The sequence below is a fragment of the Plectropomus leopardus genome, chromosome 20, assembly GCF_008729295.1.
Source record: "Plectropomus leopardus isolate mb chromosome 20, YSFRI_Pleo_2.0, whole genome shotgun sequence".
In the NCBI taxonomy this organism is placed as follows: Eukaryota; Metazoa; Chordata; class Actinopteri; order Perciformes; family Serranidae; genus Plectropomus; species Plectropomus leopardus.
In genome coordinates, this window is record NC_056482.1 from 10,083,946 (window position 1) to 10,154,587 (window position 70,642).

At 39.0% G+C, this 70,642-nt stretch overlaps 6 protein-coding genes across 12 annotated transcripts in view; 4 read left to right on the top strand and 2 right to left on the bottom strand.

The window, feature by feature from the left end:
* Nucleotides 1–401: 401 nt before the first annotated feature.
* On the top strand, nt 402–2,824 carry rx3 (retinal homeobox gene 3). The gene is made up of 3 exons (XM_042509924.1): nt 402–738; nt 1,073–1,308; nt 2,378–2,824. The coding sequence occupies exons 1-3, from the start codon at nt 480–482 to the stop codon at nt 2,822–2,824; spliced, it is 942 nt and encodes a 313-aa protein (XP_042365858.1). The 5' UTR covers nt 402–479.
* A 2,503-nt stretch (nt 2,825–5,327) lies between these two features.
* On the bottom strand, nt 5,328–32,850 carry LOC121959627 (gastrin-releasing peptide). The gene is made up of 4 exons (XM_042509042.1): nt 32,509–32,850; nt 6,280–6,438; nt 5,496–5,722; nt 5,328–5,399 (listed from the first exon to the last, which is right to left on the bottom strand). The coding sequence occupies exons 2-4, from the start codon at nt 6,431–6,433 to the stop codon at nt 5,346–5,348; spliced, it is 435 nt and encodes a 144-aa protein (XP_042364976.1). The 5' UTR covers nt 6,434–6,438; nt 32,509–32,850; the 3' UTR covers nt 5,328–5,345.
* znf532 (zinc finger protein 532) lies at nt 14,138–26,536 on the top strand. 2 transcript variants are annotated; one of them, XM_042509038.1, is made up of 9 exons: nt 14,138–14,200; nt 17,937–20,238; nt 20,510–20,691; nt 21,652–21,828; nt 22,630–22,792; nt 23,045–23,371; nt 24,540–24,652; nt 25,678–25,816; nt 25,917–26,536. In XM_042509038.1, exons 2-9 carry the CDS (start codon nt 17,968–17,970, stop codon nt 26,406–26,408), a joined length of 3,864 nt encoding a protein of 1,287 aa, XP_042364972.1. In that variant the 5' UTR covers nt 14,138–14,200; nt 17,937–17,967; the 3' UTR covers nt 26,409–26,536. The 2 variants fall into 2 exon arrangements, with proteins under 2 accessions (XP_042364972.1, XP_042364971.1); XM_042509037.1 differs by lacking the exon at nt 14,138–14,200 and adding an exon at nt 15,393–15,461.
* oacyl (O-acyltransferase like) lies at nt 30,924–38,245 on the top strand. 2 transcript variants are annotated; one of them, XM_042509040.1, is made up of 15 exons: nt 30,924–31,080; nt 33,743–33,876; nt 33,962–34,040; nt 34,127–34,262; nt 34,351–34,553; nt 34,698–34,910; nt 34,996–35,098; nt 35,173–35,274; nt 35,386–35,551; nt 35,647–35,726; nt 36,269–36,379; nt 36,571–36,694; nt 36,864–37,050; nt 37,782–37,924; nt 38,019–38,245. In XM_042509040.1, the coding sequence occupies exons 1-15, from the start codon at nt 30,924–30,926 to the stop codon at nt 38,121–38,123; spliced, it is 2,043 nt and encodes a 680-aa protein (XP_042364974.1). In that variant the 3' UTR covers nt 38,124–38,245. The 2 variants fall into 2 exon arrangements, with proteins under 2 accessions (XP_042364974.1, XP_042364975.1); XM_042509041.1 differs by lacking the exons at nt 35,173–35,274; nt 35,386–35,551; nt 35,647–35,726.
* An 8,738-nt stretch (nt 38,246–46,983) lies between these two features.
* Nucleotides 46,984–55,997, top strand: alpk2 (alpha-kinase 2). The gene is made up of 11 exons (XM_042509039.1): nt 46,984–47,053; nt 47,130–47,847; nt 49,382–50,870; nt 50,972–51,119; nt 52,760–52,887; nt 52,994–53,038; nt 53,135–53,433; nt 53,982–54,070; nt 54,187–54,404; nt 54,506–54,554; nt 54,642–55,997. The coding sequence occupies exons 1-11, from the start codon at nt 47,037–47,039 to the stop codon at nt 54,847–54,849; spliced, it is 3,408 nt and encodes a 1,135-aa protein (XP_042364973.1). The 5' UTR covers nt 46,984–47,036; the 3' UTR covers nt 54,850–55,997.
* A 5,794-nt stretch (nt 55,998–61,791) lies between these two features.
* Nucleotides 61,792–70,642, bottom strand: part of nedd4l (NEDD4 like E3 ubiquitin protein ligase) — a 58,229-nt gene continuing 49,378 nt past the window's right edge. For all 5 annotated transcript variants that reach the window (XM_042509807.1, XM_042509805.1, XM_042509804.1 and 2 more), the window contains 10 exons: nt 69,228–69,349; nt 68,980–69,050; nt 68,416–68,511; nt 68,223–68,296; nt 68,033–68,093; nt 67,788–67,847; nt 67,322–67,429; nt 65,604–65,700; nt 64,985–65,057; nt 61,792–63,664 (listed from right to left, as the gene is read on the bottom strand). In XM_042509807.1, coding sequence (XP_042365741.1) covers nt 63,562–63,664; nt 64,985–65,057; nt 65,604–65,700; nt 67,322–67,429; nt 67,788–67,847; nt 68,033–68,093; nt 68,223–68,296; nt 68,416–68,511; nt 68,980–69,050; nt 69,228–69,349 — 865 coding nt within the window. In that variant the 3' untranslated portion in view covers nt 61,792–63,561. The remainder of the gene's footprint in view (nt 63,665–64,984; nt 65,058–65,603; nt 65,701–67,321; nt 67,430–67,787; nt 67,848–68,032; nt 68,094–68,222; nt 68,297–68,415; nt 68,512–68,979; nt 69,051–69,227; nt 69,350–70,642) is intronic.

A 70,642-nucleotide genomic window follows, 5' to 3' on the forward strand; every position in this document is an offset into this window, starting at 1 on the left:
TTGTTGTACCTTAATCTCTGGGCCTAATCTTCCTCTTTTTTCACAGACTGACATGAACATGACATCTGGAGGAGTGGAAAGATGGTTTTAAGATTTATGTAAGTAGGTTTAGAGCCAGCACTGACTGACTGATGCACTTGAGATGGGGAGGAGCTACAGGGAGGGTGTGTGCGCGCTGGTGGCTGCATTTGGCGCAGTTACCCCCAAATCCAGGGCCAAATCCAACAGGACGTCCCCTCTGTGACGTGCTGCGGGGGTGCAATGAGTAGGGGGTCTTACAGCGGGCGCTACTTTAAAAGCTCACCCTGAAGATGCTCCAGATCCACCGAGCGAGACGGGCTGAACTGGTGTGGGTCTTGAGCGCAACTTTTCTACTCTGGTTTTAAAATTTACAACTTTGTCAAACGCAAAGTGCAGAAGATATTTTTTTAAAGAAAAAAAGCTGCATAATTGTACCTTCTTTTGGACTTCACCGACCAATGTGGCTTCTTGGATCAACTTCCCAAGTGATGATGATGATGGATGAGCGCCTGTCTCCCTCCGCACGCTCCGTCCAGAGCCCAGGGGACAACCAGTCCACGGTCCACAGCATAGAGGCGATACTAGGATTTAAAGAGGACACCATCTTTCACAAATCGGCCTGCTACAGCATGACAGAGAAAGTCCTGGTCAAAGATGCAGAGCGGAATGTAATTGTGACACCACTAAAGAAAAGTCATTCGTCAGAAAGTTTTGACAGTAAGTAGATCTCTCTAAATCTCACTATCGTTTCCTCCAATGTAAGCACAAAAATATAATGACAGCATGGCATAGTATCTCTGATATTAAGTCTTTTAAGTTACTGACGTTGTTAAAATATTAGATAAAATACTTCAAGAAAATTATCCATTTTGCGCATTTTCTTAGTGCGCAAACAGTCTTATCTTTCAGCAGATTATAAAAAAGAAAAAAATAGCCTAATAAATAAACACACAAACAGTTTCTTTTACTTTAAACTAGCAAACTTAGATCTTAGGAAGCCTCTTCAAACTTGGCTAAAACTTGACTCTTGGTCCCTCTCCTCTCCCCGCAGGTGTGTGCTGTGCCAGCGGCGCCGGTGAAGTCTCGGTGTGCCCGGACTCACCGGAGAGAGACAGCAAACTCTCCGATGATGAAAACCCCAAAAAGAAACACCGTCGAAACCGGACAACATTTACCACCTTCCAGCTTCACGAGCTGGAGAGAGCTTTCGAGAAGTCCCATTACCCGGACGTGTACAGCAGGGAAGAGCTCGCGCTAAAGGTCAACCTGCCGGAGGTCCGCGTGCAGGTAAAACACTGCGATCGCCCTGTTTCCTCAAAATGTATTTATATATTCGGCCTGGAGGCCTGCAGGCAGTAATGAGGGCTGAATAACTAATTGTGGCTACAAATTTGAGGCCATACGCGCATTATTACTGTACAGCTTCTGAAACACCTGCGTATTTGTTTTTATAGTTGGCTAGTTTTTCTTTAAACTATTTACTATATGTTATTTTTTATTTTATATTTCAATTCTTGAGTGTTGCAGTACTTTCCCTATTTTTATTCCTCGTCATATTTTTAGTGTAATGTATGCACCAAAATACCAACGCAATGTTTTTGTAAGTGAAGACCTTCATGGCAATAAATCCTTTTCTGATTCTGATTATTTCCCAACACAAACCTTAAGAAAAACATAATATATAATAATAATGACATAATATGTAACATTTTTAATAAATACAACAACAACAAAAAAAAATCTCAACAAAATTAATAAAATGAAACGTATATTTTGGGTATATCTACCATTAAAACATCACATTTAAGAGATTAATTAGAAATTTAGAGGAAAAATGTCAGATTTGCTTAATAATTTCATTTGTAGAGTTATTTAACTTGCCATGTAATCATAAATATAAAACTAACTGCATGGTTTACTTTTTAAGGAACTGCAAAGGCTATTTTATTTCTTTTGGAGTAATACAGAGGAAGAGAGATGACATTTATTTTCAAATTTCTGAACTTCAGTTATGGCTTTTTTTTTTTAACTTTGTAACATCCAGTAATTCCTGGTTACAGCAGTACAATTTAATGCAAAGTGCTTTGTGTGATAGCTGACATCATCACTGATATATTTTATATTGTCATCCTCTACATTTTTAAACATTTGAATACTTTCACAAAATATGATCTTTTACAAAATTGCTCCAGAGTTTTAAAGTATCTTATGTTTTTTTTAGTTTTAAACATGTTGTTTTCCATCTCTTTTCTCCTATCTACTGTGTGTATATCCGTTTAGTTCCCTTTGCAGAGATAAATAAAGTTGTATTGAGTTTAAGTGAATTTAAAATTTAAATCCTCCTTCTTCTTTTCAGGTGTGGTTTCAAAACCGACGTGCCAAATGGCGTCGGCAGGAGAAGCTGGAGGTGAGCTCCATCAAGCTCCAGGACACCTCCTCCTCCTTACTCTCCTTCAGCCGCTCTCCCACCAGCTCCCTGGGCTCCAGCCTCCAGCTGGACCCCTGGCTCTCCACCCCGATCACCACCTCCACCTCCCTGCAGTCTCTCCCGGGCTTCATTACGGGCTCGCAGGGCCTCCCGGGCACTTACACCCCTTCTCCTCCCCCTTCAATGCCCTCTTCCCTGCCGGCCTCCTTCCTAAACTCCCCGGGCCTAGGACACAGTGCTCACCTGCCCCACATGGTCTCCATGTGCCCCCCGCCCCCGGCCTACCACTGCTCAGCTGATCCAAGGAACTCCAGTATTGCCTCACTGAGGATGAAGGCCAAGGAACACATTCAGTCTATAGGGAAGACGTGGTGATGTTGAGAGGAGGTTAAAGATGGACAATATGCTGCATCTTTTGAGACACTGACTTCATCCTCATGCTGGCAGGATTGTTAATTTGGAAGTTTTAAAAAGTGAATCGACAGTTGACATCCAGGATTAGAGACATCCTCCTCACTTATAAGGGTAACGCTTCTCTCTTTTTAGCATTTATAAGCAGGAAACATTCAATTAATAACACACTATAACAAAGTAGTAAGCAGTGTTTATCACTCTACATATCCTCCTGTGGGCACTCATTAGACAACATAGTAAAACACAGTTGTAATAATATAAAATATGTCTTAATTGGAGAATTGTTGACAAATACTGTACATTAATAAACTGTTGAAAATATCCTTATGGCTGCTTACAACTCCAATTTAATGTTAAAAAGTATTTGTATGCATACTGCTTATAAACACCAAATAGAGGGACTTAAAGTGACACCCTTATAAGCAACTACCTAAAAATCTGTGACACTAACTCAACTTCCAGTAAAATCAGAAACTAATCAACACTGATTATCTGTTTCTTCTTCTCCTCTATCTTCTCTGCAAGCCATGTTTACTGTAAAGTTTACACTCATTCAGTCCCACCTCATCCGTATCCATTGTTATGTTGCCAATATAACAAGTCCATTAGTACCCATCAGTATTTATTCTACTTTTGTAAATGGAGCACTCCTCATTTTCAATCATCCTTCCCTTGCTGCTTTTTGATCTTCACCATGAAAGATTTAACAAATGTGAATATTTTCTCTACACAATAAACTTTATATGTAAAAATTTGTAAACAAAATCGTGGCTAACTGTGTCTTGCCAGACAGTTTGTTATATTTGAGATGCTGAGATTTGTCAGAAATGTCTGCCTGGATAAAACGTCCTGTGTGTACAACATAAGGGACTGCGATGCAAAATAGCAGAATAGCATGACAAGTAGTTGATCTGCCAACATCACATTTATGTCAAAATATTTAAAGTATCATAAATCATAGAGTGGAAGTACATGGCAGCTCAAGCTCGCACTAATTTGGAAAATATTGGGTACAGCACCCCGTAGTGGTGGACTCAACTATGACTATCAGGTTGGGAAAAATAAACAATAAAACATGACACTAAATGCTAACTGTTAAAGGAATATGGTTGACGTGTTTCATCTGTTATCTCATACTCACGCTAATTTTTAAAACACTGACTAAAATACTTCATGGGCCCTTTGTCATTCTGTAAATGCAACCCTGGATCAAATAAATCCATTTAACCTCTTTATGGTGTCAACTTTCACACCACTTTACCATTTAATCATTTCATGTAAACACAATAATGGAGGGTGTGATAAAAAAGCAGCTTAATCTCCCAGACATCCTCCCACTTATTTCCTCTTCATTAACTCCTGTAAACTTTATCCCATTCACTCCTGGGATTAGACTCATAATGACGGGGTGAAAGTGGCTCGTACCTCTGTTGTTCACCAATCATCCATGACAAATGAGCAAACAGAACTGAAGACAAAGCTTTCCTTTGGATTTAAGGAAAAAGGATGTGTGTAACTATGTTGTTTCAATAAGCATTTCCCTTTGTCTACAGCCCCTGAGGGCTAATAATAGTCCCTGTCATCATCTAACCTAACTGTCCTTAACACACACTGGGGTTTGTTTGTGTTTGATTTAATAAGGGAAAAAAGCAGTATCACAGCAGACTGAATGGACCATAAACTGCTTTTGTCATCTGTGATTATGATAATGTTAACCCTACGTGCTTCACCTCACGGGTTAGTTACTCTAAATGTAACCACAGGTGCGCTCAACATGGATGTTGTGCCCCATCTGGTGGTACAAACTGGTTACTGTGCAGCAGCAGTGAGTTTTAGGAACATGATTTATATTCAAACACAAACACTGAATGTTTGTTAAAGAAAATAAAAGCCCATTTGTGGTGTGCAAAGCATGATTAGACATCCACAATGCAGTTATCACAACGTTAAATTTATTCAGCATTCTCAGCTTAAATACACGACCTCATGTCAGTAATCAAACTGCTGCATGATGAGCACATTAGAAATTACTGATAAAATAAACTCCTGCTGGCTTTGCAGTATACCAGTGATACTCAACTTGCAGCCCATGGGCCAAACCTGGCCTGTGATAGGGTGCCAAGAAGCCCGCCAATCATTTTTCTAATTCACAATAAAATAAATTAACAGAGATTTTTGTTTTTGGTTATATTTGTAATTTCAATGTAATATAAGGTGCCAAAGTGCATAAAAAAGCTTTTTTTACAAAAAAAAGTTCCAGGGGCAGATCCCAGATTATTTATATATTAATAATTAGTATTTGTTTATTAACAGGCTACTAGCCTCCTGACATTTTGCTAAAGTGGCCCCTGGGCAAAGAAAGTTGAGAATCCCTGCAGTATACGCTTACAACAGAAAAAATATACAGTGTGAAAATGTAATTACAGGGCAATTTTTAATTGGTAATGATTTCTCTTTTTTTTTAAATTTATCTTGCATTCATTCAGGTGGAGTCATTGTGTCGCAGTTTCAAAGCCAAAAGAAGCAGGTCTGACATCTATAATAGAGAAAAAAAACATGTAACTGTAACATCATATTTCCAAAAAAATATGTATAATTTGAAGAAACACTGAGAGACAATCCACAAACTGACCTCTCTGAGATATTTGTCTCTGTCCTCTTCTCTCCAGCCGCTGTGCAGTCGAAACAGCCTGTCTGCAGTTTGTGGCATCGTCTGTTTCTGGTTCTTTTGTTGCATCAGGGCCTCCATCAGATGCTCCGTGACCCCGGCAGCTTGTGAGGGCGTGAGGTAGTCACTGTCATGGTGTGTCTCCTGCAGTTCAGGCAGGCTGTCAGTGCTCTTCTTTCCCATTAAATGACCTGGAGAAAAAATTGCAAAGGGATGCATTTACTCCTCTGGAATAAATCTGTTTGTGGTCTAACTATATTTTATTTAAACAACTGCACCATGATAATCTGCCATTAAACTGTGATAAAAATTCATTTAGTAGCTGATATCTCTCTCATAAACAGCTAAGTATGTTCAACTGACTTAATTTAATTTACTGTGTTGTGAAGCTGTCCAGCTGAAGAGAAAAATATAAGCAGTCACATTAAAAGTAATAAATTAATTATCAGAGATGAAACACAAATGAAACATGCAAATTAGTGCAGTAAAATAACGAACACATTAACATTATTTATGTGACCATTTGTTCAAAAGAGCAACTAAGCATGCAGGACAGAGTTCCAAATATGCTTAAATAATAAAATAAATATTTACAGATCCTACGACGTATTTTATAATTTGCTCTAGATACTAGCGCCAAATATGGAGCACATTTACCAAATTAAAAAAGCAAATGCAATATTACATTAAAAATTAAAATGAAATTCTATGTTCTTTTTACATTTTAGGAAAGTGAAGTTTCTCTTACCTACTGCCCAGTGGTTCCCGCGTGGATACATTTTGCCAACAACTGCAGCAGGAGCGTCTGAGCAGTATAACATGCATGGTACTACAGCCAGAATAAGAAAAAGTGGCAACACCGGTCTGCAAATCCACGGAGAGCACGCGCTCACTCCAATCATGTTATCTGAAAAAAATGAAAGCTCTAAACAACGGCGTTTGAATCCTTAATTGCACTTATATGGCGTGGTGTAATTTCAGAAAATCTCCACCATAGCCGATATTGAGTGAACCGATATCGCAGGCGGTGAGAAGCGCTCCAGATGCAGACCTGTTACACTCCTGGTGCCTTTGAAATGACTAATGATCCAAGTTAAATGCTCCTCCTGGCTCAAGCTGTACGTCAGCGGGTGTTTTTAAAAGTACCACGGTGATGATGAGGAAAGTCACAAAGAAAAATGATCATCCATATCCTGTAATTATTTCTATTCGCCATTGTTTGTCCAGAGATTGCAGGGTGATAGCGGGAGGGTTGTCAACGTCATTTCACGATGATGGACTTCTGAGTAATTGCTTGCGTTTTAGTTAGTTTATGTGGGGGAAAAAAGTAATGCATGGATAACTGAATTATAAATATACCTCGGCTTCTTAAAGTAGGCAATCAGGACTAAAACTTATAATGCACAAATTGTTCCTGTCCAATTATTATGACTGAAAAAGCAAGTAACACTATTAATGTTGAAGGATGACATGGAGTAAAATTTTACTACCTAGCCCACTGTTGGGCAGTTTAATCAGCTGCAGTATATCCAATACATATAGCAATACACACATCTTAATGAAAAAAAGTAAGTACAGCTGTCAAATAAATCTGGAGGAAAATGTTTAATATTTCATTCTGTAATTTAGGCTGATAGGTAGTCTTCAAAATACTACAAATGTCTAAATTGCCTACCTTTGCCACTGATTTAGCATTGCATTCATAAGGGACAGTTTAAAAAAAAAATCAAATCAATGCAGCAGAGCTACAGATACAGGCTATAGAGTGGATGTATTTTTTTTAAAAAATATGCTAACCCCGGAAGTTAACATGAATGAATGAAACCTTTATTGCCCCGTAAGGGGCTTTGTCTTGCACCAAGAGCATAAAAACATTAACAACAAAGAGGCTATGATGAAAGGAAGAGGCAGTGGGATTTTTTCCAATGGATTTTGGATCAGTGCAGAAAATAAGCTTTGTGGCAAACAAACGTTTATGACACTTACATGTGTAAGTGTCAATATGTAGTAAGATAATCTTCTCAAAAGAACACCACTTTAACGTTTTTAAAGCCTGACTGCAATTGCCAAAAGTAAACAGCTATCATTGGGCTATAAAAGAACCACATGGTCACATGACTTCAGCATCATAATTACAACGAGACTATAAAGCAATGCTTGCCACGACGTTCTGTAGTCTTATTTTGCCACTTGATAGGAAAAACCTTTTTTAAAACATTTAAATGCGCGGTGCATGGTGGCTCAGTGGATAAAGCAGGCACCCCATGTTTAGAGGCCGTGTCCTTGCGGCCGTGGGTTTGATTCCGCCCTCAGCCCTTTGCTGCATGTTGTCCCCCCTCTCTCTTCCCCTTTCACACTTGTGCTGTCCTATCAATTAAAGGCAAAAACGCCCTAAAAATATTAAAAAAAAAAAAAAAAGAAAAAAAGACATTTAAAAGCTCCAAATTCTCAAGGGGGGTTGTGATGTATTGTACATCTGTGTTCAGTGCTGTCCAGCTGTGACCAGATCACCTGAGACGTATGTCAATATCAGGTCTAAACGATGCAATTGTAGCAGAAACTACTTTTTTTTGTATTTTGCCAGGTTTAATATGTCTGTCTGTTTGTGGACAAATTTTGTCGACACGATACTGTAACAACCCTGCAAAATGCAGCCACGAAACTTGACAGGTGCGGCTGAGATCAAGATGAAGGCCCCGCTGTTTTATGCCCATGGCCCACATTCATTTGAATTTCGCGGATTGCTGTATCACCACTGGAATGATCCCATCGCAACATGATCCTTCATCAAACTTGTAGTTATTAGCCACAACTAACACTGACTCAAGTGACGCTACATAAGGCAGTTGATGAAGCTTTGTGCAGTTCCTTAAAAAGCCACAAAAGACATTATACAGCATTTTTTTCATATGATGATGATGATATGTTTGCTATTCATGGTTAGTACTATACAGTCTGTGTCCTAGAGAACTTTCGGCAAGTCTGAGAAAACAACTCCAAAATTAACAGGTTGATACAATTAACAGAAAATTAGTGTTACAAACTTTACGAGGCAGTGAATTTCTAACAAAGATACAAGTCTACTGCTACTTCCATTTAAAAAGTGAGGGAAACCTGCCGATAACAAGCCAATGAGTCAAAGCGGCATATGATTAAAAAAAAAGTGCTGTGATGTTAATTACTCTGAGACTCCAAAACTATGAAGGCATACCCAACCTGCATGCAACACGAGTTTATTTGTTGTCAGTCTTTTTGTGTCTGTAGAGTTTATCTTTAATTGTGAAGCGCTTTGTGACATTTACTGTGTTGCACACTCACCATGCAGTTTCCTAAACACTGCCTTGTTTTCAAAGCAGAGGAAATGACGCTGAAGTTTAACAAGTCAACAGTGATTGCAAAGGAACACAGGTCATGGACATGATGATGCATATTTTTGCTGTAGACGACACCTGTTGTGCGATCACTTACAAGAATTTGACAATGCAGCATATGCCAGCTTGTTACATGTAGTCCACATCATTTATCAGCACAGTTTATTACAGTATATTTATCCCCCTGGAAAGGTCAACAGTGTGAATTAAGTTGTCCTCAAACACAGTGAGGCGCCTATGCGTGTGCCTGTGTAAAATTCTCATACTTGACTGATCCTTTTCATGGCAGTATTGACAGACAGACTGCTGGAGGATGAGAATGGATGAGGACAGATAAGGAGCCCACGCAGGTACGTAACATTTTGTGCTGAAAAGGTTGGTGGTTTCCTTTGGGTACTGGTAGGTCAAAAGCCCTAAACACATCTCATATTAGATATCAGAGACTATCTCTGACTGGTAATGTATCGTATCTTCATGCAAGGATGACCTTAAAAAAAAACAGGATGAGTCACTAATGGTCAAAGGGCAGTATCAGGTAGTGCCATCTGAAATATTTGTTGGTTTGTTGTTAATGTGAGACGACAAGATCCTGATCATGTACCAAAAAAATATCTTGAGAAATAACTACAAAACCCACAAACATTGAACTAATCATGTTAAGAAAACTGTTTGGAATTCAGTTTTGAAATCATTTATAAACATAAAAGTCTTATTTTATGTTTCATTTAAAACTCGATAAAATTTGATATGATCATACTGGGTACTGTTATTGAAGTGAATTTCCATCTTGCACAGTTTACTGAACAAAACCAAGAAGGGACGGCTTCAAAAATGTCAAACACTGTAGAATAAATGTATGAGCTTGGGTTTGCAGCATACCCAAAAAGGAGCTTTGAGTTAGTCACCCTCTCATTTACACTAAAAGCCACTCATGTATGATGGCCAGAGCTTAGTCACCTGCATGAGAAACCATTGAAACAATACTTTTTAATCATTTTGATGGCAAGCTTCACACTTAAACCAGGTAAATTATTAGCTAGAAAATGTGAATATATGTGACTGACTGTGTCATTCAGCCTTCTGCAAGTATAAGATGTTAATTATAGGTTTTAAATGACGCATTTTGAAAACTAAAGCTAAATGGGTATCCCTTGCTGTGCATGACTTTTAAAGTGGATAATGCTATAGTACAATAACTCTTTAAAACCTTAAAACCATAGTTTACTCTTAACTGCATTTGTTGGGAGTAGAAACAGCAGATGGCACTGTGGGCTGAATTTAGGCAACACTTGTCAATGTTTTTTTTTTTTTAATAAAGAGTCAGGTGTCAATAACTTTCATATTACACACGTTTCATAACAAGTTGTTAAATGCAACAAACACTTAAACTACTGATTTTAAAGAATATTTTTACAATGTATTTATGCTTTACTATAACTTTGATAAAACATTATTATACAGAGTGTAATTAGTCTTCATGTTACGTGTTTCTTCAGATGTCTTTGATGTATTTCATGTGCGAAAAAGTAATAAGTGATCTCATGCTGAAAAGCTCCGTTTTTGAGCTGTAAAAAAAACGCCCTTTTTATTCATTCTTTTCAAATGTCATACGATACATTAAGTGTTCTGACGCTGGTGTCATGGCTGTAATAATACTGGCTTCATGAAAAGAAAAAACAGCCATTTAAGAAAGACCTTTCAGCAAGAAAGTGCCCATTAAAAAGGACAGTTTTCCATTATGAGGTATTTGCTCTTCGTCACAGACTTTGAAATTAGTTCTGGGATTGAACAAAACAATTTGCTTTGCAGTCATATTGTAAAATGACAGAGAGGGAGAGGCAATATACATGCCTTCCAACTCAAAAGATGTCCAGGCCTTTTGTCAGGGCCCTTTAGTGCTGGAACTCCCTTCCTGAGGATCTTGCCTCGTTTCCACCAAGACGTGCAGTTCAGTTCAATTCTGTTTGTTACACAATAGAGTGCCTTTTTTTTTGCATTTGCATTGTTAAAAGTGTGTGGTACCAACAGAATCACTCCATTCTGTCCTGTTTATTTCGTCATCTCTCTGTTACTGAAAGGCGCAGCTAGAAATACTGCAGTCTGTTTATTGGTAAATAGAGAACCGTCCCACTTGCTCTACAAAGACTCAATACACAAACCAGCAACTTGAAATATCCAATCGAATGTGAAAGAAACAGTAAACACATTGTTCTATATCAGAGGAGGAAATACAGCAAGTGACGCAGCTATTACTATCCTAACAACCCCACCTACGTTTAAGAGTACGTTCTGCAGTGGAATTGCTTAACAGGTCAAAGGTTTGGGGGGTTATGGCCCAGATACACCACACCAGCATCAAAGAACCAATGGCAACAAAGGCTTACTGTTGTTTCGCCTCATGTTTTCTGTGTCTCAGCCAAAAAGTTGCACTTGAAGACTCCATAAGTTTACAACCAATGGCTAGCTTGTATGTACCTTCTGCACCTGTGGCTACTGTGGTAGTCTGTATCCATCTTTTAAACAGAGAAACTGAAACAGACAGCACAGATTCCATATGCAAGTTAGCCAGTTAGCACATCGAAAACACAACTTGATGTTGAAAGAACAAATGATATTTACCCTGCACTAGTTAACAATATCACAAACAATTATGATTCTGCTGAAATGCTCAATAGCTGAAAAAATAACTTGCATGGCATTACAATGTTTTTTTTTTTTCAATCTCACACCCTCTTGACATCAGGCATTCGTTGGCTTTCCTTACTTTTTGTTTCTCTTCTCATAAACTGAGCTGAACTTCCATCTAGAGGGAATTCACCAATGACAGGTTCCTCCAGCTTTGGGGAACTGATTAAACATGATGAATCAGCCAAAAAACAGGCAACAAGACCCAACTAGCACCAATGGTGCAGGACACACCGCAAAAAACTGCTGAATGTTCAACACCATTGGCTGAGTGGCGGCCTGGTGTAGCCCTTACATACCACTTCTAAGGGTACTATAGCGAAAGATATTGGTGAAAATGTGGCTTCTGCGGCCTACAGAATCAGTAACATCTGCTGGTCTAGACTGCCCTAAAAGTATCAAATACAATTCTGTTATGCATTATTATGTTACATTTTTCTGCCTTTTCTTTTACTGCTTTTTTCTTGTAAAATTACTGGATTACTGTCTTAATCCTAAAATTCCTTCAAATAAAAAAGTCTGCAGAAATGAAATCACTATGTTTGAACTGCATGACCACAGAGGGATCATAACATGATGTGTTGCATGGTTATATTGCTTCATTTTATGGTCACAAGTCAAAAAGGTCGGGAAACACTGGTTTAAATAGTGCTAAAAGGCAATCGGGAAAATTAGGCCTAAATCTTTGATTTGTACCTTTGACTATAGAGGATATTATGGAAATAATAGTAGGGTCATGAACATGCAAAGGGCTAAATATTTTAGATCTGGACAAATACTGCTACTCTAAATATACCATGACATTTTATGATCACATGATTTAATTATCTGAAGAAAAGAATTATGTTGTGTCTGAATTCTGAATCTGAATTACATATTCCTGCTTCCCTTTAAAGTGCTCTAGCAGCTCCTCTTTGCTGCTTATAGCCGACATAAATGGAGAAAACGTGACGTCATGTGACTATGCCTCTGTTAGGGGTGGGGGAACACAGCAACCTCAGCCTCCTCTACTGCACTGAATCTGTCACACTGTAGAGAGGCAGGAGGCACCATGAGGGCCTTTTATGATATACATGCACAAATCCAGCCGCCTTGCAGTGTATAAAATGCATTTGTGTTGTCTGGTGAATAAATCTGGCATGGTCCTTTGCATAATGAAGACTAATTAGTTTATGCTGCAGCATTCATGGCTGTCAGATATAAGAAGGACGGGTAGCAGGCCATAGAGAGGCAGCCTTACTCAGCAAAGCCTCTCTGCAGTCTCCCAGGTAGGTTATGAAATATTTGATTTGACTGTGCTTTGTTTACTAATCTATCACATAATGTAATACCATCTTTTTACCTTTGTGTTGTTATTCCTGTGTCTCTACATTGCTGTGCTACATGAATAATTGAATCATGCTTGTATTTGCATTTGTGAAACAACATAGGTATGATTAATTAATTCATTATTTTTGCTTTAAAAGATAGAAGAAAAGCAGACAAAAAAAATAATCAAAGTAGTCAATGTGAGATCACGCATTGCTTCATGGTCTCCTGATTTAAAGCCTTAAATTTAGTGTTATTGTTGTCGCTTTTTTGGATCTTTGGAGCCAATAGTGACCCTAAATGACTATACTTGAACAAAAGGGTGGAGCTGGGAAGAAGCGAGGGTGGATTAACTGAGGTCACGTCTAGCCTGTCATTCAAGTCAGCCACACCCTTTAATATTCATAATTTCAGCCTTACTAACATGTGGTGAGTTACATAAAAAAATCACCCCATACCATTGTCATGAATGGGGAAATAAGCTACAAAGACCAAAATCCTTTTTTGTAAAGTCAGGCAATTTAAAACAGGGGTGTATGGGGATTGACTTCCTTTTGCAGCCAGCCTCAGGGGGCCATTCAAGAAACTGCAGTTTTTGGTACTTCCCCTGTTCATTTTCAGCCCCAGAGGCTGCCGCTTGCTTGGGACTTGCTGACCTTGGCATACACAGCATGCAAATGGGAAGCCGGGCCTCAACAGAGGCCTTGGCCGTTTCGACATTATCTTATAAATATGTCATGAAAAACGTGTAGGATCAAGTCCAGTTTACTAGCACAAGCCCACGGCAATCGATCATACAGCTATGCTGGCTGGTATAGGCCTAAAAAGGAACATAGTGTACATATTCAAGCCCTTATTATACTCGTCTCCTGCTCATTTCCTTCTCTTCCTCTCCATCTCCCCCACCTCCCTCTGTCTCCGTCTCCCACTCTCTCTCTTCTTTCTCTGCACCAGCTGCTGCTGCTGCTCCAGAGCCAGAGTGGAGAGTCCCCTCGCCCCCCTGCACAGACAGAGACAAAAGGCCTGATTCGCCTGCTGAACACTGCCCCCTTTCTCCATCCTTCCCTTCATGCACTGCCGTAGTGGTGGTGGAGGTGGTGGTGGTGGAGGTGGCGGGGGCTTCAGGAGAAAACGAGGCCTGGACTGGGACTAAAATCTAGGACTGACCTAGTGAAGGACAGTGGGAAGAGGGGGAGGGGAGGAGGAGGAGGAGGAGGATGGGGGCTGGAGTGGTTGGGGCTGAGTAAAGGCAGGTGCTGAGGCCTCTACAGGAAGACTCTCACAGTGGAAAAAAATCTGACAAGGGTATGCCACATTTACCTCTATATATGCATGAACGTGCATGTTTATGTGTGTCTGTGGTGGCAAATGTGGGCAGGGGTGGGATGTGTTTGTGGAAATCGGGGGTGAAGGGGGTGTATGAATGGCCTGTGTTTGCCAAATGTCAGATTGTGTTGGGTTTTATTTCCTTGTCTCTATATCAGAGTGCTGGGTGTAATGTTGCTGCGGACTGCATAAAAGTTTTAGTTTTCAGTGTGTCTGGGGTGAAAGCAATGGAGGAGAAGCAGGCCAAGGTACCAAACTGAGCTTCCACTGTCTTTATGGCTTTTTAAATTTACCTCTTCCTTTGAATGTGTCAAGTTGAAAATCAGTTGCTGTTGTTTTCATCACAATTTTTCATGTCATTTTGTATGATTTTTCTCATTTTCTTTTTTTATCTTTTTGTGCTTTTTTTGCGGCCTAATTTTCCAGCAGTGCAAACAACCTCAGTAGTGATTCTCCTTTAACCATGCCATCATGTGTTTATAAAATATTGTGGGGTTTTTTTTTTCACTAAATCTATGGATATACATGTAATTTGGTGAAAAATGTTGCAGTGTTTGCTGGGAGGTGGGCACACTGCTTCTGTCTGTGTGTTTCTAAGGCCGTATTGCAGCACAGGGCTTTATGCTGGGTGACCGGAACCAGATGAAACCGGTTTGAGGCAGACGGAGGGGCTGACAGGAACAATGCCGTCCCTGTGCTCCACTGAGGGATAGAGATAGCCCCGGCTACTCCATGGCAGCCCTTCACAGCTCAGCTTCTGGCTATCATGGCACAGGCAGAGACCCTGCTGCTGCTGCTGCTCGCTGGATGTCGGCGTGCTATGCAGCACGGCTCAGAGCAAGGGGGGCAGGGAGCTTTAGGAAGGGACGAGGGCAGGGCGACGTGGCTGGCTGGGAGTCTGTGAATCTGCAGCCTGGAAATCTCACATACACACACATGCAAGAGCCTGATCTATCTGTCTGTTTGTATGTCTGTGTGCTGCTAGTGGTGCAGAGAATGACTAAGGAGGATCCTTACCCAGGACCACCACCACTCACCAGATCCCTGGATGTAACCTGACCCTGTATTCTGGGCCTTTGCATGGTTGGGGAAGAAACAGGACTTTTTTTTTCTCCTCCAGGCAGGGTGGGGTGGATGGCGTTTTGTGGGTTAGAAGTGTTGTGACTGTGTTTGTTGCAGGATGGAAGGATGGAAGGAAAGAAGGTTTGGCTAGTGGCTGGAGAGGGACGGAGGCGAGAGGGTGAGGAGTGGCTGATTCACTTGCATGTTTCCACCATTTTTTTTTTTTTTACATTCACTTTACTGAGATTGTAGTTTAACACAGTGTGTGAATTTCAGGTGGTAAATATGCATGAGCATTAAAGAGCTGTTGTTGAGAGGGGCTCTGAGTTGTGTATTTTTCATATGTGTCTGTACTTAACCTTCATTTACTCTCTACGTCAGGCTGCTTTGGCTGTCATGGCTGTGACTAGCTGTTCTTTCCACCAGGCCTTTTCTCTCTCTGCTGCAGCTTCACACAGCTCAGCAGCCATTTTTCCCTCACTGCATTTCTCTCCTGCCCTCTCCCTCTATAGCATTTCTCCCTTTCTCGCTGTCATTTTATTTATGTTTACCTCATTATTACAACTATCCCATCATCTAGATTGAATTGTTGCTTTTTGAAACACCAAACATTAGGCTGAAAAAATGGGTCTGTCTAAGTGTGTGCACATGTGTTTGACCATGCATATTTGGATCAGAGAGCACTATGGTTTCACTGCATGTACAATAAAAGCAGAGCAGCTCCATGGCGGTGTCTTTTGTCCCCAGCACCAATAATGCATACAGACACGGTGGATTTAAATCCCATAATTTCTTATTTGCAGCACTCCCTATAAAAGAATAAATTCTGGTTTGTTTCTGAAGAGTTAAGCTTGTGATGTTTGATAAAATGGCTATGGTATGAGACATTTTGCTCAAAGAATTCATCAAGGAAAACTATAAAAAACTGTTTCTGATAAATAAACATGTTGTGTGTGACCATCTTTAGAACTTCTCCATATCACTTTATCAAGGGCCTTCCCCTATGATCATGTTCATATTTTCACTATATATTTCATTTAACTTAAGTATTAAGATGCTTTATCCATCCCCAAAATCACCGGAAAAGTGCCAGCAGTGAAAGAATTATTAGTAATATTATATTACATTGATTACTTGGACCAGATCCATCATCCTCCTGGTTGTATATAAAAAAAAATATACATTCAAAACTGTGGCAAGGAAGCAAAATTGTTTGCTTACTGGTATATACTTGTCTGTCTTACCATTTAATTTGTTTAGTTATAGCAATAGTGACCATGTAGTGATTGAAGAGGAAAATGTTTTGCTAAGTACCGACATTTAATGTCATCGAAATGTCACGTCTACCCCCTGTGTGGACCAGCAAGTGGTTCCCTGGTGTTTCTCTCTGACAACTGAGTTAAGAATGAATACGGCATAATAAGAGCTAATGGTATGACTGACAATTTATTTTATTTTAATTTTTTTTTCAGAATAGTTTTGCATCAGTGTGATTCACAGATTGCAGGAAAGAACACTAAACTCAGTTTGCTAATGCATAAATTAAACATCGAGCACAAGAAAGCAACGACAAGCCTAAAACATGGTTAACATGGTATTTCCTACACTATACTATGTGGCACCATAGTGCACCATATGACTATGAAAATGAATATGAAACATATTTGTATGCTTGGACTGAAATCCACCACAAGTCATACTGTAATTCACATAATAAAGGCACACATGAAAATGGACAGTTCGAAAACTACCCAATATCATGGTAGTCCGTGACTTCTTCCCTAATAACAAAGAATAAGAAAATATGCAAATATCCCAAAGCTATAGATCTGTATTATATCACGCTATTAATCAAAAATGAATTTCTGACACAGAAACATACAGTATGTATAGGATTTTTCCCAAAAACATTAAACAAAAGACAACGTTCATGAGTTCAAGTAATGCCATTGTTTGTAATATAACATACACTTTAGACATATTTCAACTATAAGATGCATGCTTGTAACCAGAGCAGATATATATTTTCCTTCAAATTATTCTGCTTTCAATATGAATGGCCTAATTATTTCCAATCACCATGAAAAGGCGTCATCTGGGACTAATGATAGACTTAGAATGATGTTACAGTTGTCTATATAGCCATCCATGATGATTATTGAGAAAATTCATGTCTCCAAAATGTGAACCTTTCCAGTATGGAAACTTTGATCTATGGATATTATTGGATACTACTAAAACCAAAATATCAGCTTCGCACACAAGACATTTCATAAACTCATAAGCAGATGGCCATGAAATTGATTGTAAACATTCAACACCACATCACAAGAGACCACTGTATTAGCACTGTGTTGATCTTTGATCTGCTATGCTGATTTATGGTAGATAGAAATAAGTAAGACCATTTTTGTCCTGTTACTATCTCATACAAGACAGTATGTAGCAGCAACAATAAAAAGATGATTTTATGAAATTCTGTTGTTCTGTTACAACATTACTCATATATTCATTACTCGTATTACTCATCAAGTAATACACAGACACTGTGAAGACTGTCTTTGAAAATTATGATGTCTTATTACATGTTGAAGAACTCATCGTATCATTAGATATTTTTAAGTTAACATGGTATGTCATCTGTGTTCCCCAGGTGATCTCCTCATCAGAACAGGAGCAGGACCATGGGAGATATGAAGACGCCAGACTTCGATGATCTGCTGGCGGCCTTCGACATCCCTGACATGGTGGATCCCAAAGCCGCTATTGAATCTGGCCCCCATGATGACCATGACGGACAGCTCAAGCAACCCACTGGTGGTGTGACTACCAATGAAGACGAGGCCCACAACACTTCAACAGGACATGACGTTGGAGTTAGTGTTATTGTCAAAAATATCAGAAACACGGACACAAGCGAGCATGGTGGATCCGTATCAGAGAAGGAAGGACATTTTCATCCCCAGTCCCATTCTGTTGCCATTGGTAATGGACTTCATAATGGCTTTTTGCCAGGTACTCATACCAAGAATGGATGGAAAGCTCCCAGGGAGGAAGGACAGTCAGACAACCAATCATCGACTTTCAATCAGTTCAGCCCCATTTCAAGTGCTGAAGAGTTTGATGATGATAAAATTGAGGTAGATGATCCAATGGACAAGCAGGAAGGTCAGTCACTTTTTAGGTCCACTAAGAACGAGGAGCATAAATCTCAATCTCCTATATCAGTGGACAATGATCCAAACAAGAACACCAATTGCACTCTGGGAGGATCTAAGTCTACCGAGCCCCCTCAATCAAGTTTATCTGAGGGAAGTCTGAAGGAAACTGTTCTCAAGTCTCAAGATCAGGAGTGCAGTGATGTTGAAGGAGCAACCAGGATTGTTAATGTATCCAGTATGTCTCAAGTCAAAGCCAAGTCCTCTGCAAAACTATCATCTTGTATAGCAGCCATAGCAGCCCTCAGTGCCAAAAAGGCTAATGCTACAGACTTGGGTGTTTTGGATTCCCCTACAACACAGAAAGAATCCAACCTGACCAATAAAAACCCCAGAGCTCCAGAGAAGTCACAAGAACAGGAGTCTGCCCTGGAGTTTGCAAAGAGGTTGTTAACACGACAACCAGACAGCCCCTCCAGTGTCATCAGTGAGGGTAGCAGCAAAGATTCCCCTGACTCAAGCACAGACACCCCAGTCATCCCAAAAGTCAGGATCAAAACAATCAAGACATCATCTGGCCAGATCAGGCGCACCGTCACCCGAGTTGTACCAGAGTTTGATCCTGATGGTCTGAAAAAAGGGGAGAACAGTTTGTCTGTCATGGCAACCACCAGTGCAATTTTCTCATCTCCCACAAGGCCCTCTTTGCCAACTACAGTACTAGCCACCACCGGAGGCCCTTCAATTGAAATAACAAAGCAAATGACCATTAAACCTGTGGCCACAGCTTTCCTGCCGGTCTCGGCAGTCAAGACAGCTGGTTCCCAAGTCATCAATCTGAAGCTAGCTAACAACACCACAGTAAAGGCAACTGTCATCCCTGCTGCGTCAGTGCAAAGTGCCAGCAGCGCCATCTTGAAAGCTGCAAATGCCATCCAGCAACAGACCGTCATGGTACCTGCCTCCAGTCTGGCTAATGCGAAACTTGTGCCAAAGACAGTCCATCTTAGTAACCTAAACCTTCTGCCTCAAGCTGTATCCTCTGCTGTCTGTGACCTACAACAGGCCCTGTCCTCCTCTAAACAATCACAGCAAGTCAAACAGCAGACGATTCTCGCTGGCCGAGCCTCAAAGAAAGTCTCTAGGATTCAAGTGTTGACCAACTCTCAAAGTTCTGTAGTGGACGCCTTCAATAAAGTCCTGAGTAGCATTAATCCTGTCCCTGTGTACATCCCAAATCTCTCTCCACCAACTTCAGCTTGTATCTCATTACCCTCACGTGGCTACAAGTGCCTGGAGTGCGGAGACTCATTTGCTCTTGAGAGGAGCCTGACACATCACTATGAACGTCGCAGTGTGCGGATCGAGGTCACCTGCAACCACTGTGCCAAAAGCCTAGTGTTCTACAACAAATGCAGCCTCTTGTCTCATGCCAGAGGCCACAAGGACAAAGGTGTTGTCATGCAGTGCTCACATCTAATTCTGAAACCCATCCCTGCAGATCAGATGATAACCACATCACCTTCACCAGGCCCACCTAACATTACTGGCACCACCTCCCCATCCCAAGCACAGGCACCCACTAGTCAAATCACTGGGAGGGTTGCTGGTGGAGGGTCCCAAAGTACAGTGATTTCAGCTTCATGCAGTTCCCCCCTTGTTGCAGCCATGCCCTTGGAGGATGATGCATCGAAGCTCTGCAGACACAGCCTAAAGTGCTCTGAGTGTAACGAAATGTTCCCAGATGACAGCTCGCTAGCTATGCACTACCAACAAGCACCGGAGTCCAGTGCACAGGTGTGTAATGTGTGAACTGCTACATAATATGGTGTAATTTAGTTTGTCTGCCTTTTAGTGGTAGGAGAGACTATTTCGGGGAAGCTCTCATTCCCATTTATTTTTCTCATTGACAATGTTATGTGACTCACAGTTCTTGAACACAATGGATCCACTTAAAACATGAAATAACTGTATCTTTTATGATAACACATATATTCTGGTTTGAATAATCCAGTTCTATGTAAAAAAAACAACACAATTTATGTTTTTCTTTATCTACTCTTTTTAGAAAATATGCACCATCTGCCAAATGCTTCTCCCGAATCAGTGCAGCTTTCTGTCACACCAGCGAATCCACCAGCACAAGTCTCCTTACATCTGCCCTGAGTGTGGCGCCAGCTGCCGCTCTGTCCACTTCCAATCACATGTCACAAAGAACTGCCTGCATTATACCCGAAGAGTTGGCTACCGGTCAGTCTACCTTAACTACAATCATAACATTATTAGTTTGCCTTTTAGTCTTACTTTACTCTTGTGCTGCTGCTTATATTCAACTTCAATTTTCAAATCTTCTCTGTCTGGCTGTACTCAGACTTAAGTGTCTCTTGTTCTTTTTTTGTCAAAGGACCACTTACAATGACATTTATTATTACAGTAATTAAGTACATTTCGTTTGCCTCAGCTTGACAATCCCATATAACTTGAAATGACATTATTAGAAAAAAATGGACAGTGAGAATTTTACGTGGATTCACCCAAGGTACAAGCCATTAAAACTGACCAGTTATGGCTCCATTATTAGTCAGACTTGTAAAAAAAACTGAATGAACATCTTGTGTCCTTGGAGTTAAAATCTGCAATATTGTATGTGCATTCTGTCAGAAAATTATATTTTTATGGCAAGTTGGTTATTCGGTTTCTTGCAGAGAGCTGGATGAGAAGATTAACACCACTCTCAGTAGGTGGTTATTTCAGCTTAGTTTAGCATAATAGCTTGCCTTGATATTTAATGGGTGGAGGTTTCCGTGCAACTTTACTTCAAAAGTACACAAAGAAGGAAAATTAGTCTAAAGAAGTAAAAAAAAATACAGCAATACTTGTTATATACAGAACAACTTTTCTTGTAAAAACAATGCATTTCAGCTTGTGATCAAATGTTATGCTGTTGTCCTTCCATGATAAGTAAGTTTCAGAGTCGCAGAAGGCTACAGGCCTGTTTGTTATTCTGCAAGCTTTGCTGGTGTTTTGATATTTTATGTACAGAGTGGTATCATTCATCTAATCTAACTCGTATTAAAAAAGTGACTATTTTAATGTTTTAATTTAGAAAAACACCAAAGTGCCTCTGTCCAAGGAAAGAGTTGAACTGGCTTTCATTTTTAATCTTACTTAAAGCTAACTTTTGCAAACTCTTACTGCTTTTCCCTCCAGCTGTATCCACTGCAGTGTGATCTTCGCTGATGTTGCAACTGTAAAATCCCACATCCAGAGTTCTCACTGTGAGACCTTCTTTAAATGTCCTCTCTGCCCCATGGCCTTCAAGTCTGCGCCTGGAACGCACTCTCACGTGAACACACAGCATCCAGGAATGAAGGCAGGAGAGCCCAAGTAGGTCAAAAACACTGTGGTACTTATTTATACAAAAAGCTAATTTAAATGAACTGTTTTTTAATGTATTATTCTGTCAAAGACAAAATTAAGCAAAGCACTTTCCCTTCCAGTTGTACCTTTTGACGCACACAACATTTAATTTAATGCAAAATTAAATTTAATATATCCATATTTATTTAAAAAATAGTGTTCAGTACACACACACAAGACCATAGCTTTTTCTATAAAGAATTATCAACACACACCTACACACACTTTCTTTCACAATGACACACACCAATGTAACCTAAGACCCACGGCCAATTCATTCTTCAAAGGAAAATCATCCTCGCTGCTTCATCAGTAGCAGGATTTGTGGGTTTTAGACATAGTGGCTTAACTTGGGTTTGTTTTTTCCACATGGCAACCTTTCACTGACTTACTACCCACCATCAGCACTACTGATGACTCAGGTGCTCAGGACCAGGTGTTCTTGTACCATTGCATGGGTTTGACCACAACTGTGTTTTAAGCATAAAGCTAAACAGATAATCAATGTAAAAGAATATGGAAAGTACTTAACTATCCCTTTCAGCATGTTTAATAATTTGATCATATCGCAAACTTATCTAAAAGTAATCTAACCTAAAAGGTTTACTTGGAAAAACAGATAGAAAGTGCAAGTGCATACAACTACAACTGACTACAACTTCATTTTAAACACAATATTTACAAAAGTGCCATTCTTTTTCATTAATATGTATGTTTTCAGTGACTTTACAGTGGGTTTTTAAGGGTGTTTTGTGTTCTGTCTTTCAGGATGATCTACAAGTGTTCCATGTGTGATACAGTGTTCACTTTGCAGTCACTGCTCTATACGCACTTCGACCAGCACATCGTCAATCACAAAGTTTCAGTGTTCAAATGCCCCGACTGCTCCATGCACTACGCACAGAAACAGCTCATGTTGGACCATATCAAGGTGGGCATAAGAAGCAGTTATGTTATTTTAAGATTATGCTTATGTATGAGTCTTTTTTTTAAACTTCTAATTAACTGTGAAATCAAACTTTAAGTTCTGAGTTCATAGGTATGTGTGACACATCTATCTAACATCTTTTTAAATGTTCAAGACCAATTTTATGAGTACAACTTGTAAGTTTAGTCTATATGCAATTCAGTGCTTTATACTTTTTAGTTTATAATTCAATCTGCGTGTGTGGATGCTTTCCAGGCCATCCATGGAACCCTGAAGACCATCGAGGGTCCACCTAACTTGGGCATCAACCTCCCTCTCAGCACCAAACCCACTAACTCTAACAGTACCAACAGCAGCAGCCCCAGTAATAATAACAACAGCAATAGCAAAGATGGAGGAAATGTCAATGGTCAAGACAAGGGAGAAAAGAAGCCCTCGCCTACACCCCTAAAGAAAACACACAGCAGCGGCTCAGCGGACCTCAAGACCCCTCCTGGCTCAGGATACACATGTGGAGACTGCGGTACTCTCTTCAGCTCAAGGGAGGTCTTTTTGGCTCACATGAGGCGTGAACATGGCAAGGTAAATGTTTAAAATCATTCTCATTAGTTTATAATTGGTCTCACTGTTTTTTTTAGATTCTGCTGAGAGTTTGTGAGAGAACATGCATTAAGAAAATTTAGAGAGCTGAGGCAGTAAAGCCCTACAGCTGTGGAGAAGATATTAAGATCCTTTACTTACTTTGACTATTGATGAATCTGTGGATTATTTTCTTGATTAATCAATTGATGTGTGAAACAAAGTGAACAAAGAAAAACACTGACATTGCTTATTTTGTCCAACTACTCAACAGACTAATACAAATAATTAATGATTAAGATAATTGAAATAATTACAGGAACGTTTCTCAATTAATTTTCTGACAGTCAACTTAAGGATTTATCAATTAATCTTTTCATCTTAAATTGTATATACTGTTGCACAGTTTAACGTATAACAAAGCATCATATTTCATGAACTCTGCACAAGTTTGAACAAAAACTCTTTTTTAATTTTTAAGTAACTTGTACCTATAAAACAGTAAAATGCTAGTCGAGTAAGAAGTACAATATTTACCTTTGGAAAGCAGTGATGTAAGTAGGTAAGTAAGTATCTTAAATTTGTACTTAATTTGTACTTAAACCTTTGAAAACTGTTTTGACATCAGTTTTCTTGTGCTGCATCCAGACCCTTTGAAACCCGAGCGAATTGGTTTCAAAAACATGGGAAAAAAGGTAATGACCAACCTGGCAAGATAATAATAAAAGGGGAAAAGAAAATTACCTTAAAATTAGAAAAAAAGAGGGGAGAACTATTAGAAAATTATTCAAAAAATATCCAGAAAACTGTGTTTAATACTACAGAAAAAAATATATAATAAAATATATAAAAGAAATACATACTTTCATTTATTTACAGGGCTTTTAAAGGTCTTTTTCTTGTTTGTTTGTTTTTTGGGGGGGTTCTCGCTTATTTTTAGGTAGTTGTCTTGTGATTTTTTTTTACAAATTTTTTGCTAATTTCTTGACCTTGTCTTGTTAAGTTGCTTATTGCTTATGTTTTTGAGAGAAATCAAACTAATTTGCTCAGGTTTCAAAGGGTTAATAGTAATTGAGTAAATTGTCCTAGTTACATTCCACCACAAGAGTAGAAACATGATCTGTAACTGCTATGATTTTAAAAAATATCACGCATCCTCCTGACATTGCAGATACTGAAGAAACACCCCTGTCGACAGTGCGACAAGTCGTTCAGCTCCTCCCACAGCCTTTGCCGACACAATCGTCTTAAACACAAAGGAATGCGAAAGGTCTACACCTGCCCGTGAGTACACACACACCCACTATGTTTTTGACAACAAGTCCTCCAGATACAACATCAGGATACATTATTGGTCCAACAACTACACATACAAGCATTTTCTGATCTGACATCACTATAGTTAAGGTATGGTTACGTTTAGGCACAAAAATCATAAATTAGGGGATCCTGATCGTCATGGTTACCATAATAACCTCTTGGATATAGTTAGCGAACAACTATCATGATTACAAAAAACTAATGCTAACTATCTGTAAAGGAAACAGGAAACAAACAGCAGTCTCCTATGTTGTCCAACATTTTGTTGACCCATCTATCCACCCTGACCTCCTCCACTCAATCAGCTCGTTATTGAACCGGTCTGGTCAAGATTCTTGGAACCTTGGTGCTGTCTGTGAGCCCGCCGCGTTTCCACCAGTTTTGCACGAAACAAGAATGTGTCATGGACAGAGGGCATCTCCCAGTGTACAACAGAAGTGAACAGTAGTAGCAAAATCGCAGATCACACTGATTACCTGTTCTGCTATTACAGATATTGGTTTTTATCAACAAAAAAAAGCATGAACTAAGACCACTGAAATTTTTCTTTTACACCAAAAAATGAGTCACTTGATTTCTCTATTGTTGCGTTCTCCATCTTCTCTTTCCAACCAGTGGAATATAACATGTCCACTGATGTTGTCACAGTTTGCACTTCAGGCCAAGGAAAACCTGCCAATTTATTTCAGTTCCAGCTAATAAACCTTTCAGGTTCTGAACTGATGTATTTTTGATCCAAATGCTCTGAACGGTTTAAAATTGGGTGCGTGAACAAGGACGGAACAGGTTTCATGTTGGGGGAAAACAGGTAATAGTGGCTCTGTAGGAAGTCAGACCGAAGACCATGCTCTACCTTCACTTACAGTGAAGTAAAAATACTCTTCGATGGTAATGCAAACAAAATGCAAACAAATTGTATGTATACAAATAACAGAAGACGAAATCAGCTTGCAAAAGGATATAACGGTTATTTTCTTGTACTTCAATAGGCACTGTCCAGCTCTCAGCCAGCCGTTCACTAAAAGAGTGCTGCTGGATCAGCACATTCATCTGATGCATGGAGTCAAGGACCCAGAGGGGAAGACTGTCAGCTCTGATCATACGGAGACTTTGCCTGTCAAAGAAACGGTGCTATGGCACACATTTATCAAAGCTAACATATTTAGCTTACATGTGAATTTCATGGTTCTCCTGTCATTCGTAACTGATATTTTAATCTCTTCCTCAGACCCTCAGTCCCAAAAGGAAGGCAGAAGAAGATGAGGGGTCCCCAGGCCTGATCCCCAGAGGCTCAGATTCACAGCCACTGAAGAGGCTCAAGGTGAATATCCTTAAAATTCACAAGTGTGCCGTCTGCGGCTTCACCACTGAGGACATCGCAGCTTTCCATGAGCACATTCCCCAGCACAAGTCTGACGGCTCGTCCTACCAGTGTCAGGAGTGCGGCCTGTGCTACACCTCCCACCGCTCGCTGGCCCGACACCTCTTCATCGTCCATCGGCTGAAGGAGCCGCAGGGTCTCGGCCGATACAACGGACGGGGCAAGGACGATGACGAGAGCCAGAGAGAGAATCAGCTGGATGTTTCGGACGGGACGCCAAATACCAAATGCAAAGTGTGTGGGAAGACGTTTGAAACGGAGGGAAACCTGAACACTCATATGAGGACACATGGGATGGCGTTCATAAAGTCTAAGAGACTGAGTGCAGCCGAGAAGTGACACTTTTAACCCATTCCATCTGAAGCAAACACTGTTGTTTTAAAGTTAATACAGTTTGTTAAAGCGTTGCCGACAACCTTCAGTATGCTGTATATACATCATGTAAATGTAGGGTAATACAATGTGTAAACAATATACACACAAAAATATGTAATATATGTCAAAGTCACTTGATGTGTCTTTAAGTAAATTGAACGAGATAGTTTTTTGTACACTCATAGATGTTTCTATAGGCTTTGAATAGATCTTTTTTATAGAAGAGCTTTTTTATTTTAAACAGTTTCCATTGTTCTCATTAGGGCTAGATGATGTATAGATATATTGTTGTCATGGGATTAATCCTCATACAGTCAGCAGTGTTCTGAATGTTCAATGCTGCTAATGTCAAGCGAATGTCTGCAAGATAAAATATACATATATAAAACTTTTGGGAGTTTAAGGTTTACCCAGTGCAGTGTTACCCATATCTGAAGTGTTGCATTTCTCTTAACTTAAAAAGTTGAGCAGGAGATTAGCATCAAACACTCTTTATGTTTCAGTTTTCTCTATTTTATGGCAAACTAATATTTGTCTCTGAGCCGTCTTTCTAACACATCCTGACACAAAATCTCTGCATTCATTTTGAGCTGAAATTACTAGGACTGGGTATGATTGCAATGTTATGTTACCAATACTTTAAAGTGATACCCATAGAGTACTAAATGTGATCATGTGAGTGGAGTGGCGTGCAGTATAGCCATAGTCTTGAACGTTCTGGTGGCATCTCAGAGCGCTTAACTGCCAACTTTGTCAATACACTGCGCTCGACTTCACCACACCACATGGCTAACATTAACTTAGTTATAATTGGGTTTAACAACAACGTTTAGGCGTTTTGGTGTCGGTGTGAGTTTGTTGGGACCAATGAAAGGCTCGCCATCAGGTATCAGGTGTCCAGAGAGACAAACAGCAACAGAAAGTTGACTAATGTGGTGGGGAGCTGAGACAAAAGGATCACATGACCATATCATTTGGAAAGAGACATTGCAGTACTACTTGATACTGAGTTATTTTGGTATTTTAGGCCTTAAAAGGTGTCGACTTCTGATATCCAGCCCCAGAAATGACATGAAATATCTGAAGATATCAAAGCAAAGATAAAGCCTATTTTCAGCTGCATCTGCATACCACCATGTCAAATTATTTACATATCAATACATGCAGAGGGAAAATTTGGAAATGAGTTTAAAGCTCCCAGTTTTCGAAAACATAACTCTTTTAAAGACAAATACATGGGCCAAATTTGAAGTAGCTTTTAAAAAAGATATTTTGTAAAAGATTGTCAAACTTTTTTATGTTTCATTCCTGTCTTAATATATACTGTATATGGCAGCTCTTTGTGATTACAAGTCACAAAAAAAAGGTTTATTTACCAGAATATTTAAAATAAGATAATAAGCACTTGCCTTTGTTTCAACAGCAGTCTTATTAACATCATAACTTATGTCAACTTTTTCATTTTCAATCTCATTTCTTCTGTTTATGGTTCTTTGGTTTTAATATAAAATCATAATTTACATTCATTGACAGGAGTCACACTGGGAACAATTTCTAAAAACTTCTAAGAATGTAAACTTGGCTGTGAAAATGAATTATTGATAAAAGACGACCAGTTCAGTTAAATGAAGTATAACTGACAGTTGTGAGAATCACTTGATTACAAGTTTTCCATTGCTTTCTTTGTTCCGAGCATTTCCAAAAGATATAACGATTACGTTTTGGACAGTAGATTTTCTATTCTGACGATAAGACGTTAACTGTCTTGCGCTGTAAAACTGCATGTGAGAAGCAGTCTGTGAATTGTTTGTTGATTAGAATGTATCTTGCTGCTGCTGCTGCTGTTTTTAGACATTTCTGATGCTTGTGTACAAAGCTGTGCTTTATGTCAATAAAAGATGAAACCTGCCAGAGTTAAGATCTGATGTCGACTGCACATAAGACATCAGCTCTTCTCTGTGGAAATACATCTGAGAGCCTCTTGTGATCATTATACTGGTCTAATGTAGTGCTTTTTGAGTCTCGGGCATGGATTATAATGAAGGCTGAATTTTAAATGCTGGATTTAGGTGTTTGACATCTAAACATCCTGAAATCTAAGTCTAATATAAACCGGACATTCACAAGCACCTCTTTTTAAAGGTATCATAATATAAGTAATATCAGACTATACCTAATTTAACCCAAATCCTAAATGCCAACCCAGTCTCTAAAAAAATTATTATTAAATATTTGTAATTTGAAAAAAGGAAATACTGTTTTGAAAGAAGCTTAATGCCTTCTGGATTAAATTTCTTATCAATAAGGAAATGTTTTTAATGAGCGAATCTACTAAGTTTCAGAATGACAGCATATTTCATTAGTTGTTAATATCCCCTCGTGGAAACTAAAGCAGGAGCTGTAGTCTTGCTTAGCAACTTAAAGTGCCTGATTAGGGTTTAAATTTTAAAAAAAAAAACATTCAGTGGATATTATTATCTCTGGTGTCCTAGCTTAAAAAATGTGATCCAATAATCTACATGGAAAACATAAAAACGGAGCTCATTATAACTACAGAACTTATTTAAGTATAATCTTTTTAAGCTTTCTTCGGTTAAAAGTAATCCAGTGCTAGTTATTCGTACATCCAAGGGTATTTTGCAAATAAGAGTTGCTAAAAGCCAATTCAGAACACTTTTAATGGTGCCACTTTGCCAAATGTAAGAAATGTCTTGATTTTGTCAAAAGGGGGGAAGGGCTTCGGACTTCATTGTTAGTAAAAAAAAAAAAAAAAAAAATGCCTAATTATGGAAAACACACTGAAATTTGGAAAACAGAGGTTTTACTTCAAAGTGTCATTTCCTGCTGTAGAGTGAGAGTTTTTTCAAGTACAGTAACTACTTCACTGCCCTGTCCTTGGCATTATTTGGCCTATGAACATGCTGTGTGGCTTTGCAGTGTTTTCGTCACTGGTCTTAAAGCAATAATATGCACTTTTTAGGTTACAGTGCAATTTATTTTTTAATTAATTGCACTTTAATCTTGCAATGTGTTTTCTTTCATTGTGTTCTAAGCCCACGTGTTGTTTGGGAAATAAAAGAGAATATGTAGTATTTTATTTTATGTGCAGACATGGAACTAATGACTAAGGATAAACATGGACCCCATGGCTGGACCAGCTGGAAACCACTGTCCTAGATGAACATTTAGGTAACAGTGTCGACATATGAACCTGCAATATCAGCTCACAGTATAGGATAATGCCACGTCAGTGTTGTCTTTACAGCTTGTTATATGCCCCCAGGAGGCCCAAAAAACTGAATTAATGTCAGTTTAACCAAAGTCTTAAACCCTATGGTACCTCTGCATGGTAGAAGAATGTAACACTTCCTGGATTGCAAAGAAATTAATATGTAATTGCCAGGCGGCATGGGGCTTGGCGATATGGAGAAAATCAAATATTGCAATATTTTTACCAAATACCCCAATATATTTGATAAATAAACATCAGTAATGTGGATATAATAACTAAGTGGGTAAAGGCAAATAATAGAGCTGATAGAACAGATCAGAAAATTACATCACTTTACTGTAATGCAGCATTTAAATACAGGAAAAGACAACACTTAAGATATTACCATATACAAAACCAATAGACTCCTTTCATATATATAATATCAACATATTGCCTCATCCTAAATCAATATAATCCAACAAAACAAATTACGTTTCCTGTGCGACAAAATCATTCAGTATGTTTTTTGGTCAGCGTGTGTCAACAACAAAAAGTTTTGCATTACTTTCTGATATAATTGATGATACAATTAGGAGTAAAATGACTCATCAGCTGACTGGCAATCAGGTTCTTGTAAGCAAACTGATTGCTATCAAGGGGTGCTGCATAAATAAATCATTATTTCCTCTCTCTGGTCTGAGCACAAAAACTACGTAGATGCATCATACTAAATGTTTATAAGGTTTCCTGTACTGCTGCCTAGTAAAGTCACAGCACATGATGCAGGTTTTTAGGACAAGCTCACCCTCCAGTGGCCATTTCTTATACATTTTAAATACTGGACTCTGTGGTGTTGCTTCTTCTGCTTGAAAAATTTGAGAAATTACAAAGAAATAGAGAAATTATTAGATAAAATAAAACCAAACAGATACTTTTAAATAGCTATTGTTCCAGTGGTAGTGGTGGGATTACAACCTACTACGCTGTAGCCATCATTATTAGACTTGCACTGTAATTATGCTGATACTGTGTGGTGACCATAATCACAGCCTGCAACCTTTTGTTCCCCTCTCACCCTCATGTAACCAAATCCTGTTCACACCAGATCTAGAAAACCAGGTGAGGACGATCTGCAGTTGCCAAAGCAGTTTTTCAATTCATCCCATGCAAGATGAATTTCACGCTATACCTCCTTCATGATGATGTGTCCCCTCCTATGTTATTTAAACACCTTCTCCTCTACAAAGATGCAGTCAGTACTAAAGATGGCCTTAAGGTGGGTGGCGTTCCTTCTGTTTGGAGGGTATAGTGCAGCGTTTGTAAGTACGAAGACCTGGACTGTGTCTCAAAGATGTGCGGAGGATACGAACACCTTCCTCTGGGAAATTAAGCAGGACAGGCCACAGGAATATGCTGTTCTCAGTAAGTGCTGCTGACTTTTGAAAGGCTTTTTGATACCGTATGTTAAGTCGTAGAGTCACTTGAGCATTTGCAATGAGGCCAGGGTAGACGCATTTAAATTACAGGGGGCAACTGTTCTCTTACTCACCCAGTTATTCACTTATGAACTTAAAGAAGCTACTAGTTAGACATGCCATATACAGTACTGCTATTAAACAGGACGTGAGAATTGCAGCAACATTTCACATGACAGTAAACTTTAGGACAACAGATCTATATTCACATCCAAAATCCATTCAAATAAATGCACACAAGCATGCCATTGTCTTAGAATAAAAGAATATATAAAGTACTATAGAGCCTACAGTGATTTAAGAATTTACATTCACAGGAAAAAGCATCATAAGGTTCATCACAATACGATATGATATAGATTCTTTGGACAACAATACGATACAAATTAGCCGATATCACAAGTTTGCCACAATACAAATCACTGTGATTCAATTTAGGGACCTGTTATTGATAAGAGACAATATCACTGCTAGGCCCCTACCACTGTTTAAAGGTTTAGGAGGGTGGTGTGTTTCAAAGTAGATGAAGATGCAGACATGCCATGGGAATTTCAAAGTAAAGGCATATCTTAAAGATAACATCTATTAATGTTTTCCATTTGTATCAACAGTATTAGATGGTTGATCGTTGAATGGATGAATTAATCCAGATCAGTGTATTGATCAATGTATGTTACACCCCTAATCTTATTTAAGTGTAGGCCTACCAAAAAAAAAAGTATTGCAAGGGTTTTTTTTTAAATGACAACTATACCCAAGATATGCAAAACATTTCCATTATTATTATGATGGTGAAAGTGGCTATGGTAAAAGATTTAAAATTATTTTGCAAATTTTGACTGTATCAAGTGTTTATTTTACATCTTTTTCATTTTGAATCATGTAGCTATTCTTTAAATAGTCTAAAAATTAAAATTTTCTATTTTATAAAGCAGTTATTTATTTATCTTGTGTGTATGAAATATGCTACAAAGTATTATTATTATTATTATATCATCATCATCATCACCATCATACAGCAGTTTAAAAGCAAGCCAGGAATGAATGAATACTCACTCATACTTTGACCACAAATAACCAACAGGTAAATGCAAAACCTGCAGGTGAAAAATAGCAGATATGGCGTTCTTTAATGTTAATTAAAGCCCTGCAAGCTCTTTCCTTTTACCTGTGTCTATGTGGACATCCCACTACAACAGTACAACAGCTTCAGTGTCCTGGCAAACAGAGTAATATGATCTCCATAATCAGTACACAACAAGTACATCCATCAATGCACACCACACACAGACAACCACAGAGAGGACTCGCCCCATAGAAAACAGTGAGACAAAAAGACAGACAGGCAGACAGACAAAGGGTGCATTTGACTCACCTATGAAGTTCGCCTTTTTTTATTTATGCAGATTAAAGTGGTCCAAATCTGTGTCATAGAGGCCTAATGTCCTTCTACACTTGTTGCTGAGACTATCATTTAGTGTTTTTGTTTTCGGAGCGATGTGCTGCCTTATCAGTCTCACAACGACACGGCTAACGTCAGCTAACAACACCGGAGGACGAGCTAATTTCTGTTTAAATAAACTATTAACTACTGTTATTTTGTTGTGAAGCTAGAATTTTAATCGGCTTCAAATGTTACTTTTAAGTGTCTTTTCGGAAGACTTGTCCATTAGCAGTTTCACGGTAGTATCACGTTGACCGCGACTGTTTGTTTGTTTGACACTTGGTAATCAAAGTGAACAGCTTCACCTGTCCTCGTGTCGTCACTACCTGCAATGAGGGTGCAATGCCATGTCTGACCGCCACAGGTCAGAGGGGCGCTGTTTCACTCTATTCAGGCAACCAGATAAAAAAATATGGTGAGGCCAACAAATACCACGTCTGTTGTAATTTATTATTATTATTATTATTATTATTATTATTATTATTATTATTATTATTATTATTATTATTATTATTATTTATTATTATTATATTATTATTATTATTATTATTAAAATGAAAGTGGATTAATCAAATTCAAGCTTGTCCTCAGTAGAAAAATAAAATAAAGTAGAACTAAAAAAAATCAGTTTATTTGTTAAAATTTCTCAGTTTTAATTTGTATAATTTAATTTCTTTTTTTTGTTGTTGTAAAAAACAAACAAAAAAACACGTTTTTTAAAAACTTTCAATTTTATTTTGCACAGTTTCATTTCTTAACACAATATATAACATTTCATTATAGGGTAATGTATCACATTGTATAGTCATAAATTGGAAGCCATAGGCCCACTTTTAGGCTTATATATGAAGTAAAAGCTGTTCAAATTTTGTATATGCCTACTTGAAAATTACTTTTGAAGAATCGCTAATGTATTTTTTAGATTAATTTTTATGCACAATGTTGTTGCCTTTCTGTATCAATGCAGGATGTCAATATATTTAAATTTGTCCAAATAAATAAAGTGTATAAAAATAAAAGTCATCAGCTACCTATTTTATATATTATATATTTTTTCAATTGAGTTTCTCTTTTTATCTTAAAGGACTGTGGAGGGTCACTGTCTTGTTCTTTGCACTAATTTGCATCTGTTTGTTGTTTGGTGGTGTTGTGTGTGAACTGGCAGTGTATGATGCATTTGGAAAGGTGGGCAGCAATGTCAAAGGAGGTAATGCCAACCAGCCTGGCCTGTTGCAGCAGTGTCGCTCTGCACATGGTCCTGCCTTTTCTGGACAATACTGCCAGGTGTTCCTCAGGCAGGTAACAACAAACAATGTAATTAAACAAGATAAAATGTCATCCTGACAGATGGTTTAGATTTCAAACAGTTTTTTTACAACCATAGGGAGCAGTCCAGTACTTTGTGGGTGTTTGTGTTCCTGACACGTGTGGGGAGGAGGATGTGCAAATGCTGGCACTGTATGGTGAGTGATTTTTAAAAAAGTCTTTTTGACAATACCATTTGTTTATTCCAACACTTGTTTGGTGTCTTTATTCACCTTTTTAACAGGGAAACTTGAGTTCCGCAAGACGTCCCTCATTCCTCCTTTACCTTCCATCCTGGTCAATCAGTCCACCCAGGAAATGATCATGACCCACTGCTTGCCCAACACCATCTCCCCCAGTGCATCAGATGTCACATGTCTGTAAGTACATAGGATGTGACTTGTTTTATTCTTTCTACTGTCTCATCTGCATGAGTCCTCACCTAACATAGATATCGTTCTCCTGCAGGTTTGTGTGTTGTGTTATGGTAGCGATACCTCTTGCAGCTACCCTGTTTACAGCTATAATAAGGTGGCAGCGTAACAAAGAGGTCAGTCCAATATCGGCGTCTTCCTGTTTAAACACTGGCCTCAATGTTTATGGGGCCCTGAAGACCAACGGCCCCTCCAGTAGCGATATTAATAGTAGCACTTCAGAGGAAAATAGCAGTCGTAAGTACAATGTGTATTATGTGTTTTTATGTCAGTGCATTTTCCTCAAGATTTCCCGAAAATGTTACCAGATTCATAATGTTGTTCTGTGCTTGAACAATAGAAGGTAGATGATATGTAAGTATTGAATGTTGTGTTTCGTAGACAGCACCAGGCGCACTTCACTGTGTTTTGCTCGAAGCTGTGTGCACCGGTGTCTGCAGGCGTTTTCAATACAGACCACCAGCCAGGGGGTCTTAAGCACCTCCTCATCCATCCCTGGAGGAGGTTACTCCTCCCTGAATGGCATCCGTGTTCTCAGCCTGTTATGGATCATGTGTGGACACTCTGCACAGTTCCCTGTAATAAACAATCTGGGTACGACACATGTCCCTTCCACATTCAGTCTGCAAGTCAGTCAGTCACTTATATATTTTTACATACTACATTATTTCTATTGCAGATAATTACAAAAACTGGAAGACAACAGTTGAACGCAGCCCTCTGCATGTGCTTAGCATCAGCGGGCCTGTTTTTCTGGCTGTGGACACCTTTCTGCTGCTGGGGTGAGACTAAAATATCATAAAGTTTAAAAGCATAACTCTTAAAAGAATATTCTAGAGCAGAATATGTGTTGCAGGGGTCTGCTCAGTGCAAGGTCTCTGCTGGGCTCCGTGGAAAGGGCTGAGGACAAACTGAGTCCCAGTGTGGTGGCCAACTACCTCTTGAGGAGGATCAAAAGGTGCTGAAAGTGGGTCATTATGACGATCAATTTGTGTAATTTTTTTTCATGATTTGTGATGTAAAATCAGTATCTTAAATGGGAATTCTCTTTGTGTTTTCTTTGATACAGGATTCAACCTCTGCATCTGTTTATTATGTGTCTAACCATTGGCCTCATCTCATTGGTCCAGTGGGGGCCCTACTGGTTCCCATTTATAGATGCATTAATGGATTGTAAGTCCTACTGGTGGGCAAACTTACTGTTGATTAGCAATCTCCTCCCAGTCCACGAGATAGTAAGTTTAAACAATAATTCAGCTGCTCCAATTCTACTTTGACACATTTCTATACTGACCATTGCTCAACATTTTATTTCCCATTCTCTCCTCAGTGTATACCTTGGACATGGTACCTGTCTCTGGACTTCCAGTGTTATGCCACCACTCCTCTGTTGGTCTATTTATACAGATTGTATGTCCTCAATTTATACCTCAAATTAAACTGACTATAACAAGTCCATTCAACATTGCATACTAATGTACTGCTTACTACTTTCTCAATTTGAACCTACCCCGTACTGCTTCACAATCAAGTATGCCATTACAAAGATACTGTTTGCATTTGCATTGAAGTATACTCAAGCAACATGACTGCATCACATTACTGACGGCAAATTCACAAATTTCAAACATTATTTGTATCTAAACAAATTTGCCTGAAACAAAATATAAAAAACATTTTGACGACTGATTCAGAACCTCCCCCATTGCCAGCCATGGTGCAATCTGAAGAGGAGCAAAGAATTGTGGGGCGATCGAGAATATCCAGTCAGCTCACATCTTATATTCAGAAATTCTTGATAATGTAGTACAAACTCAGGCATTTCTGGCAAACACAAAATCCACATACTAGAATGAACACACATCATTCTGAATTTTAATTTAATGTTAGTGATGTGATTTTGAACACAGCCTGGTTCTTTAATGATACTGATCCTGTCTTTTGTTTATCAGACACAGGGGTGTGTTTGTGGTTGTCGCTGGAGGCCTCCTGCTGATGACCACTGTGCTCAGTGCTGTGATAACTGCACTCCTGCAGCTGCCAGTCTTTCAGCCGTCTACACTGTAAGACTTAGTGATGGTGATATAGTATTAATGTAAGCAGCTTAGGAACAAAATGCATTAAATTGCAAGGCGAATTAATTGTACTATTTTTGCTTTCATACTGTGAAATCCAATATAAAAGAGAATAAAGCCTTACCAGCCACTCCAAGTCAAACAAATAGAATCATTTGTTTGTTTCATTTTTTTTGCAGGACATCCGAGAATTACGTCTTGTATTATTACGTGAAGCCTCATACAAGGTATGGGCCATTTTTAATAGGGATCTTGACTGGAATATACCTGACAACAAAGAAAGAAAAGCTATTAAAGCAAAAGGTGAGAACATCTCTGTCAGAATTACTGCACACAACTTAAATATTTTAGAAGAAATGTATCTGAAGAAACATATCATACGGTCTTTATGGGCCAAAAAGACTCAGTATACATATATGTGACTAAGCTGCCATTATACTCACATGCTTATCTTGTCTTACTGTTGCTGCAGTGGCAGGCAGCACTTGGTTGGTTCTCCTGTCTGTCCCTCATGGCTGCGGTTGTGGGATTGGCGTTCATCCTCAGGGAGACCCCAGCTCATCCATCTGTGCCGCATGCCCTCTACCAGGGACTACACAGGCCGCTGTGGGCTCTGGCCGTGACCTGGATCATACTGGCCTGTGAGGAGGGATATGGAGGTAAACCAAGAGCGTAATGCATTCGCTTGAGAAAATAAATTTGCCCTGTTTTTTTTTAAGAAATAACAATATTATTATAGCCTATCTCAGAATTATGAGAAAAGTTTTCAAAGAAAAAAAATCTGCTTGTTTTTCCAGAATCGTTGAGATCACCCCAAGTAGCCCCCCCCCCAACTAAATCATTTCCTATAACTCTAAGATAATAATCGTGTTGATTCTGAAAAAAGAGGGTATTTTTTTCTCAAGTGAATGCATTAAGCTTTTGTATGCTTCACATCCAATACTCTGCGAAACCAAAATAGAATTTAAAAAATGAATCTTTGGAAATGTCCAAGTATTTGTTTCTTCTGCATTGAAACTTTTGATCGTGTTTTATGTCATGTGATTGACCAGACTATAATGCAGGAACTTGCTGTTTATTGTTTTTACATTTCAATAGTGACTTAATTTAAAACAAAAAAAAACTGTAAAATTCAGGGGATTTTTTACCTTTTCAACCAAAGCAATTACATGTTTTCAAAACTCTCCCCTGCCTCGTTAAAAAAACCAAAATTAACCAAAACCAAATTAGGTTAAACAAATATGAACATAAATACAAAAGTAGCATGTCTGCACAATTCTTGCTAAGTGACATGTGAGGAAAAGCTAGACTTTCAAATATGAAATTGGAAAAAACATATTTAAAAAAATCTATGCTACATTTTCCTCTGTGTTTCTGACTGTTTGTCCAGGTTTTATCAAGAGCCTCTTGTCACTGGGTTTCTGGGTTCCTCTTTCCAACATAAGTTTCGCCTGCTATCTGACACATCCTGTCTTCATCATCCTCTACATTGGCTTGCAAGAGACCCCGATCCACTACACAGACATCAACTTCGTAAGTCAGCATATAGCATTTTCAGATTTTTACATTATTTGGCCGTGTTTCATATTTCTCTCTTAGTTTATTGTATGTTTCCTCCTTTCTTCAGATGTACCTGTTCCTTGGCCACCTGGTGCTCACGCTGGTGGTCGGCTATGTATTTACTCTGCTCATTGAGAAGCCATATCTCCTCCTAAAAGGGAGCAGTACATAACAAGACAAGTCAGCACACAGAAGATTTTATCCAGTTAACACCCCTAAACTTATATTCTGTTTGTTTGTGCCTGTAAGCTATATGTCAGTGCTGTTGTCTAATTCCGCTTTTGTAGATAATAAACCTGCTTGTTTCTAAAAAAAAAATGAAATCAAGAAATGTGAGCTGTTTACTACTTTTACACTGAAAACAGTATATTACAGATTGTTAACATCTTGCAGATCAGCCAAAAAATAAGTTCAAGACCATTGAAATCAACACAATCAAGCAATGATAATAGTGCAAATATATTTAAAACATAATCGAGCTTTTATCTACAAAACTGATAACACCATCATATCAGGAATGCAAGACAACACAATAACAGTGGACATTTTTCCCCGCGTTTTCCATGATGACAGTGAGTCAGGTTTTACAGGTGCCACTGACTCAGCGGATGAGATCACAACAAAGGGTTTTCAGTTTCTTATGACGCATAAACGCACAGCTACGTTTCCATCGCAGAACTTGAGTAATGCAGGGCATGCGCTCAGTTGTACATTGCATTAAGTTGAGTAATGGTTCGTGAACAGCCTCAAAGAAATACCTTGACCTGTCTGCCACTGTTTATTTCTGCCACTCACACAGAAACAAACTCCTCATGTGGGGATTTTCACTCAAGTTATGTTGAAAAATCAACATGATGCAACACTGTTTATTGGCGCTTGGATGGAGCCAAAAAAATAATATGATTTCTCCCAGAAACATGGCTGTAATTTTTACTTTTAGCATCCAATGTGCTTAATTAAATCCTGTTTTATTTCATTAGTTCAAACGAGACAACTATGTGTTCAGTTATGTAAGATAAAGGCCAAATATGGTTTGCTATTTTTGCCCTAACACTTTGACATAGTGATGATGTGTCTCATATCTATCATTTGCCTGCTATGGTGCTCCTGCCTTAATTGGTTTTGGAAAAGCATGCTTTAGCTGACTCTCCCACGACACCCAGACAAACAGAACGTGGGTTGTGACGCACACTTCTTACATGTGCAGCACCATTCTCCACCTGGTCCCGACCCAGGGACTTTGGGGGAAGAAGGGCAGACGCCAGGGCGGAGGCAGACTGCAACAACATGGTGTAAAAATATATCTTGCTTTGGTAAGACGACACTTCTCTCACCATGACTACACGAGTCCACGGGGGCCACGTCCAATCCAAAAGCCCACAACAACATGCTCAAGATAGTGTAACATGACTGAGACTGTCTCAAACTGTAATGACACTGCTTTTGGAAAAAAAAAATTATGCTTGAAGCTCAAGAAAACCTTTCAAAAGTATTTAATCGTTTGAGCGTTGAGAAAATTGAGGTAATTTATTTTAAAAACTTGGAAAAATAGGCAATCAGCAAGTTGCTAAGACATGCTTTACAAAATGTAAAAAAAAATAGTAGATTTAGAAAATAATTTTTAGGAAAAAAATACCTAAAAAAGAATAGTTATCAGAATTTAATATTTTAAATTATGTTGCAGATTTATTATACTTTTCTTGCACTTTTTCAAAGTCTTGTTTGCCTCAGGTAATTTTCTTGTAATTTTTACTAATTTCTTGCTCATTTTTGGTTCATTTTTTCTGATGTGTTTAGTGCCTTCTTGTCACTTTTAGGAAAACAAAATAAGGTTTGCTCTGGTCTCAAAGGATTAATTATATTAGTAAAAGATATGATGTACTGTTGCACCGCCAGGATGCAAAAAGTGGTTATTTTTCGATTTTAATCAAAGGCCCTTTGTAATTGTTGTCCAACAATTCACCTGCCGTCTAAACTGGTCAGCTGTTCTTTGCAAAGATCGTTAATGTGTTTGTTCTGAGAAGCCTCAGAACTTTGCACACGCACACATGAACTTAAATAGCTACATCAAATCAAGTCCCGCCTTACAAAAGTCCTGTTCGAGTGCTACTCGGTGACTTAATAAATGCAGATGTGACACATTATTGGAAAAGCTTTTTAATAGTTTATCAACGTTGGTCTCCTGTTTAATTTCAATTACAAAGTAATTTAATTATAATAATTTTTTTTTAAAGAATGACAGAATGATCAAATGCAAATGATTACACAACAACTCCCACACAACATGCACCACTAATCCAATAATATTCCCCTTGTTGCTTAGTAGATTTCTGAGGCACTAGGCACAAGAACAGGTGCACGGGCACAAGTGTTACATAATGGCACGAAAAGAGCAAAAGGACATGGAATCATTGTAATGGCTATGTCCTCATCCTCTTCTGTTTGATGTGCTTGTGAGGATAAATTAAACCCTTAATGGTGCGTTAGTGTGCCTGTATTTGTGTGTGTGTATGTAGGTGGATGGGTTTTCATTCATAAAACTCGTAACTGATTTCTCTCTCTCTCTCTCTCTCTCTCTCTCTCTCTCTCTCTCTCTCCACACACACACACACACTCACACTCACACACACACATAATAGTTACTCAATACATTATTGCTTAATACATTATTTTGCCACAGTAGCTGTAGGAGTGTCAGTGTGCTCAGAGAAGTACTAACAAAAAAACCTCATTTTTCTTAATTTTTTTAGTTGTTTATTTTGGTGATCCCACTTGAGACATTACTGTTTTATTGGAGGCTCTCTGTTGTTAAACAGCTATTTACAATGTGGCGATTATATAGCGGTTAAAGAATCTGCTCCACTCCACCTGTCACAGGAACAATGATGTAAGAGCCATAACTACTCCTGGTTATAAAACTGTCCTTTGATGTCATTATGAAACAACATTTAGTAAGCAGCTTATGAAACATATACGGGCAATTAACATGCAATTTGGTCTCGGTGGTGTCAAGGGAACACCACCGAGAGTTTTCACAACTCCAATTTATTTTATTAAGCATCGACTGCCAATCAGAGATAAAAGCAATGCTGGACTTAAAATTGCAATGCAAAGAATGTTGGACATAGTGACTACCTGGTCTTGGGGAAACTTAAAGAGTAATTTTGTTTGTATTTTTCAACCTGGACCCAATTTTCCAATGTTTTGTGTCTGAGTGACTAATGGGAACAACTATTTTTGTAACCTGTCCAGTATTAAGTGAGAGCACTGCAGCAGAAAGGACTGCGCTGTAACCACTCAGCGCATTTGCGCACCATCAATTTATGACGTCCAAAAGTGCTAGTTTTTGTCACTGACAGGCTCAAAAGAGAGTAAGACTGTTTTTGTTTAAGCAGAAACAGACCCAAGATTGCTATTTCCAAACTCACCAGTCTCAAAATAAACTAAAATAAACAATAATTTTATTATCATAAAGCACGCTTCAAACACACAATTCAAAATCAACAGAGACCAAGTTCACAAAAGGTACTACTGCTCCAATCACCAAAGTTAGCCTGGCTCTGTGATCAAATCCATTTTCCAGCACCTCTAAAGCTCATGAGTTCACACAGGCTATTGCAATCTTGTAGTCACCATTTTTTTTTCCATTTTTAAACAGGGACAGGCTATTGCTCCCCTGTTTCTAGTCTTTAATCTAAAATAAGCTGACCATCTATGGGCTAAAACTGTGTAATTAGCATCCAGACTTGAGAGTAACTCTCAGAGAGAAAAGAAAGAACTGTATTTTACAAAATGTCCTGAATCATCATATGACTCCACTGAAAACACATCCTTTTTCTTAGAAAGTATCCATGGACTCTGAAAGCCCAGTAACTAAAAGTATAATTGTTTCATGCGTTTAAGTATAAACAACAGATTATCATCATCACTTTCCAATTAACTCAGAATCATTGGACCATTCAAATGATTGGAAACTGACCTGCAGTCTATGTCATTAGGGATTAGCTTGTGCTCACTGTTGATGAGATGAGTAATTTGGCTAATGAGAGGCAGAGTCACATTTAATCACTGTCATGCCACCATGAGATAATTGACCACTTTTAATTTTACATAAAAGCCAAGAAATATCAGTCTGACCTCATTAAGTTGTTTTGGCTTCTGACAACAATTCACTGTTTCTCTGCCAAAATAGTTAGAGGGGTGTTAATGTAGCCAAAATGTAACCGACAGTGTCACAGGTGCACTGTTAACATTATGCTTCGTTAGATTTTACTTTTTCAAAGGTTGTTTTAGTGAAAAACAACGTAAATATATTTTGTTGTAATTGTTTTCCATGCAGGCTAGACTCTGAGATGCAGTCTTTGCATGTTGTTTTTTTTTTGTTGTTTGTTTAAAAATGTTTCTTTGCATTTAATGAAAGTCAGTGGATAAGAGGAAATGCTAAATATTTTTCACAGAAGAAAAAACTTTAAAGCTTAGCTTCTAGAGTGTATGCTTAGATGACTTCTTTGGAAAAAAATAAATATTGTATAAGAGAAATGGCCTTAAAGAGTATTCATTGTTTGTTACTGTATTTTCTTTTTTCTTTTCTGCATTGGATAGCCAGCAGTGAAAAAAGATTTAATTATTTTTTTGTTTCTGTATTATGTGGCGTCTAATTGTGGTGAAATTGCCATCTAAACTTTATTTATTACTCCAGTGTGTGCTGGCTTAAAGGGAACCTGTTACACTTCAGGCTGTTCTCTGTGAGGATGCAGGTTGGTGTGATGTATGAGTCACAAAAATCCAGACTTTCCATTAGAGACACAGAAGCGTCAGAACCGTGTGAACTTTGCATCATTTAAAGGTACGTCCTCACCTTGTTTCTTGTCCTAAACCTAATCACAGTAACTTTTGTTGCCTAAACCTAACCTCCGTAAGTTAACTTCAATTATGCAAACGTTAAGGATGTAACGTCTTTTGTGGGGCACTAAATAATAGGATCAAACAAACTGTTGTGTATGTATTTTTATAGGACATCATACAAACCGTTACCGACACGCTGTATGCTTTTTGTTATTATTCATTTCGTTTTTATGGATGGATTTGTTACGGGCTGCAAAGGTGGTGCAGAGACACTGAGATATGGCAGACTGGGATATTCTGGCAAATTAAAAATCAGACAGGGCTTATCGGACAGGGGTATTTATAAGACAGGCACTACAACTGAGCATTTTAGACAGAGGGTGAATACAGGTGTATTCAGACAGACTGTTGTTGTGAAGTGTTTTGTAAACATTAAAGCATCTAAACTTGTTCTAGTAAAAAAATAAATAAATAAATATACAAGTATAAATCTAAAAATGAGCATAATGGTTCCTCTTTAAAGTTTCTCATTATTTCTGTCTGGCCAGAGTCAAAAACTTTCTTTGATTAAATTTCTACAACACCAACAAGTCAACATCTTCATCTGTAAAGTAGGCCATCACTGAAACAGGCTGTAAATATAGATATTGAGTGTTAAATGTTCAAGATCGGCACATGCCCGCAATATCAGGTAACTGACTTTGTACTTGCGGGGGGACAACATTTAAAAATAGACTCACACCCCGAGACCGCAGGCACTAGCCTGAGCTCAAACTGAAGTCCTACATCATAGGTCTATATACTCATCCACACGGCTATGACACGGGTACGTACTACATGCATGTCTAAAAATCCCATTCACACACTGAGATGACTGCGTTGATGCCTTTTTTGATGCTGACTTTAATCATGTGTGATGATTCAGCTGTGGGTTAGATATCTGTTTGTGGTTTTCTTTGGGAATAGTGAATATTGTCAGTTACATTGCTTCGTCTTGCACTGTTGACAAATTGACACACACACACACACACACACACTCTGCTGTGCTGCATGATACACTTTACCATCAGAATTAATTCTTTAAAGTGATTTATATACTGTTATGTATTTGGTGAATATTTGTTCAGTTTTCTGCTATTTGTAGTCATCAGTATTGAGAAAGTTGCATTTTGAAGCAGCTTATATTGTTATTTTTCAAACCTGAGTTCCTATTTCACGTCTTTCAAGCGAGTCGTCCACATACAGAAGATTTAAAGATGCAGCAGGCTCTTGAAGGGGGGTGTTGTGTGACCGAGGATGGATCTATTTTGGCACAGACATTCGAGATGAAATCAAATTACACTTTCAGTCACACAGGTGCCGACAGCTTTATTGTTTTTTAATGTCAGTAGAGATCAAGTCCTCTCGAATACACTAATCAAGCATACCAACAACATTGATTTCTGATTCATTTAAAACCCTTTAAGTGGTTCTATAAGTAGGTTACAACTCAGATATTTGGACTATTAATATGCCCGCCATAATCAAATCTAAATATAGAGTTTGTGTACTAAATGTGACTGCAGCATATCAAAAACATTTGATTAATTTAAGGAAAATAATCTTACAATTAGTAGTTTGTAAGGGTTTAAATGTGTTTGCAGAGTGATTTATTTTTTTTTCTTCTTTTTTTAAAGTCAAGGTGTTGGTCAACAGACTTGCTAAAGTTAGATAGGTTCAGTAAATGTAGTAAACATTTCAGGCTTGAGTTCTCAGCTAGGTGTCCTTCACTGCAGCAGGAATGTCACAAATGCAGGTCACGGGTGAAGATGTGCTGGTATTTTTCCAGTGTCTGTGCCACCAGTTCCTCTCCTGCAATCTGTATATCATGGTGCATGTTTTGAAGCCTCCCCCTTCAACACTTCATATTGGGCCTTATGCACATATGTCAGTTTGCCTGTAGTGGGCACCATGGGCCATGTGATTTTAAGACACAGCCATGCTTTTACAGTCACCAGAAGTCACTAAATAACTGCAGCTGTAATGTAAAAGAAAAGTAACATATTAAAGTGACAGTTCACCCATAAATTAGAAATTCACATTTTTCCTCATACCTGTAATACTAGATTGAGTCTATATTGTTTGGTTTTGATTTTGGGGTGAACTGTCACTTTATGAAATATCCCTGATGTTACTTGTCAGGTTAACTATGTTGTTGTCAACATTTTAATGACATCAGTACGTAAAAAATATGCAAAAACTTTACATATCTTTTACCAAATTATAAAGTTTGGAGTATCATGAATATTAAGGCCATGAGCAACAACAATACCTCATAAACCTCCACAGCAGATTCTCTGCTGAATGTGCGCATTAATGTTTTTTTTTTTTCGAAAAACTTGAATCAGAGGAACCTGAAATGCAAAAGAAAGTGTTGTTTGTGCTGACTGCTTTAAACGTTTCTTGACAAATTATTTATACGTGGATATGTTTACATTATTTTCAACTTAAGGCAAATGAAAGAGAAGTAGAAACCTTCATAATTTTAGAGCTAATTAACTAATATCATATATTTCAATGTTAACTCTTTAGACTATTGAGTAACATCAGAGATTCTGAACAGTTCACTAGATATGTAATTACTTGCAGGTCTGGTGGCTTGTGAACTCCATATTGTTACCTGGTAAATAGCTTATAGTGGTGGATCAGGAATGTGTAAAATGTCAGTAACACTTTTCAGTGAATCTCACAATGTCTCGTGAAGAGATCACACATAGTAGAGTATATGATAATATATTGATAATTTAGACAAGTCTACAGCTGTAACAACACTACCACCTCACACCAGACAATTTTATCAGCTTCGAGGTAACAACAACAACAGGAAGGCTTCCTGTTGATAAGGTATGTCAAGTGTCCTGTAAAAGCCTCTAAAATAGATGCAACATGCCAGTTAAAGGGGCATCTCCTGCAACTAAGATAAAGAGCCAGAGGGAGATAGTGGCCCTCACTTCAAATACTTCAGATCAGGGAGGAAAATACACACATGAACCTGAGATTATCTGACTGTCTGACTTCACTTTGCAGGCACTGAGTCAAAGGATCTAAGGATACAGTTTGACCCGGGGGAGGAAATGAGACCAGAAAAGCCGGGTACAAACAATCTGTGTGCAGAACTTTATGCCATCCATCGCAAAACTTGGCCCAAAGTTGCTGTTTGACAGCTGGAGTCTTGCTGCTGACAATCTACTCGAGCAGCACAGCCACAAGACCCGATGGATCCGTCACTTCTTTGCTCAGATGACCAAACACAGTCACCACCAGCTCTCACACACAGCCAAACTGAGGATTTAGACCCTCTTTCTTTTTTGCACACAGAAAACAAGCTGTCTACAAATGAGACAGGAGCAAGCGTTGTGTCAGATCTCTCAGACCCCAAAGACAAATCCACCGAGTCTTTTTCAAATGTTTCCAAAAGCCTCTCTCAGGAGAAAAGCACAGACTCAGACAGTTTAAAGCCGTCATCGCTCAGCTATAATGTGTCAGAATGTTTGACACTTTGCTCCGAGCTCTCACCAGTGGATGATGATTTCAGGGTTTGTAGCTATTTTGGTTCTTCAGAACCTGCATTACCTCTTTTACCTCACTTCTCTCATGACCTTATTTCACCTCTATCTGAATCTTTTTCAGAGTTTCACGTTAAACAAGAACCACAAGAAAATAGTACACCTCAACCTTTTGGGTTGATGTCATCAGCTTCTCAGGGTTCGATGGAGCCGTGTGTCACTGAGCCTCTCTCCAGCTCTGAACACAGTCGAGCCATGTCTCTATTAAGGTCGTTATCACATCAGTCGGATAGTTTAGAGAGTGATACAGCAATGGCACCTGTGCCAGACCTTTATATCTTTGAAAGTGACACGCAGGACTTCATCCTGAGGTCTAACGCAGATCCCCAAGAGGCTCAATGTCCTAAATACCAGCCATTATCACAAACAGGGGGAAAAATCCATGACTGCAATACACATGTCCTGATGTGTGATTCAGACAAAGTGGCAACACAATGTCCTTACAGCTCTGTTGAGGAACGCGCTATAGCGGACTGTGAGTCAGCCGCAGGCCAACGTGCAAGGCCACCTGCCGTGGATGCCTGTGAAGCGGGCTGGATATTGGTAAATGATGGGAGGCGAGAGAAAGCAGAGGTCGCTGATTCAACCCCCCTTACACAGAGAAGCAACAGTCCTGTCGAGCTGTGGGTGGACGCATGCCAGTATCTGGCAGGTGAGGATGCCGAAGACTTGACGGGACATTCTGTGATGCAAGTCACCGGTGACTTGTCTCTTGTGTCTGGTTACAGCTCTGAAGGTAGTGAGGGGATTGGCTGGTCCAGCGATGACACCAGAAGTTGGGGGCCACCGGTTGAGAGGTGGTCATCAGTGGACAGCTGGGCAAGTGCACTCTCAGAGTGGACCGGGATCATCGCGGCTCCACCAGAAGACTTCACAGCTGTTTTCACAGAGATCGGGGCCGAGATAGATGCTCTGACACAGGCACTCGCAGAGGTCAATACAGAAACACAGACGTCTAAAGAGGGAGAGGGTCAAAAGCCAGCAGAGCAGGAACAACCGCAGCTACCCATGGGTGTCCAAGATCAACCTCTAGAGGCGCAAAATATCTCAGAGAGCTCCGTCCTCTCTGGGCAGAGTTGTCTGTCTTTGTGCCTCGAAGCTGCAGGCAGAGAGGGCGCCCTGTGTGCTGAATCTCTGTGTGATTCAACAGCTATAACACAGGAAGAAAAGGAGCCGCAAGAAATCCAGAGCAGCCGGGCTGAGCGCTCTCCATGTCCCATACACCAGCACTCATCCATGGGGTCATCTGGTGTCATGGTGGCTCCCTCCTGGAGTGTGGATGTGATCCCTGAATCTACTTCTCCCAAACTTGACCTTTCTTGCTTTGGTAGATTTGTCAAATCGGACATTTTCATTAGCAGTGAAGGAGATCCAATCATACTGAATATAACAGAGGATACAGATTTGGAGGAACAAAATACACCTGCAGAGCTCATGATTGTGGAGGTAAGATGACTCACTATAGAGACTGACAGCTATTAATGTAATGAAAAGTGTTGTAGAAAAGCATGAAATATGAGTGCATATTAACCCTCTGAAACTTGGATTGAAATCAATTTAGCAAGAAATTGATAAAATGAAGAAAATATAAAATGGCAAAGAAATGAAAACTAGTTTTTGAAAAGAGAGACAGAAAAAAACATTATGGAATTACAAAAACAGGGAAAAATGTCTAAAAAAGTTTTTTCAAGTCATTTCCTTTCTATTGTTTTTTTTAAAACTTTTCTTTTATTACTAATTTTCAGGTAATGTTCTTGTAACTTTTATTAATTTTTTTTTACTATTTTTTATTTTCTTTTTACTTTTTTGTAATGTTTTGGATCATTTCTTGTTAAGTTACTCATTGCCTTCTTTCAATGCTTTTTGAAAGAAATTCAGATAATTTGCTCAGGTTTCAAAGGGTTAACCTTGGGGATGGGATGTTTGTTGTTGCGCATCTTGGTCCTACACAGACGGACACAAACATGTCCACGTAAACACTCAAACACACAACACTTTCTCTGAAGTATGTGACAGATAGACAGCAGTGGAAAGATTCCCCGTTCATAGTGGAGAGAACAACAGCGATCACCTTCACATGCTGGCCAACACATAAATCAGTCATGCGCTTTGGTAGCAGGGCCAGAACGTTAAGAGACATTCCCTCTCCTGCCCTTGTCGCTGTTGTCCTACAGTATTCATAGCCTGGAGAGTGAAATCTTTGTATGAGACTCACGAGTATTGTCGCCTTGCTTTGGATCGGAGCCACTCATTTTGCACCCATGAAGGACTCTCACCCCTGGGCTTGATTCTGTATTATTGGATAAGTCCTTTGGCTCCCATCTCAAAGACTGACAGCTGTGTGTGCTGAAGGAAACGTGGAGTGCATGAGAGGAGAACTTCGGATGGACAGAAATGGCAACTAAGAATAGCTGAGAGTTCAATGATAATAGCATGCATCTGTGGCGTGTCAGGGTGGAGGGGTGAGAGGAGAGCACAGCTGAGGACTGAAACATGACCCTCCCTGACTCTCTCTCTCTCTTGCTCTCTTTATGTGAGCACCCTTTAACACACCCATTCCCTTTGCATCTCCTTTAAAAACCCAGGATCAGGACACCAACAGGTCCATAGGCCTAGGAGACTGCTTGTGATTGGCTTAGGTGCGCAAGGCATAGCTGGAGCTCCGGTCTTTAACAGAAAAAGTGTAGGGTTCAGTCGCATGCAGGACATATGGACTCTGGGATAAGATATATAAGCATGGTGTTTTATAGACGTCTGCTCTGTGGCTTTATAGAAAGGTATGTATTTATTGCATCTGAATGTTATGGCAAGTTTTCCGCAGAATATGCCTTTAAAATAATTTAGTCATATTGATGCCAGCACTTAAACAGATTTATTTTACACCACATTATAGTGTCAGTGGAGTCTGACAGTCTTATACTAAAGAATACAATAAAATTGCCTAACATTTGTATTATTATTTGTCTATTTTTATTCTCAGCCCTTTGGAAATAAAGAGTGTGAAGTGACAGATGAACACGGTGTCCCCCACCCGAGCTCGGTTGCGGAGCAGGAAGCCAAAAGCAGCCCTGGGCCAGCTGAGGTTGATCGTAAAGGAGCCGAACCTTTAACAGATCTTGATTTCCTCGCCGCACACCATCTGACAAACTCACACGTGCCAGGTGTGCCCACACAACCTGGCCTCACGCACGTGTCGTCTGACACTTTACCAGACCTTGACGGAGCATGTCAGGTGGAGCCACGGTGGGGGAGTCCTAAGTTTATTACGCCCTTAGCTCCTCTCAGTATCGGCTCCTGCCTTGTCGGCCAGGGAGGCTGCCGTTTGGAAGGAGAGCAAACTTGTGCCAAGAAGTCTCTCAGTGGCAACACTTGTAGTCAACAGTGCACTCTTTGGCCTACCTCGGATGGGATTACAGACAAAACATCTCTGGAAGGTCATGAGTCAATTCATAAAAAGGAAAATACATTAAACTCTGCTGAGAGATCTTTACCAGAGAAACAACTGGACTTAGTCGCCGCAAGAAAAACAATAACTGAGGACATTCATGACCTCAGCAGAGAACTATCAAACTTGGTTGATTTTCCTGCTGATCATTTCATCATCTCGGAGGAGAACCGTGTTGCAGTCATCACTTTAGAATCAAATGACCCCTTTGTATCCAGGATTGCAAAACCCATCGCTATAGCTGCTATAACTGAGTTGAATCAGAAAACAGCTGAAAAGATGCCGCACAAAACCCACAAATCCAGCTCAGAGAGTAAAGCACGTGCCAAAAAGGACAAATCTGCTGGTCATCATCATGGTGCACAAGTTTCCAAGAAACAGGAGAATGTATCTCCCCATGTTTCAGCCCAGCAGGTCTGCAAACAGCAAGAGACTCACCCTCTTATCGAGGAAAATCACAGCAGTAAGAACACTCCTGTTGAGGACAAGGAGGCTAAATTAGTGATTGAGACTGGAGTGGTAACTGAGAAGGCATCAAACAAGCCACACGGCAAGAAGAAAAAGAAACATACTTCAACTGCAACAGGAGTGAAAAGTGTAGCTGAACCACTGGTTGAAGTGGAGAATGGAGCAAAACCAAAGACTGCAAGAGGAAGGATTGATATGTTTGAGGCCAAACTGGGAGCGAAAGCTGGGAAACCTCAAAGGGACAATAATCAGTCAGATGAGAAAAAGTCTCAGCAAACACAAACTAAAGTTTCGCAAGGAGAACAACCTCCACATCATGCAGATCCTAAAGACCAACAGGCAAAAAACATCACCAGTCCTTTGAAAGATGATATTATCAAAAGACGTCGCCTGTCAGGGGACAAGTTCGGGAAGATTGTCAGTGTTTTGGAGTCTAAACTACCGAAGCCAGATGTTCCTATCCAGGCAAAGGGGGAAGAACCAAAAGTAGATGCCGGGGCAATGCGTAAGAAGCCATACAGTGAAGTGGTCAAACAGAAAATCCTTCCTAAAGAAGGTAAGAAATATACATTGAACAATTTCTCTGCTAAGCACTCTATGACACAAAATAAAATGATTGCAGTACCTCTTTGTAAAAGCATGTGACGATGTCTGCAGAGCCCAAGGTGGTGCAGCCTATCCAGGCAGTGTCAGTGAGCGGGGATCCCCAGAGTCTGTGTTTGTGGTGTCAGTTTTCGGCCGTCTTCTCCCACCACACCGTCACCTGGAGCAGAGGGGGCACTGTCCTGTCTGAGATCAAGAGAAGGTATTTAGATTTATTTTACATGATTTTTATATTTTCCTAAACTTAACCCTCATCTTTGTAGAACCTCTATAACTCAATACACCACAAAACACCAACCAGTATCTTCTATGTACCAGTGATTTACCAAATAGGCCATCATAATTAGATTAACTTTGTGACGTTATACTCCTTTAATCTAAATCATGCTACAGCAGCTGTTTCCTACCATCTCAAGTTCCCACACAGTCCCTTACATATGGACTAAAGTCTTTTATTGACACCACCGTATTCGCTATATAAACTGCCTTTAAAGTTGTTCAATAGGTCAAGGATGCACTTGTGCTACTAAGTTACCTCCAGTCACGATTTTGGGGAGCAGGTAGCAGGCTTTGACCCAAATTCAGAGAACAAGTGAGGCAGCTGGATGAATTCAAAGATTTATATAAAAAATGTGTACAGTCCCAAAATCAGGCAGGTGACAGCAGACAGGTACAGGAAAGCAGGTAGCAGGACTCCAAACCAAACCAGGAATAGTGAGGGACAGGTGAAACTAATCAGGGCGGGGCAGGCAATCAAAACTGGCCGAAAAACACAAGGGCAGGAAGTGAAGTGATTTAAAATGGGATGAGATGTGAGTTTCAAAACAAAACAGGAAATGCTGAGCATGAATGAAGAATAGAAAATTAAAACAAAGCACAATATGACCTCAAGAGGAGATCGGGGAAGATCATATTTCATCCAGTGTCATGCCAACAGTGTTGCTTGCTAACTCCAGGCAGTCATACAGGCAGCAGAATTTAACATTAGGCATCAGAAAACTGGGTGGAAAGTTTTTTATGCAGTTCTTTGACGGCAGGGATAAATTTGACTTTCTTTATATTGGAAAAAGATAACTTTTTAACTTTCCGTCCCCCACCAATCTCCCACCAATCCATCTCTAATGTGTGTGTTATTGTCGGCACTGCCGTCTCAAGGATAACTACTAACCAAATTGCTTTCTGTTTTCCTCTCACTAACAGAAACACTTGACACACTGCATTTTGTTTTCCACAGTTACTTTGGTTGTTCCACTGTCTGCCGTCTCTACTTTGTTTTGCATTGATACTCTTTGATGGCAATTGCTACTGATGGGAAAATGAGAAATTGCTATCCTCTTCCTGTTTTGGTTGTGCAACAGTTGACGTACTTCGTTTTGCTGTAAATTTAGCCTTCATTTTTCAAGGAGATCATACTTGGTAGCAGCCCCATCATATGGTGTGGCTCTCTCAGTGACATCTGTGTATACTTATGATGTTTAAGGTATCCTTCTGTGTCAGCTGTTTACACTCCTGGATACCTCTGTCTGGTTGGATGCAGGAGGTGGCTTTTGGCATTATGCTTGTGCACCAAAAGTATGGACAGAGCAGATGTAGAAAAACATTATGATAAAAAAATATGTAACTTTGACATCTATGACTACCTTCACTTACATAAGACTCTGGTCAGTGGGAACATTCTCCAAGAGGAGCAACTAAAGCAGTTAGATATCAGCAAACACAGTTCATATTTTTGGCAAAGAAATCATCCTGGATTGGCATAATGTATAAACTAGATTAGGGTTGCTGTGTAAAGATCAGAGGCTTTGACTGGTGCATGTTCTGACACTGTACCTTTCTCTATAGTGCAGGGGACGAGAGCAGAGTGTCGCTGACCATCTCCAACGCTTCTCACAAAGACTTGGGCAAATACCAGTGCCAGCTCACCAGTTCACATGGATCAGTCACCCAGGACTACCTGCTCACATATGAAGGTAAAAAAAACAACAAACATACTGTATGTAAACTATAACATCTAAAACACAAATGTCGTTAAAAAATGTGTATCAAATATTTTTCTTCTTTTTGACCATCTTACAGTGCTCAGTGAGATTGTCATCCCTCCATCCCCAAAGATTGTCCCATGTGAGTTGCAATCGATCTTAGAAAAATTTATGACTTCCTGAGCTTTAAAGCTTTCAAGGATTTTGCCACATAACAGATGACAAATTGTCTTTCTAGCTGCCCCTGTGGATGTTGCGAGTGAAGAAGAGGATGTCAACTGTTCCCGTCTGATATTCAAAGAGGATTTCCTAACAGACCAATACTTTGGAGAGAACCAACCTGTCAGCATCATCACTGAAAAGGTCCACTTTGGGGAGGGGATGCACCGGCGGGCTTTCCGGACCAAGATGCAGGCGGGTCAGATACCTCTGTCTGTACCTGGACACTCGTGTGTGCTCAAAGTACACAATGCTATCAGCTACGGGACCAAGAACAATGACGAGCTCGTTCAGAAGAACTTTACATTGGCTGTAGAGGTAAGAACGTCAAAGGACTCTCCAACAGACCTTCATTGCTAAAAGTGTAATTGCATTGTGTTTGTAAAAGTCCTCTTTGGGAACCAAGCACAAATTAATCAGTCAATATAATTATAAAAATAATTAATTATGACATAATTACAATATCTTCACCCCAACATTTCAACATCACCTCAATGTAAAGTCTATAGGCTGAGCAGGAACTGGCTGGCAGAACAGAAACATTACTTGGCATATTCAGTGCGTCGCATATCCTGGAGGTAAACCTGGAGGCTAATAACTCTTTTTGCCATAAGCACCAGTTGGTGACCACTAACCACATCACTTGCCAACCATCAGCCCTGTTTACTCCTTGGTCTGAAGGGGAAGTCCGGAAGAAAATGCTAAATTGGGATAAACTGGAATTATAACGTGGATTATGGCAATGTTTGGCCTCACAACACTGCGTTGCATCATGGTTACAAATGACCGATGCGTTTGTGGGTTTGTCTCAAACAGATTGTGGCTGCAGCTATACATGTCTATATACGTGACTTTTTGTTTTGTAGGAGTGCCAGGTCCAGAACACAGCAAGAGAGTACATCAAGGCGTACACCACTGTCGCTCAGTCTATTGAATCCTTCGGAGAGATCCCAGAGTGAGTGACACAATGACAAGCTGCAAACTTAATGCACAACAAACAATAACTCTGCTTTCATTTCAGAATAACGTAAAATACTTGTAACTCGATTTTTTTCTTCATTCGTCCTTCAGGATTATTCCCATCTACCTGGTTCACCGTCCGTCAAATGACATCCCATACGCCACACTGGAGGAGGAGCTGATCGGTGACTTTGTCAAGTATTCGGTCAAGGACGGCAAAGAGATCAACCTCATGAGACGTGACTCGGAGGCGGGGCAGAAATGTTGTGCTTTCCAGCACTGGGTCTATCATAAGACGGAGGGCAACCTGCTGGTTACTGACATGCAAGGTTGGAAAAAAAGAGAAAATTTTGAAATGAGTTCAGAAAGTTTTATCTGCAAATTATTAAATTTAGAGAACTGATATCGATCTGATTTTTGTTGTTTTCAGGAGTGGGAATGAGGCTCACTGATGTGGGGATCGCCACCTGTAAGAAGGGGTGAGTTTTTTGTCTTTTTTGACACCAATAATAGAAACAAATTGTTAATACATGAAAATCGATATATTAATATTTATGTCTTTTTAGATATAAAGGCTTCAAAGGAAACTGTTCCACCTCCTTCATTGACCAGTTCAAAGCTTTGCACCAGTGCAACAAATACTGTGAGATACTGGGCCTCAAATCCCTGCAGCCCAAACCTAAAAAGCCTCCATCTGCTCCAAAAGCCAAACCCCAACCCTCTGCTGCACCCAAGAAGAAAACATTTGGTCCAACAGTGAAGGGCAAGTCATAATAAGAAGAGAATCTCGGACTACGGGGGGGTTCGTCATTAATGAACTGGTTTTAGGTAATTTGCTTCATTTTGTTTTTGGACTTTGTCATAAAGAGTTGTCAAAGATGAATTAGAGATGTGTCCAAACTTTTGGGCTGCAGAGGGTCAGATGATGGAGGAGACAGATGTGTTTGACTATGAAGCGAGCGACTGTTGTTTCATAAGAGTTTTTGCTTCATCTCATGTTGAACATTTGAGAGTGATACTTTATTTAAAAGTTTCTGTACGAGTGATTTTTCTGAGGACACTTTATGTCACGAGTTTTGGGAAAACTGTGACAAATTTTAACAAACACTTGAAAATGATGGTGTTGATAGTGTTGAACTGTGATGTCTTAGAGGATGCTTTGTTGGTAAGGTGTGACGATTTTCTTTACAGATCAATGCAGATTTTCTTTTCTTGTTTTTTTTTTTTTTTTACTTCTGTGATGTTTTCAAACTATGAGTTCATTAAATTAATGAACTTGTTAATTAATTGATTAGAGAAAATGTTTTTTAAGTAGGCTGTATGATGAAATACACACGGTATAGAGGACATTTTGGGTTCCGTATGAGTGGGTCGGTTTTGTGTGTTTGGTTTGCGGAGTGACAAAGGTGTTTGATGATATTCACATTAATGTCACATAATTACAGTATTTATTCATTTAGTAAAAGCTACGGATTCAGAATGAGCTCATACGTTATTCTGGAAACAACACAAAGACATTTTGTACACATAAAGCTCATGTAAAGTATACTTTTGAATGTATGCACTGAAAAATGTGAAGATTTATTGATTTTCTTATCTGGTGCATTCTTGTTAAACTGATTTTAAATGTCTGGCATCATTTCAAGGATCTTTACTGTGCTGGTCTGGCTTAATCTAAGTGAGAGTCATGTAAAACTAAATCCAAACACGACATCAAGGGCCTTACTTACTTCCATATAATCTCAATAACATCCCAGCTGTTCAATGGCACTCTCAAACGGTCTTCATATAATAAGCTTTTCTATCCTGTTCTCACTGTTGCTTTTTAAATCCCTGACCTTTGGCCCTCAGGTTGAGGGTTGGGGCCAGTGTGTGAGCACACAGTAGATCTTTGCTATTAAAGAGATGTTGCTGGTTGACAATGTTTTGTGGTTTCTTATGAAGTCAAAGGGACGACTCAAAAATACTTATTTTCCCCCTTGACCTGTAGTGTGCTAAATCAGTCTAGATTGTTTTGGTGTGAGTTGCTGAGTGATGGAGATATCGGCCTTAGATATGCCTGCTTTCTCTCCAGTCTCCAATATAATGGAGCTAGATGGCACTCGGCTCGTGGTGTTTAAAGTGTCAAAAAAAAATCCATGTCTCTGTCCAGATATCATGACCCAGTTACTCAAGATAATCTACAGAACTATTTCCTTTTTGTGGAACTACATCTGCAAACCGGATCAAAACGTTGAAGGAAGCGTGCATCTACAGCTAGCTCACCTAGCACAACTGAGCTAGCTCAGCTGAACACTATAATTCACATCTCAACCTGTTATGAATACGAGCCTCTTGTCTATTGGTAGATGCACGCTTTCTTTTGTGCACGTGTAACTCAGTAGAAAGAAAAAAAAAATAGTTCCTATATGAAAGTGTATGAAATTGTCTTTAGTAACTGGATCGTGATTTCTGGAAAGAGACATTACTTTTGATTTTTTCAGATGTGTTTTTTAGGCACTTTGAGCACCACAAGCTGAGTGCCATCTAATTCCATTATACTGGAGAGGAAGCAGACATCTCTACAGCTGATAACTTCAACACTCGGCAACTCACACCACAACAATCTAAATTTGATAAATACCACCACAGGTAAGAGGAAAAATGTGTATTTTTGATTTGGTAGTGAACTGTCCCTTTAAATCAACACATTTCCTGTAATGGGACCTCTGACCTACAGTTTTTAGGTATGAAGGCTGTTGCATTGTGATTCTGACTCTCTCTGTCCACTTGTCTTTGTACATGGGGCTGGATTTGAAGACATTTATAAAATATATAATATAACATTATATTCTCTTCTTAGAAATGTGTGAAAGTTCCCACTACAGCAACAAACAAAAAAAACACTTTATTTACATCATAAAATATAGTGCTACAACTATTTATATAAGATGACCTGATTACATTTTGGGAAAAAGTTAAAAAGATGTCAACACAGGAATTGGCGGCAGCATGAAAACAAATGGGCCGTCTATTTTTATTTATACCAACAGGAGAAGGTCTCCAGCAGCAAATTAGCACCTCAAATACGAAAGTAAGTGGGTCACACTCAGAGGCCCAAGACCATGTACAATGTATCAACACACTTTATCTATTTTCATCTCTGCCCCTGCTGCATGGTGTCATGTGCTCAACACATTTTTAGGATTTACAGCATGAATGAGGAAACTTACACGTCTAGAAAAAGAAAATGAAGATATGGGGTAATGAGGTCCTTTTCACACTGTAGCTATTTAGTGTGATAATGGCGTTTGATACACAGGACACAAACACCATTGTCACACTCCACAGCTCTGGAGGACAACGTTTACTGGAGACACTGCAGGCAGACAGGCTGTTAATGCAAATTGGTGGATGGTGGACCTGGTGAAATAAAGAAAAAATAAGAAGTTTGGTGGCATGAAATAAATGAAGACAGATGGCAAGAACGAAAGTTAGGGAGGAACAAAGATAGTGGTAAAGGGCATAAATAAAATCACAGTAAACTTATGATTATGATTATCCATGTAACATTTACTATATATATATCCATCAATAAGCTAAAAAAAAAAATGCGTAAAAAACACAGAAAACCATAGAAAATGGTGAAAATGATGCTGAGTAAATACTCAAAGTTTATCCAAAGTGTCCAAAGTCCATGTCTTTTTTGCTGAATGTTGGGGATGGCTGCACCTGTGTGCATTTGAAAAGTGTGTGTGTGTGTGTGTGTGTGTGTGTGTGTGTGTGTGTGTGTGTGTGTGTGTGTGTGTCTGTGTAACAGAGTAAAACGGCACCTGTGTGATCCCCATTTCTTTCACATAAATTTTTTTGCTTCTTTTTTTGTCTAAAATGTAGTTGGAAAAATAGAGCTGCTTCTGTATGTATGTCACAATAGGTTCAACACATCTTCTTCTGCTTTATACCATATGACATTATACTTCTGAATTGGAAATGACACGTCAGCTATCAACTTTACTAACAAAACTGTGAGATAAAAACATGATTAAAGGAATCAGATCCATTCAAGGACCTCAACCAACTCACCTCAAGTTTCTAAAGTGGATCCTCTTTCCAGAATTCATTTATTCATACCCAGCCATCATCCTCCTGCTCCTGATCCAGCTATTCTCTCCTCTCTGCTCCTTTCCTCTCACACCGGCGAATCTTTGTGTCCTCCGAGTCTTTCCAGGCAGTTAAAAGTCCAGTTTGGTGTCTGCAGGTTCATGAGGTGATATGTGGCGCATTTGGGTTTGATGGCGTCCCGTTCCAAGTCTTTATGTAGACAGAGCAGAGTTTGGACAAACAGCCAGTTCCACATTAGTGATAAGCTACAGGGGAAGTATTGATCGACCCTGACCAGAGGTAGAGGGTGAGGGGTGGAGGAGGGGGAGACCAAAAAACTGCCCCGGTGAAGCAACATAGCAAGGTTTCAGTAAAAGTCACTGTGAGCTGAGTGTAAGATTTAACATGATGATTCCTGACAGAACGAACTGGGAAAATCCATCTGACATGATATGGAGTCTGGAGGGCCCAAAAAGTTTCTCCAGACTTTGGAGTCAAATTAGACACTCATGAAGTCAAAGATTGTACTAAACACACTTGCAACTTTGTCATGTGATTATTCCATAAATTAAATCCTAACTGTAGCCTATTTATCTGAGAGCAAATAAGGACAACAGATTTATTTTGTTCTTCATTGACTACAGTGCTTCAGCAAGTGAATGTCCAGATTCTTAGTAGTTAATAGTTAATGGGTAGAAAATAGTTAATGGATACACTATGCATAGTGAGATGTCCCCAAGGATTAGTTTCATAATAAAACCTGACACCCAGGCCAGATTATGAAATAACATCCCTTTAACTGGAGGTCTTTTAGTGTCACACTGCTCAGTTTTCACCTTCTATACCATAATATTAAATTAGGCGTACTTATACTTCTGGAGTTGTTTGTGGGTGTATGGAAAAATTGTGGGGGAGTATAGCTGATTTGAAAAATGTCACTGTTTGATTAGCAACATATAAATTAGCTATAGACCGACAGTTTTTAGTCAGATTTTACACAAGAACACCACATGCAACGGAAAGACTACCCAGCAACATTTTGATGGTAGTGAAGGCAATGGTACTCCACAACTGATGCTGTTAAAGTCAAGAGAAATACTTGCAAACAGATGTTGCACTGATCATTGATTTGAAAACTCTGATATAAAAACTTGCTTTTATAAGTTGGCTGCATTCTGCGGACTGAGCAAGCAATTGCAATTTGTATTTCAGGACAGCATTTTATGTTTAAATATAAGAATGTAGCAACTCTTTGTACTTTGAAATCTAAGCCAAAGCTATCCTGAAATAATAAAGTAATAATATGGGCAAGTTTCCTTTTAGGGATGTTTTGAATTAATAGCCTTTAAAGGACTATCTTACCCACAAAATGATCGTTCATCAATTACTCACCCTGTGTTATGTTTAATTTGTGAAGAAAACACTGTTTTTCTTGCATGTCTCCTCAGTGAACAGAGAATCTAAAAATGGAGAAAATGCATCTATTTTATCCAGTCGTAAGCTCAGAACTTCCCAAATGCATGCATTTTTGCTTAAACACTTGCATAAACAGTCAAGCACAGACAAGTAGTGTTACTGCAATATTAAGGCTTTTTAGCAAAAATGCATATGTACGGGAAGTAGGACACTGAGCATACGACTGGATAAATGAGACTTTGATTTATTCTGCAGGAGTTGTGTGAGAGTTTGTAAATGGATGTTTTGTTTTATTTTGTTATATTTTTACAGTTGTTAAACGTGTCCAACCATGACTTCAATTCATTAAGAATTTTCTTCATTTTTGGATTCTTCATTTTGCATGGAGACATGCAGGAAGAAAAGGAGGAACAATTGTTTCTTCACGAACTCACCATGATGCAGGGTGAGTATCTGATTTTAAAAAAATGGTAATTTTCGGTTGAAGTATTCCTTCAAAATAAAATAAATTACAGGTTTGCACATGTAACACTTAGCAGTGGAACCACATTAAAGCTGAAAACATTAATCATTTGAATATTTTCATAATTTAATCATGAACTTTATGTCCCATATGCAGTTTTACCTTCCCATCAGGGTTTCATTAAGGTCAGCACTGTGACGTAACAGAGGCCTGTGAGTACGAGCCTCTCTTATCTTTTACAGGAAACCGAAGAGTGTGTTTGTGCTTTCTTGTGATTTATTCTATCAAGTTATGTTAACATTTATTCTCATTTGCGCTTTGCGATATTGTTTTTGGAGCAGGTGGAATGTTTTAAAAGGTGGATCTAAAGAAGAGTTGGCTCTTGGCTTGTTTGTGACCAGATCGAGGATAGCGGGGCTTGATAAAATGTCCCCGCACAGGCAGGGTGGCTTTTATTTGCTTGTCCTTGGAGCTGATAACTCGTAGATTGCCTGTGTGAATGAACTGAGGTCCCTTCACCACACCACGTGCACACGGACACACCAAAAAAAGTGAGATAGAGAGATATGTAAGACTCATTAATATCTCAGACAGGTGACTTTAATAAAACAGCCTCCCTCAGCAGCAGCACCTGTCCATGTGGAAGTACGGCCTTTTTAAACTCTGTGAGTGGAATATGTCGTCACAAGTAAAAGAATGAAATGAAGTGTCGTTGCCACGCAGCTGTTACACTTGGAAGGAAAATTCTGGTATTCCTTTACATTGTAAGTCAGAAATTACTAAAAAAAAAAAAAAAAGGTCAGTTCAGCTCAGTATGATTGAACTGGCAAGTATAAGAAGTCTCAGAACAGCCCCTTTTAGTGTATCATATTAAAATGTGTTATATAAAATATAGGATTTCATCTTTTTATTGAAGCAAAACATCCCTTAGCAATATGAAAATATGTTTCAGTTGTGAAGAGCTCCTGCAGGAATTTTTGAAGCAGCGTTTTCGTGATGTACTACTTGATGTGGGGCTACTTGTGCACATCTTTTTATACTGTTGGGAAAGTTTGTTTATAACAATGCGTCCTCATTTACAAGATGGTGCTAACAATGACAAAAGTACTGACAGAGCTGGTATTAACATAAGGGGGGAGCGGAGGGAGAGCATCGTGCTTATGCGACAACGATGTTTCACCACTGTGGTATGAGCAAACAGCAAAGCAGCTCTGATTAGCTAGCCAGTGCGGACTAAGCTGGAGTAAGCTGGACTAATTACAGAACAAAAAACAGAAAAGCTCGGATTACAACACACAGAGGTAGTCAGTGGTGTAGTGGTAGTTTTTGCGGTGGGTGTACTTCTGGGTAGATGAGTAAGTTACCGAGGAGGGAAGTGGGAATACTCGCATACATATTTCAATGGCTTTTTGGCTGAGAGGTGGATAAACTGTAAGCAGCCAGAAAAAGTATACATGAGTAAACCCTCCACTACACCACTAGAGGTAGTGTCACTTTGCAATTACTCCATCACATCCTTACATAGCAAAAAGTTTTTGCCACTACATCAATGCTCTGAATGTTGAAGGTTTAAATGTCAGCAAAGAGTCTGATTTAAGATGTTTGGATTGTGAATTTTACATTTATACATGACTGTTTGACAGTAACTTGTCAACAGTCGACTCTCATCCACATCATTTATTTTTATGGATCTTCTGTTTCAGTACGAGGAAACTTTAAGTCCAACACATCAACTCAAACAACACACTCTGAGAAGTTTCATTTTTATTTGACTGAAGTTAAATGAACCACAAAGAGTTGCAGAGAGTGGTGGAATCTTTAACAAAAGTGATATTTTTCTGTCATTCATTAAAAAAAGGACTAATCTTTACTGAGTCAGTGGGAGTGATGGGATCACAGGAGGGAGGAAACACAAGGGAGGAAAAAAAGGCAGAGACAAAAGAAAGGAAATACTAAAAGGATGTGAAGTCTCCGCTTCACTTCTGTCAACTTTTTCTACCTTAGCAGCAGCCCAGATTTACAGACTATTTATATTGCACCGGGTAAGTGCTCCGAATGGAAAAAAAAGAATCACATTCAAGTTAATGACAAAAGACATACACAGGCGACGTGACCTCAGAGTGATCTATAAAGTGCCCTTTAGGTTCAATGGTGTTAGAAAAAGGAGAGAGGAACAAAAAAACATAAAAAAGAAAAAAAAAAGTTTTTCTTCGTAAGAAACGTGCTGCTTTATATTCAGTGGCAATCACAGCTTTTCTCTCAAACAACCGCGCACGCACACAGCTTCATTTTTAGAGTTGTTGATCAGTAATACTTCTGTTAAAGTCATACATATATTTATATATCATGAAAGAACTTAAAATGTGTTTTTTCCAACAATTTACAGCATTATGAACAGCAACAGGCATGAGAATATTAATATAATCAAATGTTTCAGAGAAACGATCTCCAAGTTTTCCCTTCTCGACCGCGAGACCGATTACACGTCCAAATTACTACGATGTAGTCAAAGCAAACACAAGATACAGTTTCATGCTGCTTTCATAGCACTACAATAAAAACCAGTTTATTCAACACATTTGCTATCACCATAACAAATGATATGGATTAATTATTTCCCAGACTAGCCAGATTAACACTTCACACATGTCATATAGAACTGTCAAAATAGTAAACAACATTGTTTATCAGTACAAATACGTTGAGAGTATTTTCCTGCGAGATTTATACCAATGATTTAAAAACAAAAATTCCCATGTTGACAAAAACTATTAAAAAAAAAATCATCTTTGGGGATTCTGTTGTCCCCCGTTCTTGAATCTTACCAGTGGCTAAAAATAAAAAAAAGGAAATTATTCTACAAAAAGGCTGCAGCGGCGATTTCTGATCACACAACATATAGACAAGGCTCTACGGAGGGGTGTGGCCGATTTTCCTGAAATGTGATTGGCTAGCATTCCTAAGGTAATCTGGTGTTGGTCTAAGGATTTGAGAGAGTTGTGATCATAGTGCCATTTGCAGTTTCTTAGAGAAATAGTGCATGTAAGAGCCAAATTAAGGCCATGCTAAGTCCCCTCCACTGAAGGGTGCTTGAATACTGTGCTATAAGTGTACATAGAGGAGCTATTGAAATGCATTAGTGTTTTCCAGCACTGTAGATTTTCACAGGACAAGGGTAGAGAGGAAAGAAACGGCAGATCAGGGGCCAGCTCATTCATCGCTCATGCCTGTGAATAATAGATTTCAGCATTCAAACAGTGCGACTCTCCCGCTCTTCCCCCAGCACCTTTAAGGAGTGACCTACCCACTCTGAAAAGATTTAAAGACGTAGGCATATTGGCTCGACAAATCGCTGTACGATCTCAAACCGCCTGCGCTGTGGAGGTGGCTTACAGTCAGGCTTTACAGTACAACATGCTCGCACAGAACTGCTACAGCAGCTGGTTTGACATCCCTGTGGCTTTTTGTTTTGTTTGTTTATTTTTTTTTATTGTTGGTTGGTTGGATGCAATCAGAGGCTGCAGTTTTTAGTCGACCCCCTCGAAGCCCTGCGCGTTCTCCACGGCCATGAGGAGTTTCTCTCTCAGATCCTCGAATGAGTCGTAAGTGGGCAGATCCAAGCGGTTGAAACTGGGGAGAAACACAATTGATTTGATAGATGATAGAGGCATAGATAGACAGATAGATAGATAGTATCTTTGCTGTGTCTTAGAGAAGCCAAATACAATTTAAAAAAAATCTGAAAACACAAGAAAAAAAAAAAACATTAAAAACACACAAATGCACAATATACAAGAGAAAATAGTGCAAACAGGCATGTTGGAGCAATACATTATATAAATATAAATAAATAATCAAAGCGCATCTTACAAAATAGCACTTTCCCTTAACACAATTATTGTGTGTTCATTGCCTGAACGGCATATGGAATAAAGGACTTCCTATAAATGTTACGACTGTTTTTTGGGACCCTAAATCGACAGCCAGACGGGAGCAGCTCAAACTCTGAGTGTAATGGATGTGAGGCGTCTGCAATTATATGTTTGGCCCTCCTGCGAACAGCACTGTCAAATATATTGCTTGTTTTGCTCTAATTGGCAAATTATAAAAACTTTACATGGTATTTGGTTTTAAAATGCAAAAACAAAAGTATTTGTAGCCATGTGACAGTTATGTCGGCCTGTCGGTCGATGCATCCACTTTAGTCCAGACTAAAATATCTCCTCAGCTACTGGATGGACTGGCATGAAATTAGGTACAAACATTCATGGTTCCCAAATGATGTATCCCAATGATTGTTGTCATCCCCTGACTTTTCTCAAGGGCCTTCATGAGGTTTATATGTGTGGTTTTAAGCAAAATGTTTCAACAATTATTGGATAGTTTGCTATAAATTTGGTATTGGCATTTACTTTGTCGACCCCCTGACTGTTCACATAGTGCTTCCTAGGTTTTTTACTTGTCCAAATCTTTGTTTATAACTAAAATCCTGAAAACTAATGATGCTGACATCAGCTGTTATCTCCATAAAAAAAGATAACTGAGTTATGTATTCAGAATGAGGAGGCAAAGTACAAAATTTTGGTATCACAAGTGTTCTGTAGTATTGACCAGTCAGTTTGAGCGGCAGGTGAACAGTTTGTGGAGAGCAAACAAAGTGATGGGCATTGGTCAAAATGCAATCTGCAAACCATCATTTTATGTATCAGCATGCTTATGCAGATATTCCTTTAAAGAGATTAGTGAAATGACCGGGGCGTGTAAGAGGATGTCTTGGCCCTTCTGGCTACAAATGAACCCCTAATATGCTGGTCCTCGCCATCAGAGGCTAAATCGCCATCAGACCGATAGCTGAGGGGCTACAAGATTACATCAGCTGTACTTTATGTACCACTGTAACTAAGTAAGTGTGTGTGTGTGTGTGTGTGTGTGTGTGTGGTCATTACATACCATGTATGAGCTCTTGGCAATTTATCTGGTGTTCCCCACTGCTCGATGGTGAACAGCTGAGGTCCATTAGAACCTGGCACATAACAAAAAATGATAATAGCTATGATGACACGGCTGAGATAATTATAGACCACACATCTAAGCTCTCAGTAATTTCAACAGATTCAATCATTGCTATAGAAAGAGGACAAAAGAGAGCTTTTGTGAAATTTTGCATTTTATATAAACAACTTATAATATTTTTCATTTGTAGTGATTTAATCTTTTAAAGCTTCATGTAGAATTTTAAATAAAGAAGAAGAAAAGCTAGAATCAAACAAATATATACTGTACATGGATCATATATAAAGAACATTTACACAGTCATAGTATCTTGCATTTCTGGTCATTCCTTATCTGTTTTACACATTTATTTATCTGTATGTGTACAATGATAGTAATTCAATTCTTGGAACTGCAGCTGTTGACTCATCTCTTCTAAGAAAACTATTTTTGTGCCACTGTTACATAAAGCTTAGGCCTCGCAGGTTAAACAGAAAATATATGATTTTAAAGAACGGCTGCTGCTATACACATAGGAAATAAAGGAAACCTGATGACATTTGGCAGGGTAACCTACCATAAAGCTCTGCAAAACCATTCATCGGCACTCGAGACGTTCCTGTGACAAACTGAAGGAGTCGGATCCTCTTTTCAGCATCCATCAACAGGACGACCTGAAAGAGGAAAGATAAAATCTCTCAGTGATGATTAATTATAACATTTTCGCAAAATTTGTTTATCAAACATCAATCATCAGCTCCCAGTAAAGTTATTTATTGGATACTTTCTCATTTTTACAACTTCAACACAGAAAAAGATAAAACATTTTTGACAGCAGCCAAGATTTTTTATCGACAGTTTTACTTTCTAGCATGTGTGTGCAAGCAAAACATTAAATCAGACAGAGAAAAAAAAAAAGTACAAATTCCACCAGAAGCTGTTTGAGCCAGTTCACTTAATCAAATGACATGACACTAATGTCTGTGTGGGTGCAATACACACACACACACATTATGGTTTGTGTGTGTTGTTTGCTGTCTGAGTGTGTTTGCATGCGTGACTGTGTGTGTGTGTATTGAGGCTCAAGTCAAGACAGATGATAACCAGGGCAGCTACTACTTTAGGCTCTTTCATCAGTGCAAACAAGCCTGTTCTTCCAAACAGACTTTGATCTTCAAAAGCGAGGCCAGTAGACTGTCGCAGGCCGGACGCCGAAGGGAAACATGACCGCAACCAACTTTTGTAATCAAATATCCAGTTTCTGTCACTCATACGTGGCAACATGTGGCTGACAGGTAACACCAGGCCTATTCAGCCAGCAGCCTGTGGGCCAACTGTGGCCCACCTATCAGTTATGTTTAAAACAAATACGATTTAAAACCTGAAGAGAAAAAGTCAAGCGACTAACAAACACCGCTACAATAAATCCTCTAAACCAGCAGAGCGCTCCTGTATACTTGGTCTAATTGCCTCCTAACTCCACAACCTGCCAATGAATTTGAAAGGCACATTTTCTTTTTTTTTTCAAATTCACAAAAGCACACATAACCAGAAAACAAAGAACTAGATGCTAGACAAGACGTAATACAAGAGAAGAATAACCAAAGTCTGACATAAGACTTTGCTCCAATAAATATTTAATCAAATTACCACAGAGGTGATGTTTCAAGTGCCATGCTCTTCATCAGAGTTTTTTCTTCTCTTACATTTTCTTTAAAAAAAAAAGCCAAAAGAATACCATTTATCATAGCCCAAAACTTTAAAAAAAATCATTTTCCAATGAGTAAATGGAAAATCCAGGCTTAAAAAAGTAATATTTAAACAAAATCACTTTATTATATATGTCTTATTTAAAATTTAACAAAAAATATACCATTAGCAATAACCAGTGTCTGTAAAAAAATAAAATAAAATAAATTAAATTCAGTACTCCTATATGCAACTGAGAAGCCATGAATGACTTGGCTGAGACCAACAGTCACGTAACAAAAATTCAGTGAAACTTTTCAGTGACAGGAGAAGCCAAGAGAAGTTCTAGATAAAAATTATAAAAATGTAAGTGTAAATTGCAATGTAGGGACATAAACAATGAAAATGCGTCAGTGTGTTGTGCCAAGTATACATAAATAACAAGATTATAGCTCAGGAAGTCTTGGCACAGATACGTATCGGCTACACTTGAACCCCGTGGCCCCCTGGGCCCTTGGCTTCATGAAAATGTGGCCCACTGAACAATGTAGTTAAAAATCCCTGGTTTACACAGAATATTTCTGTGTGAATGATTCACAGACGTACCTTCCAGAACCACTGTATAACAGGGTGGTTGGGACAGTAGCCGTTCTTGTAAACAGTGTGTTGTCTCCAGTCGTTGACGTCGACGTCACCTAGACCGCACATGAGCAGCTACACAGAGACAGAGGGCGAGGGAGAGAGAAAACACTTACAACCATTGCCACTAAGTTAAAATACTTAATGTCACGTAGCATTAAATGTACTGTACTGTACATAAATGCAATAATTGGAGAAGAGAAGTGATTTATTAAAGAATTACTGTTTAGTTTATCAGCCAAACAGAAATGATAAAAAGAAAAGTATACAACAAACTACACAGACTGTGCAGGAGAGGTAAAACCCTAAAGGGCTTATTGTAAACCCTTTTTTCTAGCATTAATATTTTATCCTAAAACTAGGGCTATTTGTTACCCAATATGAAGAGAAAAAAGAAGAAAAAAAGACAAGTTAATAAGAATCCATACTTTACCTCCAGTTCATTTTCATCAAAGATCTTGATGAGATCTATGAGAATCAGCTCAGTGAAGCCCTGAAAATTACACAAATGGGAAATAAAACATCAAAACTTAAGCAACATAATGACAGAACCTCTCAAAAAATAAAGCTACAAATATTCAAAGGAGAGGTTGAAGTTCAGCTGCAGAGGGCCTCGCCAACCCAAAGTCTGAGGTCACATTGCCCCCAAGTGGCTGCCGCATTATTGCACATAAATACCTCCAAGAAGGCGTTCATCTGCTTCTGAACCCGGTTGACGAACCTCCACTGGATGACCAGGCTGTCAAAGAGAGAAAAAATTACCAAAATGTAGATTCATGTATAATAAAGTAGCTTTATAGTAATCATTGCTAAAAAGTTGTGACAGTTCATAAGAAGACAAATTGACGATGTTTTGTGATGTTCTTACTCAATGTATTCCTTTTTGTTCTCGTTGGTGACCACCATGTCTGAGCCGCTGGGCTTCAGGTCAACCTGGTACGTCTGAGGAAAAACAAAACAAAACAAAACAAGGAGCATAAAGTCTCGAACGACCCCAACACCAAACTACATTACTCAATTACTTTACTGCAACAGAAAAAGGTGATTTTGAGCATGCACACCTGTCCAAAGTTGTCCTCGTCAATACAGAACCTAAGGTCCAGCTCGGTGGGATCATTCTCCAGGATCCACTTCAGAGAGTTGTAGTATTCACTGTCCTGCAGGGATTCAACAGAGCACAAAAAAGATTACACAAAAGACAACATTCATTGTTTTTATCTGTGAGATTGACTCAATACTTGTCGAATTTGCATTTATCTACAACCATTCCACTCAAATTCAACTGTTAAAAAAAATGTTTCTTGTATATAAATTAAAATAATCAAAAATTGAAAGCACTGGGATGCCCAGTAGCGCAGTTGATGGAGCGGGCACCCCATGTACAGAAACTATGTCCTTGCTGCAGTGGCTGTGGTTTCGATTCCAGCCTCGGCCCTTTGCTGCATGTCACCACCTCTCTCTCCCCCTTTCAAACTTAAGCTGTCCTATCTCCAATAAACACAAAAAACCCTAAAAATAATAATAATAAATAATAACAATTATAATAATAATAGTAAGAACCTTAAGAGACCTTAGATTTTCTAAATAACCAATCCGTGATTAATTTAGTAGCAATGAGATCTTACCACTGACTCCATGTCTTTAAGGGAGATCTGTTTTCCCAGCATCATCTTGTAGAAAGGTCTGATGAAAAAACCTAAGAAAGAACAAAACAACACTGTGCTGTAATTTATGCAAAATTGTATTTAAAAAAAGCTTAAAAACATCAATAAAAAAATGGTTTCTTATCTGATAATACACATGATAACGTATCAATAAAAAATGCACGTTTTTGTACATTTCTAACATTAAAGACAGGATCCCAGCAGCTTACCGTCTAGTAGTTTTCCATGAAACACAGCCATTCCTGCCACACGTCCGATGAACTTGAAATAGGAGAGGTGATCCTCGTTGCACAGACCAGAGTTGGGATTGATTTGGAGAGTGTAGTTGTCCCTGTAGACATGGGAGGAGAGCACAGAGGAAGAAAGCCATTTCCAGGTTATTCAGCAGTGCTCAAAGCAGTCAGTATGACACAATGGGTTTATTTCTTCATTTCCTTTTTATCACTGGAAAAAAAAAGCAAACAAACCTAATATTTGGACTGAATTTTCAATGTTAGATGTAACTGCAAGCCATGAAAACAGGAAATTTGCAAAGAAAATTGTAACTTTGCTGCTATTTTAATAAAACAAACATTTATTCATTGAAATAATCTTGATTTAATTAAGGTCCTTTTTTTATCATTTCATGAGTTTTAGATGTATCTGCAGCGCTCCTGAGTTGTTTTTTTTTTTATTTATATGATATCCATAGAGCTTTCTATAAACTGTACTTGTACTCTGCTTCTCCTCCTGCAAATTCTGGTCATTTGCTTGAAGCAGCTCTATGTGAAATTTAGAGCACACCAGTTGTCTTCACACGGTTCACAGCATGGAGGAGACTTAGCTGGCGACTAGCAGCTAAAGGTGCTAACTCTATAAACTGCCCTGAACAGCAACAGTGTTGACAGAGCTAACGGTGTTATGCTTCCGTGAGGACGCCGTCCTGATATCAGTGGCAACCACCGTATTAACGCATTGCAAAGCAAAAGCAATGAGTTAAACATCTAGACATACACTTAACATCAGGGTTCCCACACATTTTCCTGGACGAATTTTCAAAGCTTTTCCATAACTTTTCAAGGACCTATAATAATGTTTTTGTACTTGCCCCACTTGCTCGGCATTTTCCAAACATACCACATTTAAATTCTATTCAAACATAATTTCAGCTAGCTGGCATATATGTAGGGAGGGACGAAACGCCAGGAGAAAATGGAAAACTCAAGAGATATAAAGAAAACATGCTGTAAACACAACACACTGATGCATATTAGAGCTAAGTTACGTCGACAGCTGCAGAAAATAAATTTGCCATTATGTCACATTTCATCACACACAACAAAATCTGTGACTTTTCCAAAACTTTCAATAATTTTTACTAATACCAAGCCTTTTACAGGCTTGTAAAATGTAACTGAAAATCCACGACTTTTCCATGTTTAGTGTGTCTGTGGACACCCTGTTACATGCAACATGTGTGGCTGGAGTGGCTTACCACAACAGCTCAGGACGCCGATACTACCCGCTATCTTCACTTAGCAAATATTGTTTTGCTGCTATATTAATGCTCTGAATGTTGCATGCAGTGCCTTCAAAAATCCTCTTTAATGTTGATTAACTACTGCTTTCTATAGCAGATTATTTA

What these genes read in the sequence shown, in the direction of transcription:
- alpk2 (XM_042509039.1), top strand. An exon ending in ATCCCCAAAGATTGTCCCAT is followed by an intron (nt 53,039 to 53,134) that starts GTGAGTTGCAAT and finishes TTGTCTTTCTAG; the next exon opens with CTGCCCCTGTGGATGTTGCG. An exon ending in GCTGGTTACTGACATGCAAG is followed by an intron (nt 54,405 to 54,505) that starts GTTGGAAAAAAA and finishes TGTTGTTTTCAG; the next exon opens with GAGTGGGAATGAGGCTCACT.
- oacyl (XM_042509040.1), top strand. Translation starts at nt 30,924, where the DNA reads ATGGCCTTAAGGTGGGTGGCGTTCCTTCTGTTTGGAGGGTATAGTGCA. An exon ending in CCCTGTAATAAACAATCTGG is followed by an intron (nt 34,911 to 34,995) that starts GTACGACACATG and finishes TTTCTATTGCAG; the next exon opens with ATAATTACAAAAACTGGAAG. An exon ending in TTGGTCTATTTATACAGATT is followed by an intron (nt 35,727 to 36,268) that starts GTATGTCCTCAA and finishes TTTGTTTATCAG; the next exon opens with ACACAGGGGTGTGTTTGTGG.
- rx3 (XM_042509924.1), top strand. Translation starts at nt 480, where the DNA reads ATGTGGCTTCTTGGATCAACTTCCCAAGTGATGATGATGATGGATGAG. An exon ending in TTCGTCAGAAAGTTTTGACA is followed by an intron (nt 739 to 1,072) that starts GTAAGTAGATCT and finishes CTCTCCCCGCAG; the next exon opens with GTGTGTGCTGTGCCAGCGGC. An exon ending in TGCCGGAGGTCCGCGTGCAG is followed by an intron (nt 1,309 to 2,377) that starts GTAAAACACTGC and finishes TCTTCTTTTCAG; the next exon opens with GTGTGGTTTCAAAACCGACG.
- znf532 (XM_042509038.1), top strand. Translation starts at nt 17,968, where the DNA reads ATGGGAGATATGAAGACGCCAGACTTCGATGATCTGCTGGCGGCCTTC. An exon ending in TCATGTTGGACCATATCAAG is followed by an intron (nt 22,793 to 23,044) that starts GTGGGCATAAGA and finishes GATGCTTTCCAG; the next exon opens with GCCATCCATGGAACCCTGAA. An exon ending in TGAGGCGTGAACATGGCAAG is followed by an intron (nt 23,372 to 24,539) that starts GTAAATGTTTAA and finishes CTGACATTGCAG; the next exon opens with ATACTGAAGAAACACCCCTG.
- LOC121959627 (XM_042509042.1), bottom strand. Translation starts at nt 6,433, where the DNA reads ATGATTGGAGTGAGCGCGTGCTCTCCGTGGATTTGCAGACCGGTGTTG. An exon ending in CGGGAACCACTGGGCAGTAG is followed by an intron (nt 5,723 to 6,279) that starts GTAAGAGAAACT and finishes TTTTTTCTCCAG; the next exon opens with GTCATTTAATGGGAAAGAAG. An exon ending in GAGACAAATATCTCAGAGAG is followed by an intron (nt 5,400 to 5,495) that starts GTCAGTTTGTGG and finishes TCTCTATTATAG; the next exon opens with ATGTCAGACCTGCTTCTTTT.